We start from the raw sequence: 69,288 nt of genomic DNA on the forward strand, positions 1-69,288 counted from the left end.
AGAACGGGCAGGGCCCCCCGAGCCCCCGGCGACCTTCGAAGGTCCCCCGCGACAAAACGCTTGGGGCCATGCTCCCGCTCGCCAGCGCCCTCACCTCGGCTAGCCCCTCCGCATGTGGCAGAGCCGGCGGATCGGGCCTGCCAGCCTCCTGGGGGCTAACCCGAACCCTAGGTCGGCCCCCAAGGGGCCCCTCCCAAGGGGCCTATCGCTACAATGCCTGGGATTGGTGACCCCCGAGTCCAAGCGCTGGACTCACCGTGCCGCCCCGCCGCCACCCGGGCCGGTAGGAGAGCTGTCGGTCATTCAGGGCAGAACAACGGACAGGGCCCTCGGAGCCCCCAGCGCCGTTTGAAGGCCCTCCGCGCCAAAACCCTTGGGCCCACGCTCCCGCTCGCCAGCACCATCACTTCAGCCCACCCTCCGCTCCCTGCACAGCTGGCGGATTGGGCCTGACGGCCTCCTGGGGGCTAACCCTAACCCAAGCTCGATCCCTCGAGGGGCCCATCCCAAGGGGCCTGGTGCCGCAACGCCAGGGATTCGGGACCCACAAGCCCCAGCGCCAGACTCACCCTCCCGCCCCGCTGCCACCCGGGCCTCTAGGGGCACCGCCGGTCATCCAGGGCGGGAGAACGGGCAGGGCTTCTTGAGCCCCGGCGACCTTCGAAGGCCCCCGCGCCAAAACTCATGGGCCTACGCTACCGCTCGCCAGCGCCCTCACCTCGGCCCTCCCCTCTGCTCACCGCACAGCCGGTGGATTGGGCCTGCGGCCTCCTGGGGGCTAACCATAACCCTAGGTCAGCCTCCGAGGGGCCCCTGCGAAGGGGCCTGGTGCCGCAACACCGGGAATTGGGAACTCCCCAACCCCAGCGACGGACTCACCCTGTCACCCTGCCGCCACCCGGGCCCCAGGGGCGCTGCAGGTCATTCAGGGCGGGAAAACGGGCAGGGTCCTCCGATCCCCCGGCGACCTTCGAAGGCTTCCCGCGCCAAAACGCTTCGGCCTAGCTCCCGCTCGCCCGCGCCCTCCCCTCGGCCCTCCCCTCACTCGCCGCACAGCTAGCACATCGGGCCTGCCGGCCTCCTGGGGGCTAACTGTAACCTTAGGTCGGCCCCCGAGGGGCCACTACCAAGGGTCTGCCCCCGCAACGCCGGGGATTGGGGACCCCCAAGCCCCAGTGCCGGGCTCACCCTGCCGCCCCGCCCCTCCGGGCCGCTAGTAGCGCCGCTGGTCATTCAGGGCAGGAGACCGGGTTGGGCCCTCTGAACCCCCGATGACCTTCGAAGGCCCCCCGTGCCAAAACGCTTGGGTCCACATTCTTGCTCTCAAGCGCCCTCACCTGGGTCCACCCCTCCGCTCGCCTCACAGCCGGCGGATCGGGCCTGCTGGCCCCCTGGGGGCTAACAATAACCCTTGGTCGGCCCCCTAGAGCCCTTCCAAAGGGGTCTGGCGCCCCAACGCCGAGGATTGGGGACCCCCAAGCCCCAGCGCCCAAGTCACCCTAACACCCCTCCTCCACCCGGGCCGCTAGGGGAGCCGCCGGTCATTCAGGGCAGAAGAAACGTACAGGGCCCTCCAAGCCCCCAGCGACTTTCGAAGGACCCCCGCGCCAAAACGCCTGAGCCCACGCTCCCGCTCGCCAGCGGCCTCACCTCCGCCCGCCTCTCCGCTTGCCGCAGAGCTGGCGGATCGGGCTTCCGGCCTCCTGGGGGCTAAATCTAACCCTAGCTCCATCCCTCGAGGGGCCCCTCCCAAGGGGCCTGGTGCCGCAACGCCAGGGATTCGGGACCCACAAGCCCCAGCGCCAGACTCACCTTCCCGCCCCGCTGCCACCCGGGCCTCTAGGGGCACCGCCGGTCATCCAGGGCGGGAGAACGGGCAGGGTGCTCCGAGCCCCTGGTGACCTTCAAAGGCCCCCGCACCAAAACGCTTGGGCCCACGCTCCTGCTCTTCAGCGCCCTCACCTCGGCCTGCCCCTCCGCTCGCCACACAGCTGGCAGATCGGGCCTGCCGGCCTCCTGGGGGCTAACCCTAACCCTAGCTCACCCTCGGAGGGGCTCATCCCAAGGTGCCTGGAGCGGCAATGCCGGGCATTGGAGACCCACGAGCCACAGTGCTGGACTCACCGTGCTGCCCCGCCGCCACACAGGCCGCTAGTGGCACCACCGGTCATTCAGGGCGGGAGAACGGGAAGGGCCCTTGGAGCCCCCGGCCTCTTTCGAAGGCCCCCCGCGCCAGAAAGCTTGCGCCTACTCTCCCGGTAGCCAGTTGCCCTCACCTCGGCCCGCCCCTCCGCTCGCCGCACAGCCGGCGGATAGGGCCCGCCAGCCTCCTGGGGGCTAACCCTATCCCTACGTCGGCCCCCGAGAGGCCCCTCCCAACGGGCCTGGCACCGCAACACCGGGCTTGGGGACCGCTAGCCCCAGCATCCGACTCACCATGCTCCCCCGCCGGCAACTGACCCACTAGGGGCACCGCCGGACATTCAGTGCGGGAGAACGGGCAGGGCTTCTTGAGCCCCGGCGACCTTCGAAGGCCCCCCGCGCCAAAACTCATGGGCCTACGCTACCGCTCGCCAGCGCCCTCACCTCGGCCCTCCCCTCTGCTCACCGCACAGCCGGTGGATTGGGCCTGCGGCCTCCTGGGGGCTAACCATAACCCTAGGTCAGCCTCCGAGGGGCCCCTGCGAAGGGGCCTGGTGCCGCAACACCGGGAATTGGGAACTCCCCAACCCCAGCGACGGACTCACCCTGTCACCCTGCCGCCACCCGGGCCCCAGGGGCGCTGCAGGTCATTCAGGGCGGGGAAAACGGGCAGGGTCCTCCGATCCCCCGGCGACCTTCGAAGGCTTCCCGCGCCAAAACGCTTCGGCCAAGCTCCCGCTCGCCCGCGCCCTCCCCTCGGCCCTCCCCTCACTCGCCGCACAGCTAGCACGTCGGGCCTGCCGGCCTCCTGGGGGCTAACTGTAACCTTAGGTCGGCCCCCGAGGGGCCACTACCAAGGGTCTGCCCCCGCAACGCCGGGGATTGGGGACCCCCAAGCCCCAGTGCCGGGCTCACCCTGCCGCCCCGCCCCTCCGGGCCGCTAGTAGCGCTGCTGGTCATTCAGGGCAGGAGACCGGGTTGGGCCCTCTGAACCCCCGATGACCTTCGAAGGCCCCCCGTGCCAAAACGCTTGGGTCCACATTCTTGCTCTCAAGCGCCCTCACCTGGGTCCACCCCTCCGCTCGCCTCACAGCCGGCGGATCGGGCCTGCTGGCCCCCTGGGGGCTAACAATAACCCTTGGTCGGCCCCCTAGAGCCCTTCCAAAGGGGTCTGGCGCCCCAACGCCGAGGACTGGGGACCCCCAAGCCCCAGCGCCCAAGTCACCCTAACACCCCTCCTCCACCCGGGCCGCTAGGGGAGCCGCCGGTCATTCAGGGCAGAAGAACGTACAGGGCCCTCCAAGCCCCCAGCGACTTTCGAAGGACCCCCGCGCCAAAACGCCTGAGCCCACGCTCCCGCTCGCCAGCGGCCTCACCTCCGCCCGCCTCTCCGCTTGCCGCAGAGCTGGCGGATCGGGCTTCCGGCCTCCTGGGGGCTAAATCTAACCCTAGCTCCATCCCTCGAGGGGCCCCTCCCAAGGGGCCTGGTGCCGCAACGCCAGGGATTCGGGACCCACAAGCCCCAGCGCCAGACTCACCTTCCCGCCCCGCTGCCACCCGGGCCTCTAGGGGCACCGCCGGTCATCCAGGGCGGGAGAACGGGCAGGGTGCTCCGAGCCCCTGGTGACCTTCAAAGGCCCCCGCACCAAAACGCTTGGGCCCACGCTCCTGCTCTTCAGCGCCCTCACCTCGGCCTGCCCCTCCGCTCGCCACACAGCTGGCAGATCGGGCCTGCCGGCCTCCTGGGGGCTAACCCTAACCCTAGCTCACCCTCGGAGGGGCTCATCCCAAGGTGCCTGGAGCGGCAATGCCGGGCATTGGAGACCCACGAGCCACAGTGCTGGACTCACCGTGCTGCCCCGCCGCCACACAGGCCGCTAGTGGCACCACCGGTCATTCAGGGCGGGAGAACGGGAAGGGCCCTTGGAGCCCCCGGCCTCTTTCGAAGGCCCCCCGCGCCAGAAAGCTTGCGCCTACTCTCCCGGTAGCCAGTGCCCTCACCACGGCCCGCCCCTCCGCTCGCCGCACAGCCGGCGGATAGGGCCCGCCAGCCTCCTGGGGGCTAACCCTATCCCTACGTCGGCCCCCGAGAGGCCCCTCCCAACGGGCCTGGCACCGCAACACCGGGCTTGGGGACCGCTAGCCCCAGCATCCGACTCACCATGCTCCCCCGCCGGCAACTGACCCACTAGGGGCACCGCCGGACATTCAGTGCGGGAGAACGGGCAGGGCTTCTTGAGCCCCGGCGACCTTCGAAGGCCCCCCGCGCCAAAACTCATGGGCCTACGCTACCGCTCGCCAGCGCCCTCACCTCGGCCCTCCCCTCTGCTCACCGCACAGCCGGTGGATTGGGCCTGCGGCCTCCTGGGGGCTAACCATAACCCTAGGTCAGCCTCCGAGGGGCCCCTGCGAAGGGGCCTGGTGCCGCAACACCGGGAATTGGGAACTCCCCAACCCCAGCGACGGACTCACCCTGTCACCCTGCCGCCACCCGGGCCCCAGGGGCGCTGCAGGTCATTCAGGGCGGGGAAAACGGGCAGGGTCCTCCGATCCCCCGGCGACCTTCGAAGGCTTCCCGCGCCAAAACGCTTCGGCCTAGCTCCCGCTCGCCCGCGCCCTCCCCTCGGCCCTCCCCTCACTCGCCGCACAGCTAGCACGTCGGGCCTGCCGGCCTCCTGGGGGCTAACTGTAACCTTAGGTCGGCCCCCGAGGGGCCACTACCAAGGGTCTGCCCCCGCAACGCCGGGGATTGGGGACCCCCAAGCCCCAGTGCCGGGCTCACCCTGCCGCCCCGCCCCTCCGGGCCGCTAGTAGCGCCGCTGGTCATTCAGGGCAGGAGACCGGGTTGGGCCCTCTGAACCCCCGATGACCTTCGAAGGCCCCCCGTGCCAAAACGCTTGGGTCCACATTCTTGCTCTCAAGCGCCCTCACCTGGGTCCACCCCTCCGCTCGCCTCACAGCCGGCAGATCGGGCCTGCTGGCCCCCTGGGGGCTAACAATAACCCTTGGTCGGCCCCCTAGAGCCCTTCCAAAGGGGTCTGGCGCCCCAACGCCGAGGACTGGGGACCCCCAAGCCCCAGCGCCCAAGTCACCCTAACACCCCTCCTCCACCCGGGCCGCTAGGGGAGCCGCCGGTCATTCAGGGCAGAAGAACGTACAGGGCCCTCCAAGCCCCCAGCGACTTTCGAAGGACCCCCGCGCCAAAACGCCTGAGCCCACGCTCCCGCTCGCCAGCGGCCTCACCTCCGCCTGCCTCTCCGCTTGCCGCAGAGCTGGCGGATCGGGCTTCCGGCCTCCTGGGGGCTAAATCTAACCCTAGCTCCATCCCTCGAGGGGCCCCTCCCAAGGGGCCTGGTGCCGCAACGCCAGGGATTCGGGACCCACAAGCCCCAGCGCCAGACTCACCTTCCCGCCCCGCTGCCACCCGGGCCTCTAGGGGCACCGCCGGTCATCCAGGGCGGGAGAACGGGCAGGGTGCTCCGAGCCCCTGGTGACCTTCAAAGGCCCCCGCACCAAAACGCTTGGGCCCACGCTCCTGCTCTTCAGCGCCCTCACCTCGGCCTGCCCCTCCGCTCGCCACACAGCTGGCAGATCGGGCCTGCCGGCCTCCTGGGGGCTAACCCTAACCCTAGCTCACCCTCGGAGGGGCTCATCCCAAGGTGCCTGGAGCGGCAATGCCGGGCATTGGAGACCCACGAGCCACAGTGCTGGACTCACCGTGCTGCCCCGCCGCCACACAGGCCGCTAGTGGCACCACCGGTCATTCAGGGCGGGAGAACGGGAAGGGCCCTTGGAGCCCCCGGCCTCTTTCGAAGGCCCCCCGCGCCAGAAAGCTTGCGCCCACTCTCCCGGTAGCCAGTGCCCTCACCTCGGCCCGCCCCTCCGCTCGCCGCACAGCCGGCGGATAGGGCCCGCCAGCCTCCTGGGGGCTAACCCTATCCCTACGTCGGCCCCCGAGAGGCCCCTCCCAACGGGCCTGGCACCGCAACACCGGGCTTGGGGACCGCTAGCCCCAGCATCCGACTCACCATGCTCCCCCGCCGGCAACTGAGCCACTAGGGGCACCGCCGGACATTCAGTGCGGGAGAACGGGCAGGGCTTCTTGAGCCCCGGCGACCTTCGAAGGCCCCCCGCGCCAAAACTCATGGGCCTACGCTACCGCTCGCCAGCGCCCTCACCTCGGCCCTCCCCTCTGCTCACCGCACAGCCGGTGGATTGGGCCTGCGGCCTCCTGGGGGCTAACCATAACCCTAGGTCAGCCTCCGAGGGGCCCCTGCGAAGGGGCCTGGTGCCGCAACACCGGGAATTGGGAACTCCCCAACCCCAGCGACGGACTCACCCTGTCACCCTGCCGCCACCCGGGCCCCAGGGGCGCTGCAGGTCATTCAGGGCGGGAAAACGGGCAGGGTCCTCCGATCCCCCGGCGACCTTCGAAGGCTTCCCGCGCCAAAACGCTTCGGCCTAGCTCCCGCTCGCCCGCGCCCTCCCCTCGGCCCTCCCCTCACTCGCCGCACAGCTAGCACGTCGGGCCTGCCGGCCTCCTGGGGGCTAACTGTAACCTTAGGTCGGCCCCCGAGGGGCCACTACCAAGGGTCTGCCCCCGCAACGCCGGGGATTGGGGACCCCCAAGCCCCAGTGCCGGGCTCACCCTGCCGCCCCGCCCCTCCGGGCCGCTAGTAGCGCCGCTGGTCATTCAGGGCAGGAGACCGGGTTGGGCCCTCTGAACCCCCGATGACCTTCGAAGGCCCCCCGTGCCAAAACGCTTGGGTCCACATTCTTGCTCTCAAGCGCCCTCACCTGGGTCCACCCCTCCGCTCGCCTCACAGCCGGCGGATCGGGCCTGCTGGCCCCCTGGGGGCTAACAATAACCCTTGGTCGGCCCCCTAGAGCCCTTCCAAAGGGGTCTGGCGCCCCAACGCCGAGGACTGGGGACCCCCAAGCCCCAGCGCCCAAGTCACCCTAACACCCCTCCTCCACCCGGGCCGCTAGGGGAGCCGCCGGTCATTCAGGGCAGAAGAACGTACAGGGCCCTCCAAGCCCCCAGCGACTTTCGAAGGACCCCTGCGCCAAAACGCCTGAGCCCACGCTCCCGCTCGCCAGCGGCCTCACCTCCGCCCGCCTCTCCGCTTGCCGCAGAGCTGGCGGATCGGGCTTCCGGCCTCCTGGGGGCTAAATCTAACCCTAGCTCCATCCCTCGAGGGGCCCCTCCCAAGGGGCCTGGTGCCGCAACGCCAGGGATTCGGGACCCACAAGCCCCAGCGCCAGACTCACCTTCCCGCCCCGCTGCCACCCGGGCCTCTAGGGGCACCGCCGGTCATCCAGGGCGGGAGAACGGGCAGGGTGCTCCGAGCCCCTGGTGACCTTCAAAGGCCCCCGCACCAAAACGCTTGGGCCCACGCTCCTGCTCTTCAGCGCCCTCACCTCGGCCTGCCCCTCCGCTCGCCACACAGCTGGCAGATCGGGCCTGCCGGCCTCCTGGGGGCTAACCCTAACCCTAGCTCACCCTCGGAGGGGCTCATCCCAAGGTGCCTGGAGCGGCAATGCCGGGCATTGGAGACCCACGAGCCACAGTGCTGGACTCACCGTGCTGCCCCGCCGCCACACAGGCCGCTAGTGGCACCACCGGTCATTCAGGGCGGGAGAACGGGAAGGGCCCTTGGAGCCCCCGGCCTCTTTCGAAGGCCCCCCGCGCCAGAAAGCTTGCGCCCACTCTCCCGGTAGCCAGTGCCCTCACCTCGGCCCGCCCCTCCGCTCGCCGCACAGCCGGCGGATAGGGCCCGCCAGCCTCCTGGGGGCTAACCCTATCCCTACGTCGGCCCCCGAGAGGCCCCTCCCAACGGGCCTGGCACCGCAACACCGGGCTTGGGGACCGCTAGCCCCAGCATCCGACTCACCATGCTCCCCCGCCGGCAACTGAGCCACTAGGGGCACCGCCGGACATTCAGTGCGGGAGAACGGGCAGGGCTTCTTGAGCCCCGGCGACCTTCGAAGGCCCCCCGCGCCAAAACTCATGGGCCTACGCTACCGCTCGCCAGCGCCCTCACCTCGGCCCTCCCCTCTGCTCACCGCACAGCCGGTGGATTGGGCCTGCGGCCTCCTGGGGGCTAACCATAACCCTAGGTCAGCCTCCGAGGGGCCCCTGCGAAGGGGCCTGGTGCCGCAACACCGGGAATTGGGAACTCCCCAACCCCAGCGACGGACTCACCCTGTCACCCTGCCGCCACCCGGGCCCCAGGGGCGCTGCAGGTCATTCAGGGCGGGAAAACGGGCAGGGTCCTCCGATCCCCCGGCGACCTTCGAAGGCTTCCCGCGCCAAAACGCTTCGGCCTAGCTCCCGCTCGCCCGCGCCCTCCCCTCGGCCCTCCCCTCACTCGCCGCACAGCTAGCACGTCGGGCCTGCCGGCCTCCTGGGGGCTAACTGTAACCTTAGGTCGGCCCCCGAGGGGCCACTACCAAGGGTCTGCCCCCGCAACGCCGGGGATTGGGGACCCCCAAGCCCCAGTGCCGGGCTCACCCTGCCGCCCCCGCCCCTCCGGGCCGCTAGTAGCGCCGCTGGTCATTCAGGGCAGGAGACCGGGTTGGGCCCTCTGAACCCCCGATGACCTTCGAAGGCCCCCCGTGCCAAAACGCTTGGGTCCACATTCTTGCTCTCAAGCGCCCTCACCTGGGTCCACCCCTCCGCTCGCCTCACAGCCGGCAGATCGGGCCTGCTGGCCCCCTGGGGGCTAACAATAACCCTTGGTCGGCCCCCTAGAGCCCTTCCAAAGGGGTCTGGCGCCCCAACGCCGAGGACTGGGGACCCCCAAGCCCCAGCGCCCAAGTCACCCTAACACCCCTCCTCCACCCGGGCCGCTAGGGGAGCCGCCGGTCATTCAGGGCAGAAGAACGTACAGGGCCCTCCAAGCCCCCAGCGACTTTCGAAGGACCCCCGCGCCAAAACGCCTGAGCCCACGCTCCCGCTCGCCAGCGGCCTCACCTCCGCCCGCCTCTCCGCTTGCCGCAGAGCTGGCGGATCGGGCTTCCGGCCTCCTGGGGGCTAAATCTAACCCTAGCTCCATCCCTCGAGGGGCCCCTCCCAAGGGGCCTGGTGCCGCAACGCCAGGGATTCGGGACCCACAAGCCCCAGCGCCAGACTCACCTTCCCGCCCCGCTGCCACCCGGGCCTCTAGGGGCACCGCCGGTCATCCAGGGCGGGAGAACGGGCAGGGTGCTCCGAGCCCCTGGTGACCTTCAAAGGCCCCCGCACCAAAACGCTTGGGCCCACGCTCCTGCTCTTCAGCGCCCTCACCTCGGCCTGCCCCTCCGCTCGCCACACAGCTGGCAGATCGGGCCTGCCGGCCTCCTGGGGGCTAACCCTAACCCTAGCTCACCCTCGGAGGGGCTCATCCCAAGGTGCCTGGAGCGGCAATGCCGGGCATTGGAGACCCACGAGCCACAGTGCTGGACTCACCGTGCTGCCCCGCCGCCACACAGGCCGCTAGTGGCACCACCGGTCATTCAGGGCGGGAGAACGGGAAGGGCCCTTGGAGCCCCCGGCCTCTTTCGAAGGCCCCCCGCGCCAGAAAGCTTGCGCCCACTCTCCCGGTAGCCAGTGCCCTCACCTCGGCCCGCCCCTCCGCTCGCCGCACAGCCGGCGGATAGGGCCCGCCAGCCTCCTGGGGGCTAACCCTATCCCTACGTCGGCCCCCGAGAGGCCCCTCCCAACGGGCCTGGCACCGCAACACCGGGCTTGGGGACCGCTAGCCCCAGCATCCGACTCACCATGCTCCCCCGCCGGCAACTGAGCCACTAGGGGCACCGCCGGACATTCAGTGCGGGAGAACGGGCAGGGCTTCTTGAGCCCCGGCGACCTTCGAAGGCCCCCCGCGCCAAAACTCATGGGCCTACGCTACCGCTCGCCAGCGCCCTCACCTCGGCCCTCCCCTCTGCTCACCGCACAGCCGGTGGATTGGGCCTGCGGCCTCCTGGGGGCTAACCATAACCCTAGGTCAGCCTCCGAGGGGCCCCTGCGAAGGGGCCTGGTGCCGCAACACCGGGAATTGGGAACTCCCCAACCCCAGCGACGGACTCACCCTGTCACCCTGCCGCCACCCGGGCCCCAGGGGCGCTGCAGGTCATTCAGGGCGGGAAAACGGGCAGGGTCCTCCGATCCCCCGGCGACCTTCGAAGGCTTCCCGCGCCAAAACGCTTCGGCCAAGCTCCCGCTCGCCCGCGCCCTCCCCTCGGCCCTCCCCTCACTCGCCGCACAGCTAGCACGTCGGGCCTGCCGGCCTCCTGGGGGCTAACTGTAACCTTAGGTCGGCCCCCGAGGGGCCACTACCAAGGGTCTGCCCCCGCAACGCCGGGGATTGGGGACCCCCAAGCCCCAGTGCCGGGCTCACCCTGCCGCCCCGCCCCTCCGGGCCGCTAGTAGCGCCGCTGGTCATTCAGGGCAGGAGACCGGGTTGGGCCCTCTGAACCCCCGATGACCTTCGAAGGCCCCCCGTGCCAAAACGCTTGGGTCCACATTCTTGCTCTCAAGCGCCCTCACCTGGGTCCACCCCTCCGCTCGCCTCACAGCCGGCGGATCGGGCCTGCTGGCCCCCTGGGGGCTAACAATAACCCTTGGTCGGCCCCCTAGAGCCCTTCCAAAGGGGTCTGGCGCCCCAACGCCGAGGACTGGGGACCCCCAAGCCCAGCGCCCAAGTCACCCTAACACCCCTCCTCCACCCGGGCCGCTAGGGGAGCCGCCGGTCATTCAGGGCAGAAGAACGTACAGGGCCCTCCAAGCCCCCAGCGACTTTCGAAGGACCCCCGCGCCAAAACGCCTGAGCCCACGCTCCCGCTCGCCAGCGGCCTCACCTCCGCCCGCCTCTCCGCTTGCCGCAGAGCTGGCGGATCGGGCTTCCGGCCTCCTGGGGGCTAAATCTAACCCTAGCTCCATCCCTCGAGGGGCCCCTCCCAAGGGGCCTGGTGCCGCAACGCCAGGGATTCGGGACCCACAAGCCCCAGCGCCAGACTCACCTTCCCGCCCCGCTGCCACCCGGGCCTCTAGGGGCACCGCCGGTCATCCAGGGCGGGAGAACGGGCAGGGTGCTCCGAGCCCCTGGTGACCTTCAAAGGCCCCCGCACCAAAACGCTTGGGCCCACGCTCCTGCTCTTCAGCGCCCTCACCTCGGCCTGCCCCTCCGCTCGCCACACAGCTGGCAGATCGGGCCTGCCGGCCTCCTGGGGGCTAACCCTAACCCTAGCTCACCCTCGGAGGGGCTCATCCCAAGGTGCCTGGAGCGGCAATGCCGGGCATTGGAGACCCACGAGCCACAGTGCTGGACTCACCGTGCTGCCCCGCCGCCACACAGGCCGCTAGTGGCACCACCGGTCATTCAGGGCGGGAGAACGGGAAGGGCCCTTGGAGCCCCCGGCCTCTTTCGAAGGCCCCCCGCGCCAGAAAGCTTGCGCCCACTCTCCCGGTAGCCAGTGCCCTCACCTCGGCCCGCCCCTCCGCTCGCCGCACAGCCGGCGGATAGGGCCCGCCAGCCTCCTGGGGGCTAACCCTATCCCTACGTCGGCCCCCGAGAGGCCCCTCCCAACGGGCCTGGCACCGCAACACCGGGCTTGGGGACCGCTAGCCCCAGCATCCGACTCACCATGCTCCCCCGCCGGCAACTGAGCCACTAGGGGCACCGCCGGACATTCAGTGCGGGAGAACGGGCAGGGCTTCTTGAGCCCCGGCGACCTTCGAAGGCCCCCCGCGCCAAAACTCATGGGCCTACGCTACCGCTCGCCAGCGCCCTCACCTCGGCCTTCCCCTCTGCTCACCGCACAGCCGGTGGATTGGGCCTGCGGCCTCCTGGGGGCTAACCATAACCCTAGGTCAGCCTCCGAGGGGCCCCTGCGAAGGGGCCTGGTGCCGCAACACCGGGAATTGGGAACTCCCCAACCCCAGCGACGGACTCACCCTGTCACCCTGCCGCCACCCGGGCCCCAGGGGCGCTGCAGGTCATTCAGGGCGGGGAAAACGGGCAGGGTCCTCCGATCCCCCGGCGACCTTCGAAGGCTTCCCGCGCCAAAACGCTTCGGCCAAGCTCCCGCTCGCCCGCGCCCTCCCCTCGGCCCTCCCCTCACTCGCCGCACAGCTAGCACGTCGGGCCTGCCGGCCTCCTGGGGGCTAACTGTAACCTTAGGTCGGCCCCCGAGGGGCCACTACCAAGGGTCTGCCCCCGCAACGCCGGGGATTGGGGACCCCCAAGCCCCAGTGCCGGGCTCACCCTGCCGCCCCGCCCCTCCGGGCCGCTAGTAGCGCCGCTGGTCATTCAGGGCAGGAGACCGGGTTGGGCCCTCTGAACCCCCGATGACCTTCGAAGGCCCCCCGTGCCAAAACGCTTGGGTCCACATTCTTGCTCTCAAGCGCCCTCACCTGGGTCCACCCCTCCGCTCGCCTCACAGCCGGCGGATCGGGCCTGCTGGCCCCCTGGGGGCTAACAATAACCCTTGGTCGGCCCCCTAGAGCCCTTCCAAAGGGGTCTGGCGCCCCAACGCCGAGGACTGGGGACCCCCAAGCCCCAGCGCCCAAGTCACCCTAACACCCCTCCTCCACCCGGGCCGCTAGGGGAGCCGCCGGTCATTCAGGGCAGAAGAACGTACAGGGCCCTCCAAGCCCCCAGCGACTTTCGAAGGACCCCCGCGCCAAAACGCCTGAGCCCACGCTCCCGCTCGCCAGCGGCCTCACCTCCGCCCGCCTCTCCGCTTGCCGCAGAGCTGGCGGATCGGGCTTCCGGCCTCCTGGGGGCTAAATCTAACCCTAGCTCCATCCCTCGAGGGGCCCCTCCCAAGGGGCCTGGTGCCGCAACGCCAGGGATTCGGGACCCACAAGCCCCAGCGCCAGACTCACCTTCCCGCCCCGCTGCCACCCGGGCCTCTAGGGGCACCGCCGGTCATCCAGGGCGGGAGAACGGGCAGGGTGCTCCGAGCCCCTGGTGACCTTCAAAGGCCCCCGCACCAAAACGCTTGGGCCCACGCTCCTGCTCTTCAGCGCCCTCACCTCGGCCTGCCCCTCCGCTCGCCACACAGCTGGCAGATCGGGCCTGCCGGCCTCCTGGGGGCTAACCCTAACCCTAGCTCACCCTCGGAGGGGCTCATCCCAAGGTGCCTGGAGCGGCAATGCCGGGCATTGGAGACCCACGAGCCACAGTGCTGGACTCACCGTGCTGCCCCGCCGCCACACAGGCCGCTAGTGGCACCACCGGTCATTCAGGGCGGGAGAACGGGAAGGGCCCTTGGAGCCCCCGGCCTCTTTCGAAGGCCCCCCGCGCCAGAAAGCTTGCGCCTACTCTCCCGGTAGCCAGTGCCCTCACCTCGGCCCGCCCCTCCGCTCGCCGCACAGCCGGCGGATAGGGCCCGCCAGCCTCCTGGGGGCTAACCCTATCCCTACGTCGGCCCCCGAGAGGCCCCTCCCAACGGGCCTGGCACCGCAACACCGGGCTTGGGGACCGCTAGCCCCAGCATCCGACTCACCATGCTCCCCCGCCGGCAACTGACCCACTAGGGGCACCGCCGGACATTCAGTGCGGGAGAACGGGCAGGGCTTCTTGAGCCCCGGCGACCTTCGAAGGCCCCCCGCGCCAAAACTCATGGGCCTACGCTACCGCTCGCCAGCGCCCTCACCTCGGCCCTCCCCTCTGCTCACCGCACAGCCGGTGGATTGGGCCTGCGGCCTCCTGGGGGCTAACCATAACCCTAGGTCAGCCTCCGAGGGGCCCCTGCGAAGGGGCCTGGTGCCGCAACACCGGGAATTGGGAACTCCCCAACCCCAGCGACGGACTCACCCTGTCACCCTGCCGCCACCCGGGCCCCAGGGGCGCTGCAGGTCATTCAGGGCGGGAAAACGGGCAGGGTCCTCCGATCCCCCCGGCGACCTTCGAAGGCTTCCCGCGCCAAAACGCTTCGGCCTAGCTCCCGCTCGCCCGCGCCCTCCCCTCGGCCCTCCCCTCACTCGCCGCACAGCTAGCACGTCGGGCCTGCCGGCCTCCTGGGGGCTAACTGTAACCTTAGGTCGGCCCCCGAGGGGCCACTACCAAGGGTCTGCCCCCGCAACGCCGGGGATTGGGGACCCCCAAGCCCCAGTGCCGGGCTCACCCTGCCGCCCCGCCCCTCCGGGCCGCTAGTAGCGCCGCTGGTCATTCAGGGCAGGAGACCGGGTTGGGCCCTCTGAACCCCCGATGACCTTCGAAGGCCCCCCGTGCCAAAACGCTTGGGTCCACATTCTTGCTCTCAAGCGCCCTCACCTGGGTCCACCCCTCCGCTCGCCTCACAGCCGGCGGATCGGGCCTGCTGGCCCCCTGGGGGCTAACAATAACCCTTGGTCGGCCCCCTAGAGCCCTTCCAAAGGGGTCTGGCGCCCCAACGCCGAGGACTGGGGACCCCCAAGCCCCAGCGCCCAAGTCACCCTAACACCCCTCCTCCACCCGGGCCGCTAGGGGAGCCACCGGTCATTCAGGGCAGAAGAACGTACAGGGCCCTCCAAGCCCCCAGCGACTTTCGAAGGACCCCCGCGCCAAAACGCCTGAGCCCACGCTCCCGCTCGCCAGCGGCCTCACCTCCGCCCGCCTCTCCGCTTGCCGCAGAGCTGGCGGATCGGGCTTCCGGCCTCCTGGGGGCTAAATCTAACCCTAGCTCCATCCCTCGAGGGGCCCCTCCCAAGGGGCCTGGTGCCGCAACGCCAGGGATTCGGGACCCACAAGCCCCAGCGCCAGACTCACCTTCCCGCCCCGCTGCCACCCGGGCCTCTAGGGACACCGCCGGTCATCCAGGGCGGGAGAACGGGCAGGGTGCTCCGAGCCCCTGGTGACCTTCAAAGGCCCCCGCACCAAAACGCTTGGGCCCACGCTCCTGCTCTTCAGCGCCCTCACCTCGGCCTGCCCCTCCGCTCGCCACACAGCTGGCAGATCGGGCCTGCCGGCCTCCTGGGGGCTAACCCTAACCCTAGCTCCACCTCGGAGGGGCTCATCCCAAGGTGCCTGGAGCGGCAATGCCGGGCATTGGAGACCCACGAGCCACAGTGCTGGACTCACCGTGCTGCCCCGCCGCCACACAGGCCGCTAGTGGCACCACCGGTCATTCAGGGCGGGAGAACGGGAAGGGCCCTTGGAGCCCCCGGCCTCTTTCGAAGGCCCCCCGCGCCAGAAAGCTTGCGCCCACTCTCCCGGTAGCCAGTGCCCTCACCTCGGCCCGCCCCTCCGCTCGCCGCACAGCCGGCGGATAGGGCCCGCCAGCCTCCTGGGGGCTAACCCTATCCCTACGTCGGCCCCCGAGAGGCCCCTCCCAACGGGCCTGGCACCGCAACACCGGGCTTGGGGACCGCTAGCCCCAGCATCCGACTCACCATGCTCCCCCGCCGGCAACTGAGCCACTAGGGGCACCGCCGGACATTCAGTGCGGGAGAACGGGCAGGGCTTCTTGAGCCCCGGCGACCTTCGAAGGCCCCCCGCGCCAAAACTCATGGGCCTACGCTACCGCTCGCCAGCGCCCTCACCTCGGCCCTCCCCTCTGCTCACCGCACAGCCGGTGGATTGGGCCTGCGGCCTCCTGGGGGCTAACCATAACCCTAGGTCAGCCTCCGAGGGGCCCCTGCGAAGGGGCCTGGTGCCGCAACACCGGGAATTGGGAACTCCCCAACCCCAGCGACGGACTCACCCTGTCACCCTGCCGCCACCCGGGCCCCAGGGGCGCTGCAGGTCATTCAGGGCGGGAAAACGGGCAGGGTCCTCCGATCCCCCGGCGACCTTCGAAGGCTTCCCGCGCCAAAACGCTTCGGCCAAGCTCCCGCTCGCCCGCGCCCTCCCCTCGGCCCTCCCCTCACTCGCCGCACAGCTAGCACATCGGGCCTGCCGGCCTCCTGGGGGCTAACTGTAACCTTAGGTCGGCCCCCGAGGGGCCACTACCAAGGGTCTGCCCCCGCAACGCCGGGGATTGGGGACCCCCAAGCCCCAGTGCCGGGCTCACCCTGCCGCCCCGCCCCTCCGGGCCGCTAGTAGCGCCGCTGGTCATTCAGGGCAGGAGACCGGGTTGGGCCCTCTGAACCCCCGATGACCTTCGAAGGCCCCCCGTGCCAAAACGCTTGGGTCCACATTCTTGCTCTCAAGCGCCCTCACCTGGGTCCACCCCTCCGCTCGCCTCACAGCCGGCGGATCGGGCCTGCTGGCCCCCTGGGGGCTAACAATAACCCTTGGTCGGCCCCCTAGAGCCCTTCCAAAGGGGTCTGGCGCCCCAACGCCGAGGACTGGGGACCCCCAAGCCCCAGCGCCCAAGTCACCCTAACACCCCTCCTCCACCCGGGCCGCTAGGGGAGCCGCCGGTCATTCAGGGCAGAAGAACGTACAGGGCCCTCCAAGCCCCCAGCGACTTTCGAAGGACCCCCGCGCCAAAACGCCTGAGCCCACGCTCCCGCTCGCCAGCGGCCTCACCTCCGCCCGCCTCTCCGCTTGCCGCAGAGCTGGCGGATCGGGCTTCCGGCCTCCTGGGGGCTAAATCTAACCCTAGCTCCATCCCTCGAGGGGCCCCTCCCAAGGGGCCTGGTGCCGCAACGCCAGGGATTCGGGACCCACAAGCCCCAGCGCCAGACTCACCTTCCCGCCCCGCTGCCACCCGGGCCTCTAGGGGCACCGCCGGTCATCCAGGGCGGGAGAACGGGCAGGGTGCTCCGAGCCCCTGGTGACCTTCAAAGGCCCCCGCACCAAAACGCTTGGGCCCACGCTCCTGCTCTTCAGCGCCCTCACCTCGGCCTGCCCCTCCGCTCGCCACACAGCTGGCAGATCGGGCCTGCCGGCCTCCTGGGGGCTAACCCTAACCCTAGCTCACCCTCGGAGGGGCTCATCCCAAGGTGCCTGGAGCGGCAATGCCGGGCATTGGAGACCCACGAGCCACAGTGCTGGACTCACCGTGCTGCCCCGCCGCCACACAGGCCGCTAGTGGCACCACCGGTCATTCAGGGCGGGAGAACGGGAAGGGCCCTTGGAGCCCCCGGCCTCTTTCGAAGGCCCCCCGCGCCAGAAAGCTTGCGCCTACTCTCCCGGTAGCCAGTGCCCTCACCTCGGCCCGCCCCTCCGCTCGCCGCACAGCCGGCGGATAGGGCCCGCCAGCCTCCTGGGGGCTAACCCTATCCCTACGTCGGCCCCCGAGAGGCCCCTCCCAACGGGCCTGGCACCGCAACACCGGGCTTGGGGACCGCTAGCCCCAGCATCCGACTCACCATGCTCCCCCGCCGGCAACTGACCCACTAGGGGCACCGCCGGACATTCAGTGCGGGAGAACGGGCAGGGCTTCTTGAGCCCCGGCGACCTTCGAAGGCCCCCCGCGCCAAAACTCATGGGCCTACGCTACCGCTCGCCAGCGCCCTCACCTCGGCCCTCACCTCTGCTCACCGCACAGCCGGTGGATTGGGCCTGCGGCCTCCTGGGGGCTAACCATAACCCTAGGTCAGCCTCCGAGGGGCCCCTGCGAAGGGGCCTGGTGCCGCAACACCGGGAATTGGGAACTCCCCAACCCCAGCGACGGACTCACCCTGTCACCCTGCCGCCACCCGGGCCCCAGGGGCGCTGCAGGTCATTCAGGGCGGGGAAAACGGGCAGGGTCCTCCGATCCCCCGGCGACCTTCGAAGGCTTCCCGCGCCAAAACGCTTCGGCCAAGCTCCCGCTCGCCCGCGCCCTCCCCTCGGCCCTCCCCTCACTCGCCGCACAGCTAGCACGTCGGGCCTGCCGGCCTCCTGGGGGCTAACTGTAACCTTAGGTCGGCCCCCGAGGGGCCACTACCAAGGGTCTGCCCCCGCAACGCCGGGGATTGGGGACCCCCAAGCCCCAGTGCCGGGCTCACCCTGCCGCCCCGCCCCTCCGGGCCGCTAGTAGCGCCGCTGGTCATTCAGGGCAGGAGACCGGGTTGGGCCCTCTGAACCCCCGATGACCTTCGAAGGCCCCCCGTGCCAAAACGCTTGGGTCCACATTCTTGCTCTCAAGCGCCCTCACCTGGGTCCACCCCTCCGCTCGCCTCACAGCCGGCGGATCGGGCCTGCTGGCCCCCTGGGGGCTAACAATAACCCTTGGTCGGCCCCCTAGAGCCCTTCCAAAGGGGTCTGGCGCCCCAACGCCGAGGACTGGGGACCCCCAAGCCCCAGCGCCCAAGTCACCCTAACACCCCTCCTCCACCCGGGCCGCTAGGGGAGCCGCCGGTCATTCAGGGCAGAAGAACGTACAGGGCCCTCCAAGCCCCCAGCGACTTTCGAAGGACCCCCGCGCCAAAACGCCTGAGCCCACGCTCCCGCTCGCCAGCGGCCTCACCTCCGCCCGCCTCTCCGCTTGCCGCAGAGCTGGCGGATCGGGCTTCCGGCCTCCTGGGGGCTAAATCTAACCCTAGCTCCATCCCTCGAGGGGCCCCTCCCAAGGGGCCTGGTGCCGCAACGCCAGGGATTCGGGACCCACAAGCCCCAGCGCCAGACTCACCTTCCCGCCCCGCTGCCACCCGGGCCTCTAGGGGCACCGCCGGTCATCCAGGGCGGGAGAACGGGCAGGGTGCTCCGAGCCCCTGGTGACCTTCAAAGGCCCCCGCACCAAAACGCTTGGGCCCACGCTCCTGCTCTTCAGCGCCCTCACCTCGGCCTGCCCCTCCGCTCGCCACACAGCTGGCAGATCGGGCCTGCCGGCCTCCTGGGGGCTAACCCTAACCCTAGCTCACCCTCGGAGGGGCTCATCCCAAGGTGCCTGGAGCGGCAATGCCGGGCATTGGAGACCCACGAGCCACAGTGCTGGACTCACCGTGCTGCCCCGCCGCCACACAGGCCGCTAGTGGCACCACCGGTCATTCAGGGCGGGAGAACGGGAAGGGCCCTTGGAGCCCCCGGCCTCTTTCGAAGGCCCCCCGCGCCAGAAAGCTTGCGCCCACTCTCCCGGTAGCCAGTGCCCTCACCTCGGCCCGCCCCTCCGCTCGCCGCACAGCCGGCGGATAGGGCCCGCCAGCCTCCTGGGGGCTAACCCTATCCCTACGTCGGCCCCCGAGAGGCCCCTCCCAACGGGCCTGGCACCGCAACACCGGGCTTGGGGACCGCTAGCCCCAGCATCCGACTCACCATGCTCCCCCGCCGGCAACTGAGCCACTAGGGGCACCGCCGGACATTCAGTGCGGGAGAACGGGCAGGGCTTCTTGAGCCCCGGCGACCTTCGAAGGCCCCCCGCGCCAAAACTCATGGGCCTACGCTACCGCTCGCCAGCGCCCTCACCTCGGCCCTCCCCTCTGCTCACCGCACAGCCGGTGGATTGGGCCTGCGGCCTCCTGGGGGCTAACCATAACCCTAGGTCAGCCTCCGAGGGGCCCCTGCGAAGGGGCCTGGTGCCGCAACACCGGGAATTGGGAACTCCCCAACCCCAGCGACGGACTCACCCTGTCACCCTGCCGCCACCCGGGCCCCAGGGGCGCTGCAGGTCATTCAGGGCGGGAAAACGGGCAGGGTCCTCCGATCCCCCGGCGACCTTCGAAGGCTTCCCGCGCCAAAACGCTTCGGCCTAGCTCCCGCTCGCCCGCGCCCTCCCCTCGGCCCTCCCCTCACTCGCCGCACAGCTGGCACGTCGGGCCTGCCGGCCTCCTGGGGGCTAACTGTAACCTTAGGTCGGCCCCCGAGGGGCCACTACCAAGGGTCTGCCCCCGCAACGCCGGGGATTGGGGACCCCCAAGCCCCAGTGCCGGGCTCACCCTGCCGCCCCGCCCCTCCGGGCCGCTATTAGCGCCGCTGGTCATTCAGGGCAGGAGACCGGGTTGGGCCCTCTGAACCCCCCGATGACCTTCGAAGGCCCCCCGTGCCAAAACGCTTGGGTCCACATTCTTGCTCTCAAGCGCCCTCACCTGGGTCCACCCCTCCGCTCGCCTCACAGCCGGCGGATCGGGCCTGCTGGCCCCCTGGGGGCTAACAATAACCCTTGGTCGGCCCCCTAGAGCCCTTCCAAAGGGGTCTGGCGCCCCAACGCCGAGGACTGGGGACCCCCAAGCCCCAGCGCCCAAGTCACCCTAACACCCCTCCTCCACCCGGGCCGCTAGGGGAGCCGCCGGTCATTCAGGGCAGAAGAACGTACAGGGCCCTCCAAGCCCCCAGCGACTTTCGAAGGACCCCCGCGCCAAAACGCCTGAGCCCACGCTCCCGCTCGCCAGCGGCCTCACCTCCGCCCGCCTCTCCGCTTGCCGCAGAGCTGGCGGATCGGGCTTCCGGCCTCCTGGGGGCTAAATCTAACCCTAGCTCCATCCCTCGAGGGGCCCCTCCCAAGGGGCCTGGTGCCGCAACGCCAGGGATTCGGGACCCACAAGCCCCAGCGCCAGACTCACCTTCCCGCCCCGCTGCCACCCGGGCCTCTAGGGGCACCGCCGGTCATCCAGGGCGGGAGAACGGGCAGGGTGCTCCGAGCCCCTGGTGACCTTCAAAGGCCCCCGCACCAAAACGCTTGGGCCCACGCTCCTGCTCTTCAGCGCCCTCACCTCGGCCTGCCCCTCCGCTCGCCACACAGCTGGCAGATCGGGCCTGCCGGCCTCCTGGGGGCTAACCCTAACCCTAGCTCACCCTCGGAGGGGCTCATCCCAAGGTGCCTGGAGCGGCAATGCCGGGCATTGGAGACCCACGAGCCACAGTGCTGGACTCACCGTGCTGCCCCGCCGCCACACAGGCCGCTAGTGGCACCACCGGTCATTCAGGGCGGGAGAACGGGAAGGGCCCTTGGAGCCCCCGGCCTCTTTCGAAGGCCCCCCGCGCCAGAAAGCTTGCGCCCACTCTCCCGGTAGCCAGTGCCCTCACCTCGGCCCGCCCCTCCGCTCGCCGCACAGCCGGCGGATAGGGCCCGCCAGCCTCCTGGGGGCTAACCCTATCCCTACGTCGGCCCCCGAGAGGCCCCTCCCAACGGGCCTGGCACCGCAACACCGGGCTTGGGGACCGCTAGCCCCAGCATCCGACTCACCATGCTCCCCCGCCGGCAACTGACCCACTAGGGGCACCGCCGGACATTCAGTGCGGGAGAACGGGCAGGGCTTCTTGAGCCCCGGCGACCTTCGAAGGCCCCCCGCGCCAAAACTCATGGGCCTACGCTACCGCTCGCCAGCGCCCTCACCTCGGCCCTCCCCTCTGCTCACCGCACAGCCGGTGGATTGGGCCTGCGGCCTCCTGGGGGCTAACCATAACCCTAGGTCAGCCTCCGAGGGGCCCCTGCGAAGGGGCCTGGTGCCGCAACACCGGGAATTGGGAACTCCCCAACCCCAGCGACGGACTCACCCTGTCACCCTGCCGCCACCCGGGCCCCAGGGGCGCTGCAGGTCATTCAGGGCGGGAAAACGGGCAGGGTCCTCCGATCCCCCGGCGACCTTCGAAGGCTTCCCGCGCCAAAACGCTTCGGCCAAGCTCCCGCTCGCCCGCGCCCTCCCCTCGGCCCTCCCCTCACTCGCCGCACAGCTAGCACGTCGGGCCTGCCGGCCTCCTGGGGGCTAACTGTAACCTTAGGTCGGCCCCCGAGGGGCCACTACCAAGGGTCTGCCCCCGCAACGCCGGGGATTGGGGACCCCCAAGCCCCAGTGCCGGGCTCACCCTGCCGCCCCGCCCCTCCGGGCCGCTAGTAGCGCCGCTGGTCATTCAGGGCAGGAGACCGGGTTGGGCCCTCTGAACCCCCGATGACCTTCGAAGGCCCCCCGTGCCAAAACGCTTGGGTCCACATTCTTGCTCTCAAGCGCCCTCACCTGGGTCCACCCCTCCGCTCGCCTCACAGCCGGCGGATCGGGCCTGCTGGCCCCCTGGGGGCTAACAATAACCCTTGGTCGGCCCCCTAGAGCCCTTCCAAAGGGGTCTGGCGCCCCAACGCCGAGGACTGGGGACCCCCAAGCCCCAGCGCCCAAGTCACCCTAACACCCCTCCTCCACCCGGGCCGCTAGGGGAGCCGCCGGTCATTCAGGGCAGAAGAACGTACAGGGCCCTCCAAGCCCCCAGCGACTTTCGAAGGACCCCCGCGCCAAAACGCCTGAGCCCACGCTCCCGCTCGCCAGCGGCCTCACCTCCGCCCGCCTCTCCGCTTGCCGCAGAGCTGGCGGATCGGGCTTCCGGCCTCCTGGGGGCTAAATCTAACCCTAGCTCCATCCCTCGAGGGGCCCCTCCCAAGGGGCCTGGTGCCGCAACGCCAGGGATTCGGGACCCACAAGCCCCAGCGCCAGACTCACCTTCCCGCCCCGCTGCCACCCGGGCCTCTAGGGGCACCGCCGGTCATCCAGGGCGGGAGAACGGGCAGGGTGCTCCGAGCCCCTGGTGACCTTCAAAGGCCCCCGCACCAAAACGCTTGGGCCCACGCTCCTGCTCTTCAGCGCCCTCACCTCGGCCTGCCCCTCCGCTCGCCACACAGCTGGCAGATCGGGCCTGCCGGCCTCCTGGGGGCTAACCCTAACCCTAGCTCACCCTCGGAGGGGCTCATCCCAAGGTGCCTGGAGCGGCAATGCCGGGCATTGGAGACCCACGAGCCACAGTGCTGGACTCACCGTGCTGCCCCGCCGCCACACAGGCCGCTAGTGGCACCACCGGTCATTCAGGGCGGGAGAACGGGAAGGGCCCTTGGAGCCCCCGGCCTCTTTCGAAGGCCCCCCGCGCCAGAAAGCTTGCGCCCACTCTCCCGGTAGCCAGTGCCCTCACCTCGGCCCGCCCCTCCGCTCGCCGCACAGCCGGCGGATAGGGCCCACCAGCCTCCTGGGGGCTAACCCTATCCCTACGTCGGCCCCCGAGAGGCCCCTCCCAACGGGCCTGGCACCGCAACACCGGGCTTGGGGACCGCTAGCCCCAGCATCCGACTCACCATGCTCCCCCGCCGGCAACTGAGCCACTAGGGGCACCGCCGGACATTCAGTGCGGGAGAACGGGCAGGGCTTCTTGAGCCCCGGCGACCTTCGAAGGCCCCCCGCGCCAAAACTCATGGGCCTACGCTACCGCTCGCCAGCGCCCTCACCTCGGCCCTCCCCTCTGCTCACCGCACAGCCGGTGGATTGGGCCTGCGGCCTCCTGGGGGCTAACCATAACCCTAGGTCAGCCTCCGAGGGGCCCCTGCGAAGGGGCCTGGTGCCGCAACACCGGGAATTGGGAACTCCCCAACCCCAGCGACGGACTCACCCTGTCACCCTGCCGCCACCCGGGCCCCAGGGGCGCTGCAGGTCATTCAGGGCGGGAAAACGGGCAGGGTCCTCCGATCCCCCGGCGACCTTCGAAGGCTTCCCGCGCCAAAACGCTTCGGCCTAGCTCCCGCTCGCCCGCGCCCTCCCCTCGGCCCTCCCCTCACTCGCCGCACAGCTGGCACGTCGGGCCTGCCGGCCTCCTGGGGGCTAACTGTAACCTTAGGTCGGCCCCCGAGGGGCCACTACCAAGGGTCTGCCCCCGCAACGCCGGGGATTGGGGACCCCCAAGCCCCAGTGCCGGGCTCACCCTGCCGCCCCGCCCCTCCGGGCCGCTATTAGCGCCGCTGGTCATTCAGGGCAGGAGACCGGGTTGGGCCCTCTGAACCCCCGATGACCTTCGAAGGCCCCCCGTGCCAAAACGCTTGGGTCCACATTCTTGCTCTCAAGCGCCCTCACCTGGGTCCACCCCTCCGCTCGCCTCACAGCCGGCGGATCGGGCCTGCTGGCCCCCTGGGGGCTAACAATAACCCTTGGTCGGCCCCCTAGAGCCCTTCCAAAGGGGTCTGGCGCCCCAACGCCGAGGACTGGGGACCCCCAAGCCCCAGCGCCCAAGTCACCCTAACACCCCTCCTCCACCCGGGCCGCTAGGGGAGCCGCCGGTCATTCAGGGCAGAAGAACGTACAGGGCCCTCCAAGCCCCCAGCGACTTTCGAAGGACCCCCGCGCCAAAACGCCTGAGCCCACGCTCCCGCTCGCCAGCGGCCTCACCTCCGCCCGCCTCTCCGCTTGCCGCAGAGCTGGCGGATCGGGCTTCCGGCCTCCTGGGGGCTAAATCTAACCCTAGCTCCATCCCTCGAGGGGCCCCTCCCAAGGGGCCTGGTGCCGCAACGCCAGGGATTCGGGACCCACAAGCCCCAGCGCCAGACTCACCTTCCCGCCCCGCTGCCACCCGGGCCTCTAGGGGCACCGCCGGTCATCCAGGGCGGGAGAACGGGCAGGGTGCTCCGAGCCCCTGGTGACCTTCAAAGGCCCCCGCACCAAAACGCTTGGGCCCACGCTCCTGCTCTTCAGCGCCCTCACCTCGGCCTGCCCCTCCGCTCGCCACACAGCTGGCAGATCGGGCCTGCCGGCCTCCTGGGGGCTAACCCTAACCCTAGCTCACCCTCGGAGGGGCTCATCCCAAGGTGCCTGGAGCGGCAATGCCGGGCATTGGAGACCCACGAGCCACAGTGCTGGACTCACCGTGCTGCCCCGCCGCCACACAGGCCGCTAGTGGCACCACCGGTCATTCAGGGCGGGAGAACGGGAAGGGCCCTTGGAGCCCCCGGCCTCTTTCGAAGGCCCCCCGCGCCAGAAAGCTTGCGCCCACTCTCCCGGTAGCCAGTGCCCTCACCTCGGCCCGCCCCTCCGCTCGCCGCACAGCCGGCGGATAGGGCCCGCCAGCCTCCTGGGGGCTAACCCTATCCCTACGTCGGCCCCCGAGAGGCCCCTCCCAACGGGCCTGGCACCGCAACACCGGGCTTGGGGACCGCTAGCCCCAGCATCCGACTCACCATGCTCCCCCGCCGGCAACTGAGCCACTAGGGGCACCGCCGGACATTCAGTGCGGGAGAACGGGCAGGGCTTCTTGAGCCCCGGCGACCTTCGAAGGCCCCCCGCGCCAAAACTCATGGGCCTACGCTACCGCTCGCCAGCGCCCTCACCTCGGCCCTCCCCTCTGCTCACCGCACAGCCGGTGGATTGGGCCTGCGGCCTCCTGGGGGCTAACCATAACCCTAGGTCAGCCTCCGAGGGGCCCCTGCGAAGGGGCCTGGTGCCGCAACACCGGGAATTGGGAACTCCCCAACCCCAGCGACGGACTCACCCTGTCACCCTGCCGCCACCCGGGCCCCAGGGGCGCTGCAGGTCATTCAGGGCGGGAAAACGGGCAGGGTCCTCCGATCCCCCGGCGACCTTCGAAGGCTTCCCGCGCCAAAACGCTTCGGCCTAGCTCCCGCTCGCCCGCGCCCTCCCCTCGGCCCTCCCCTCACTCGCCGCACAGCTGGCACGTCAGGCCTGCCGGCCTCCTGGGGGCTAACTGTAACCTTAGGTCGGCCCCCGAGGGGCCACTACCAAGGGTCTGCCCCCGCAACGCCGGGGATTGGGGACCCCCAAGCCCCAGTGCCGGGCTCACCCTGCCGCCCCGCCCCTCCGGGCCGCTAGTAGCGCCGCTGGTCATTCAGGGCAGGAGACCGGGTTGGGCCCTCTGAACCCCCGATGACCTTCGAAGGCCCCCCGTGCCAAAACGCTTGGGTCCACATTCTTGCTCTCAAGCGCCCTCACCTGGGTCCACCCCTCCGCTCGCCTCACAGCCGGCGGATCGGGCCTGCTGGCCCCCTGGGGGCTAACAATAACCCTTGGTCGGCCCCCTAGAGCCCTTCCAAAGGGGTCTGGCGCCCCAACGCCGAGGACTGGGGACCCCCAAGCCCCAGCGCCCAAGTCACCCTAACACCCCTCCTCCACCCGGGCCGCTAGGGGAGCCGCCGGTCATTCAGGGCAGAAGAACGTACAGGGCCCTCCAAGCCCCCAGCGACTTTCGAAGGACCCCCGCGCCAAAACGCCTGAGCCCACGCTCCCGCTCGCCAGCGGCCTCACCTCCGCCCGCCTCTCCGCTTGCCGCAGAGCTGGCGGATCGGGCTTCCGGCCTCCTGGGGGCTAAATCTAACCCTAGCTCCATCCCTCGAGGGGCCCCTCCCAAGGGGCCTGGTGCCGCAACGCCAGGGATTCGGGACCCACAAGCCCCAGCGCCAGACTCACCTTCCCGCCCCGCTGCCACCCGGGCCTCTAGGGGCACCGCCGGTCATCCAGGGCGGGAGAACGGGCAGGGTGCTCCGAGCCCCTGGTGACCTTCAAAGGCCCCCGCACCAAAACGCTTGGGCCCACGCTCCTGCTCTTCAGCGCCCTCACCTCGGCCTGCCCCTCCGCTCGCCACACAGCTGGCAGATCGGGCCTGCCGGCCTCCTGGGGGCTAACCCTAACCCTAGCTCCACCTCGGAGGGGCTCATCCCAAGGTGCCTGGAGCGGCAATGCCGGGCATTGGAGACCCACGAGCCACAGTGCTGGACTCACCGTGCTGCCCCGCCGCCACACAGGCCGCTAGTGGCACCACCGGTCATTCAGGGCGGGAGAACGGGAAGGGCCCTTGGAGCCCCCGGCCTCTTTCGAAGGCCCCCCGCGCCAGAATGCTTGCGCCCACTCTCCCGGTAGCCAGTGCCCTCACCTCGGCCCGCCCCTCCGCTCGCCGCACAGCCGGCGGATAGGGCCCGCCAGCCTCCTGGGGGCTAACCCTATCCCTACGTCGGCCCCCGAGAGGCCCCTCCCAACGGGCCTGGCACCGCAACACCGGGCTTGGGGACCGCTAGCCCCAGCATCCGACTCACCATGCTCCCCCGCCGGCAACTGACCCACTAGGGGCACCGCCGGACATTCAGTGCGGGAGAACGGGCAGGGCTTCTTGAGCCCCGGCGACCTTCGAAGGCCCCCCGCGCCAAAACTCATGGGCCTACGCTACCGCTCGCCAGCGCCCTCACCTCGGCCCTCCCCTCTGCTCACCGCACAGCCGTGGATTGGGCCTGCGGCCTCCTGGGGGCTAACCATAACCCTAGGTCAGCCTCCGAGGGGCCCCTGCGAAGGGGCCTGGTGCCGCAACACCGGGAATTGGGAACTCCCCAACCCCAGCGACGGACTCACCCTGTCACCCTGCCGCCACCCGGGCCCCAGGGGCGCTGCAGGTCATTCAGGGCGGGAAAACGGGCAGGGTCCTCCGATCCCCCGGCGACCTTCGAAGGCTTCCCGCGCCAAAACGCTTCGGCCAAGCTCCGCTCGCCCGCGCCCTCCCCTCGGCCCTCCCCTCACTCGCCGCACAGCTAGCACGTCGGGCCTGCCGGCCTCCTGGGGCTAACTGTAACCTTAGGTCGGCCCCCGAGGGGCCACTACCAAGGGTCTGCCCCCGCAACGCCGGGGATTGGGGACCCCCAAGCCCCAGTGCCGGGCTCACCCTGCCGCCCCGCCCCTCCGGGCCGCTAGTAGCGCCGCTGGTCATTCAGGGCAGGAGACCGGGTTGGGCCCTCTGAACCCCCGATGACCTTCGAAGGCCCCCCGTGCCAAAACGCTTGGGTCCACATTCTTGCTCTCAAGCGCCCTCACCTGGGTCCACCCCTCCGCTCGCCTCACAGCCGGCGGATCGGGCCTGCTGGCCCCCTGGGGGCTAACAATAACCCTTGGTCGGCCCCCTAGAGCCCTTCCAAAGGGGTCTGGCGCCCCAACGCCGAGGACTGGGGACCCCCAAGCCCCAGCGCCCAAGTCACCCTAACACCCCTCCTCCACCCGGGCCGCTAGGGGAGCCGCCGGTCATTCAGGGCAGAAGAACGTACAGGGCCCTCCAAGCCCCCAGCGACTTTCGAAGGACCCCCGCGCCAAAACGCCTGAGCCCACGCTCCCGCTCGCCAGCGGCCTCACCTCCGCCCGCCTCTCCGCTTGCCGCAGAGCTGGCGGATCGGGCTTCCGGCCTCCTGGGGGCTAAATCTAACCCTAGCTCCATCCCTCGAGGGGCCCCTCCCAAGGGGCCTGGTGCCGCAACGCCAGGGATTCGGGACCCACAAGCCCCAGCGCCAGACTCACCTTCCCGCCCCGCTGCCACCCGGGCCTCTAGGGGCACCGCCGGTCATCCAGGGCGGGAGAACGGGCAGGGTGCTCCGAGCCCCTGGTGACCTTCAAAGGCCCCCGCACCAAAACGCTTGGGCCCACGCTCCTGCTCTTCAGCGCCCTCACCTCGGCCTGCCCCTCCGCTCGCCACACAGCTGGCAGATCGGGCCTGCCGGCCTCCTGGGGGCTAACCCTAACCCTAGCTCACCCTCGGAGGGGCTCATCCCAAGGTGCCTGGAGCGGCAATGCCGGGCATTGGAGACCCACGAGCCACAGTGCTGGACTCACCGTGCTGCCCCGCCGCCACACAGGCCGCTAGTGGCACCACCGGTCATTCAGGGCGGGAGAACGGGAAGGGCCCTTGGAGCCCCCGGCCTCTTTCGAAGGCCCCCCGCGCCAGAAAGCTTGCGCCTACTCTCCCGGTAGCCAGTGCCCTCACCTCGGCCCGCCCCTCCGCTCGCCGCACAGCCGGCGGATAGGGCCCGCCAGCCTCCTGGGGGCTAACCCTATCCCTACGTCGGCCCCCACCGAGAGGCCCCTCCCAACGGGCCTGGCACCGCAACACCGGGCTTGGGGACCGCTAGCCCCAGCATCCGACTCACCATGCTCCCCCGCCGGCAACTGACCCACTAGGGGCACCGCCGGACATTCAGTGCGGGAGAACGGGCAGGGCTTCTTGAGCCCCGGCGACCTTCGAAGGCCCCCCGCGCCAAAACTCATGGGCCTACGCTACCGCTCGCCAGCGCCCTCACCTCGGCCCTCCCCTCTGCTCACCGCACAGCCGGTGGATTGGGCCTGCGGCCTCCTGGGGGCTAACCATAACCCTAGGTCAGCCTCCGAGGGGCCCCTGCGAAGGGGCCTGGTGCCGCAACACCGGGAATTGGGAACTCCCCAACCCCAGCGACGGACTCACCCTGTCACCCTGCCGCCACCCGGGCCCCAGGGGCGCTGCAGGTCATTCAGGGCGGGGAAAACGGGCAGGGTCCTCCGATCCCCCGGCGACCTTCGAAGGCTTCCCGCGCCAAAACGCTTCGGCCAAGCTCCCGCTCGCCCGCGCCCTCCCCTCGGCCCTCCCCTCACTCGCCGCACAGCTAGCACGTCGGGCCTGCCGGCCTCCTGGGGGCTAACTGTAACCTTAGGTCGGCCCCCGAGGGGCCACTACCAAGGGTCTGCCCCCGCAACGCCGGGGATTGGGGACCCCCAAGCCCCAGTGCCGGGCTCACCCTGCCGCCCCGCCCCTCCGGGCCGCTAGTAGCGCCGCTGGTCATTCAGGGCAGGAGACCGGGTTGGGCCCTCTGAACCCCCGATGACCTTCGAAGGCCCCCCGTGCCAAAACGCTTGGGTCCACATTCTTGCTCTCAAGCGCCCTCACCTGGGTCCACCCCTCCGCTCGCCTCACAGCCGGCGGATCGGGCCTGCTGGCCCCCTGGGGGCTAACAATAACCCTTGGTCGGCCCCCTAGAGCCCTTCCAAAGGGGTCTGGCGCCCCAACGCCGAGGACTGGGGACCCCCAAGCCCCAGCGCCCAAGTCACCCTAACACCCCTCCTCCACCCGGGCCGCTAGGGGAGCCGCCGGTCATTCAGGGCAGAAGAACGTACAGGGCCCTCCAAGCCCCCAGCGACTTTCGAAGGACCCCCGCGCCAAAACGCCTGAGCCCACGCTCCCGCTCGCCAGCGGCCTCACCTCCGCCCGCCTCTCCGCTTGCCGCAGAGCTGGCGGATCGGGCTTCCGGCCTCCTGGGGGCTAAATCTAACCCTAGCTCCATCCCTCGAGGGGCCCCTCCCAAGGGGCCTGGTGCCGCAACGCCAGGGATTCGGGACCCACAAGCCCCAGCGCCAGACTCACCTTCCCGCCCCGCTGCCACCCGGGCCTCTAGGGGCACCGCCGGTCATCCAGGGCGGGAGAACGGGCAGGGTGCTCCGAGCCCCTGGTGACCTTCAAAGGCCCCCGCACCAAAACGCTTGGGCCCACGCTCCTGCTCTTCAGCGCCCTCACCTCGGCCTGCCCCTCCGCTCGCCACACAGCTGGCAGATCGGGCCTGCCGGCCTCCTGGGGGCTAACCCTAACCCTAGCTCACCCTCGGAGGGGCTCATCCCAAGGTGCCTGGAGCGGCAATGCCGGGCATTGGAGACCCACGAGCCACAGTGCTGGACTCACCGTGCTGCCCCGCCGCCACACAGGCCGCTAGTGGCACCACCGGTCATTCAGGGCGGGAGAACGGGAAGGGCCCTTGGAGCCCCCGGCCTCTTTCGAAGGCCCCCCGCGCCAGAAAGCTTGCGCCTACTCTCCCGGTAGCCAGTGCCCTCACCTCGGCCCGCCCCTCCGCTCGCCGCACAGCCGGCGGATAGGGCCCGCCAGCCTCCTGGGGGCTAACCCTATCCCTACGTCGGCCCCCGAGAGGCCCCTCCCAACGGGCCTGGCACCGCAACACCGGGCTTGGGGACCGCTAGCCCCAGCATCCGACTCACCATGCTCCCCCGCCGGCAACTGACCCACTAGGGGCACCGCCGGACATTCAGTGCGGGAGAACGGGCAGGGCTTCTTGAGCCCCGGCGACCTTCGAAGGCCCCCCGCGCCAAAACTCATGGGCCTACGCTACCGCTCGCCAGCGCCCTCACCTCGGCCCTCCCCTCTGCTCACCGCACAGCCGGTGGATTGGGCCTGCGGCCTCCTGGGGGCTAACCATAACCCTAGGTCAGCCTCCGAGGGGCCCCTGCGAAGGGGCCTGGTGCCGCAACACCGGGAATTGGGAACTCCCCAACCCCAGCGACGGACTCACCCTGTCACCCTGCCGCCACCCGGGCCCCAGGGGCGCTGCAGGTCATTCAGGGCGGGAAAACGGGCAGGGTCCTCCGATCCCCCGGCGACCTTCGAAGGCTTCCCGCGCCAAAACGCTTCGGCCTAGCTCCCGCTCGCCCGCGCCCTCCCCTCGGCCCTCCCCTCACTCGCCGCACAGCTGGCACATCGGGCCTGCCGGCCTCCTGGGGGCTAACTGTAACCTTAGGTCGGCCCCCGAGGGGCCACTACCAAGGGTCTGCCCCCGCAACGCCGGGGATTGGGGACCCCCAAGCCCCAGTGCCGGGCTCACCCTGCCGCCCCGCCCCTCCGGGCCGCTATTAGCGCCGCTGGTCATTCAGGGCAGGAGACCGGGTTGGGCCCTCTGAACCCCCGATGACCTTCGAAGGCCCCCCGTGCCAAAACGCTTGGGTCCACATTCTTGCTCTCAAGCGCCCTCACCTGGGTCCACCCCTCCGCTCGCCTCACAGCCGGCGGATCGGGCCTGCTGGCCCCCTGGGGGCTAACAATAACCCTTGGTCGGCCCCCTAGAGCCCTTCCAAAGGGGTCTGGCGCCCCAACGCCGAGGACTGGGGACCCCCAAGCCCCAGCGCCCAAGTCACCCTAACACCCCTCCTCCACCCGGGCCGCTAGGGGAGCCGCCGGTCATTCAGGGCAGAAGAACGTACAGGGCCCTCCAAGCCCCCAGCGACTTTCGAAGGACCCCCGCGCCAAAACGCCTGAGCCCACGCTCCCGCTCGCCAGCGGCCTCACCTCCGCCCGCCTCTCCGCTTGCCGCAGAGCTGGCGGATCGGGCTTCCGGCCTCCTGGGGGCTAAATCTAACCCTAGCTCCATCCCTCGAGGGGCCCCTCCCAAGGGGCCTGGTGCCGCAACGCCAGGGATTCGGGACCCACAAGCCCCAGCGCCAGACTCACCTTCCCGCCCCGCTGCCACCCGGGCCTCTAGGGGCACCGCCGGTCATCCAGGGCGGGAGAACGGGCAGGGTGCTCCGAGCCCCTGGTGACCTTCAAAGGCCCCCGCACCAAAACGCTTGGGCCCACGCTCCTGCTCTTCAGCGCCCTCACCTCGGCCTGCCCCTCCGCTCGCCACACAGCTGGCAGATCGGGCCTGCCGGCCTCCTGGGGGCTAACCCTAACCCTAGCTCCACCTCGGAGGGGCTCATCCCAAGGTGCCTGGAGCGGCAATGCCGGGCATTGGAGACCCACGAGCCACAGTGCTGGACTCACCGTGCTGCCCCGCCGCCACACAGGCCGCTAGTGGCACCACCGGTCATTCAGGGCGGGAGAACGGGAAGGGCCCTTGGAGCCCCCGGCCTCTTTCGAAGGCCCCCCGCGCCAGAATGCTTGCGCCCACTCTCCCGGTAGCCAGTGCCCTCACCTCGGCCCGCCCCTCCGCTCGCCGCACAGCCGGCGGATAGGGCCCGCCAGCCTCCTGGGGGCTAACCCTATCCCTACGTCGGCCCCCGAGAGGCCCCTCCCAACGGGCCTGGCACCGCAACACCGGGCTTGGGGACCGCTAGCCCCAGCATCCGACTCACCATGCTCCCCCGCCGGCAACTGACCCACTAGGGGCACCGCCGGACATTCAGTGCGGGAGAACGGGCAGGGCTTCTTGAGCCCCGGCGACCTTCGAAGGCCCCCCGCGCCAAAACTCATGGGCCTACGCTACCGCTCGCCAGCGCCCTCACCTCGGCCCTCCCCTCTGCTCACCGCACAGCCGGTGGATTGGGCCTGCGGCCTCCTGGGGGCTAACCATAACCCTAGGTCAGCCTCCGAGGGGCCCCTGCGAAGGGGCCTGGTGCCGCAACACCGGGAATTGGGAACTCCCCAACCCCAGCGACGGACTCACCCTGTCACCCTGCCGCCACCCGGGCCCCAGGGGCGCTGCAGGTCATTCAGGGCGGGAAAACGGGCAGGGTCCTCCGATCCCCCGGCGACCTTCGAAGGCTTCCCGCGCCAAAACGCTTCGGCCTAGCTCCCGCTCGCCCGCGCCCTCCCCTCGGCCCTCCCCTCACTCGCCGCACAGCTAGCACATCGGGCCTGCCGGCCTCCTGGGGGCTAACTGTAACCTTAGGTCGGCCCCCGAGGGGCCACTACCAAGGGTCTGCCCCCGCAACGCCGGGGATTGGGGACCCCCAAGCCCCAGTGCCGGGCTCACCCTGCCGCCCCGCCCCTCCGGGCCGCTAGTAGCGCCGCTGGTCATTCAGGGCAGGAGACCGGGTTGGGCCCTCTGAACCCCCGATGACCTTCGAAGGCCCCCCGTGCCAAAACGCTTGGGTCCACATTCTTGCTCTCAAGCGCCCTCACCTGGGTCCACCCCTCCGCTCGCCTCACAGCCGGCGGATCGGGCCTGCTGGCCCCCTGGGGGCTAACAATAACCCTTGGTCGGCCCCCTAGAGCCCTTCCAAAGGGGTCTGGCGCCCCAACGCCGAGGACTGGGGACCCCCAAGCCCCAGCGCCCAAGTCACCCTAACACCCCTCCTCCACCCGGGCCGCTAGGGGAGCCGCCGGTCATTCAGGGCAGAAGAACGTACAGGGCCCTCCAAGCCCCCAGCGACTTTCGAAGGACCCCCGCGCCAAAACGCCTGAGCCCACGCTCCCGCTCGCCAGCGGCCTCACCTCCGCCCGCCTCTCCGCTTGCCGCAGAGCTGGCGGATCGGGCTTCCGGCCTCCTGGGGGCTAAATCTAACCCTAGCTCCATCCCTCGAGGGGCCCCTCCCAAGGGGCCTGGTGCCGCAACGCCAGGGATTCGGGACCCACAAGCCCCAGCGCCAGACTCACCTTCCCGCCCCGCTGCCACCCGGGCCTCTAGGGGCACCGCCGGTCATCCAGGGCGGGAGAACGGGCAGGGTGCTCCGAGCCCCTGGTGACCTTCAAAGGCCCCCGCACCAAAACGCTTGGGCCCACGCTCCTGCTCTTCAGCGCCCTCACCTCGGCCTGCCCCTCCGCTCGCCACACAGCTGGCAGATCGGGCCTGCCGGCCTCCTGGGGGCTAACCCTAACCCTAGCTCCACCTCGGAGGGGCTCATCCCAAGGTGCCTGGAGCGGCAATGCCGGGCATTGGAGACCCACGAGCCACAGTGCTGGACTCACCGTGCTGCCCCGCCGCCACACAGGCCGCTAGTGGCACCACCGGTCATTCAGGGCGGGAGAACGGGAAGGGCCCTTGGAGCCCCCGGCCTCTTTCGAAGGCCCCCCGCGCCAGAATGCTTGCGCCCACTCTCCCGGTAGCCAGTGCCCTCACCTCGGCCCGCCCCTCCGCTCGCCGCACAGCCGGCGGATAGGGCCCGCCAGCCTCCTGGGGGCTAACCCTATCCCTACGTCGGCCCCCGAGAGGCCCCTCCCAACGGGCCTGGCACCGCAACACCGGGCTTGGGGACCGCTAGCCCCAGCATCCGACTCACCATGCTCCCCCGCCGGCAACTGACCCACTAGGGGCACCGCCGGACATTCAGTGCGGGAGAACGGGCAGGGCTTCTTGAGCCCCGGCGACCTTCGAAGGCCCCCCGCGCCAAAACTCATGGGCCTACGCTACCGCTCGCCAGCGCCCTCACCTCGGCCCTCCCCTCTGCTCACCGCACAGCCGGTGGATTGGGCCTGCGGCCTCCTGGGGGCTAACCATAACCCTAGGTCAGCCTCCGAGGGGCCCCTGCGAAGGGGCCTGGTGCCGCAACACCGGGAATTGGGAACTCCCCAACCCCAGCGACGGACTCACCCTGTCACCCTGCCGCCACCCGGGCCCCAGGGGCGCTGCAGGTCATTCAGGGCGGGAAAACGGGCAGGGTCCTCCGATCCCCCGGCGACCTTCGAAGGCTTCCCGCGCCAAAACGCTTCGGCCTAGCTCCCGCTCGCCCGCGCCCTCCCCTCGGCCCTCCCCTCACTCGCCGCACAGCTAGCACATCGGGCCTGCCGGCCTCCTGGGGGCTAACTGTAACCTTAGGTCGGCCCCCGAGGGGCCACTACCAAGGGTCTGCCCCCGCAACGCCGGGGATTGGGGACCCCCAAGCCCCAGTGCCGGGCTCACCCTGCCGCCCCGCCCCTCCGGGCCGCTAGTAGCGCCGCTGGTCATTCAGGGCAGGAGACCGGGTTGGGCCCTCTGAACCCCCGATGACCTTCGAAGGCCCCCCGTGCCAAAACGCTTGGGTCCACATTCTTGCTCTCAAGCGCCCTCACCTGGGTCCACCCCTCCGCTCGCCTCACAGCCGGCGGATCGGGCCTGCTGGCCCCCTGGGGGCTAACAATAACCCTTGGTCGGCCCCCTAGAGCCCTTCCAAAGGGGTCTGGCGCCCCAACGCCGAGGACTGGGGACCCCCAAGCCCCAGCGCCCAAGTCACCCTAACACCCCTCCTCCACCCGGGCCGCTAGGGGAGCCGCCGGTCATTCAGGGCAGAAGAACGTACAGGGCCCTCCAAGCCCCCAGCGACTTTCGAAGGACCCCCGCGCCAAAACGCCTGAGCCCACGCTCCCGCTCGCCAGCGGCCTCACCTCCGCCCGCCTCTCCGCTTGCCGCAGAGCTGGCGGATCGGGCTTCCGGCCTCCTGGGGGCTAAATCTAACCCTAGCTCCATCCCTCGAGGGGCCCCTCCCAAGGGGCCTGGTGCCGCAACGCCAGGGATTCGGGACCCACAAGCCCCAGCGCCAGACTCACCTTCCCGCCCCCTGCCACCCGGGCCTCTAGGGGCACCGCCGGTCATCCAGGGCGGGAGAACGGGCAGGGTGCTCCGAGCCCCTGGTGACCTTCAAAGGCCCCCGCACCAAAACGCTTGGGCCCACGCTCCTGCTCTTCAGCGCCCTCACCTCGGCCTGCCCCTCCGCTCGCCACACAGCTGGCAGATCGGGCCTGCCGGCCTCCTGGGGGCTAACCCTAACCCTAGCTCCACCTCGGAGGGGCTCATCCCAAGGTGCCTGGAGCGGCAATGCCGGGCATTGGAGACCCACGAGCCACAGTGCTGGACTCACCGTGCTGCCCCGCCGCCACACAGGCCGCTAGTGGCACCACCGGTCATTCAGGGCGGGAGAACGGGAAGGGCCCTTGGAGCCCCCGGCCTCTTTCGAAGGCCCCCCGCGCCAGAATGCTTGCGCCCACTCTCCCGGTAGCCAGTGCCCTCACCTCGGCCCGCCCCTCCGCTCGCCGCACAGCCGGCGGATAGGGCCCGCCAGCCTCCTGGGGGCTAACCCTATCCCTACGTCGGCCCCCGAGAGGCCCCTCCCAATGGGCCTGGCACCGCAACACCGGGCTTGGGGACCGCTAGCCCCAGCATCCGACTCACCATGCTCCCCCGCCGGCAACTGAGCCACTAGGGGCACCGCCGGACATTCAGTGCGGGAGAACGGGCAGGGCTTCTTGAGCCCCGGCGACCTTCGAAGGCCCCCCGCGCCAAAACTCATGGGCCTACGCTACCGCTCGCCAGCGCCCTCACCTCGGCCCTCCCCTCTGCTCACCGCACAGCCGGTGGATTGGGCCTGCGGCCTCCTGGGGGCTAACCATAACCCTAGGTCAGCCTCCGAGGGGCCCCTGCGAAGGGGCCTGGTGCCGCAACACCGGGAATTGGGAACTCCCCAACCCCAGCGACGGACTCACCCTGTCACCCTGCCGCCACCCGGGCCCCAGGGGCGCTGCAGGTCATTCAGGGCGGGAAAACGGGCAGGGTCCTCCGATCCCCCGGCGACCTTCGAAGGCTTCCCGCGCCAAAACGCTTCGGCCTAGCTCCCGCTCGCCCGCGCCCTCCCCTCGGCCCTCCCCTCACTCGCCGCACAGCTAGCACGTCGGGCCTGCCGGCCTCCTGGGGGCTAACTGTAACCTTAGGTCGGCCCCCGAGGGGCCACTACCAAGGGTCTGCCCCCGCAACGCCGGGGATTGGGGACCCCCAAGCCCCAGTGCCGGGCTCACCCTGCCGCCCCGCCCCTCCGGGCCGCTAGTAGCGCCGCTGGTCATTCAGGGCAGGAGACCGGGTTGGGCCCTCTGAACCCCCGATGACCTTCGAAGGCCCCCTGTGCCAAAACGCTTGGGTCCACATTCTTGCTCTCAAGCGCCCTCACCTGGGTCCACCCCTCCGCTCGCCTCACAGCCGGCGGATCGGGCCTGCTGGCCCCCTGGGGGCTAACAATAACCCTTGGTCGGCCCCCTAGAGCCCTTCCAAAGGGGTCTGGCGCCCCAACGCCGAGGACTGGGGACCCCCAAGCCCCAGCGCCCAAGTCACCCTAACACCCCTCCTCCACCCGGGCCGCTAGGGGAGCCGCCGGTCATTCAGGGCAGAAGAACGTACAGGGCCCTCCAAGCCCCCAGCGACTTTCGAAGGACCCCCGCGCCAAAACGCCTGAGCCCACGCTCCCGCTCGCCAGCGGCCTCACCTCCGCCCGCCTCTCCGCTTGCCGCAGAGCTGGCGGATCGGGCTTCCGGCCTCCTGGGGGCTAAATCTAACCATAGGTCGGCCCCCTAGGGGCCCCAGCAAGGGGCCTAGAGCCGCAACACCGGGGATTGGAGAACCCCGAGCTCCAGCGCTGGACACAACCGGCTGCCCCGCTGCCACATGGGCCACTAGGGGCGCTGCCGGTCATTCAGGGCGGGACAACGGGCAGGGCCCTCAGAGCCTCTGGCGACATTCGAAGGCCCCCCGCGCCAAAACGCTTGGGCCCACGCTCCTGCTCACAAGCGCCCTCACCTCGGCCTGCCCCTCTGCTCACCACACAGCCGGCGGATCGGGCCTGCCGGCCTCCTCGGAGCTAACCCTAACCCTAGGTGAGTCCCCGAGGGGCCCCTCCCAAGGGGCATGGCGCCAAAACGCCGGGGATTGGGAACCCCTGAGTCCCAGCGCCCGACTCACCCTACCGCCCCTCCTCCACCAGGGCTTTTAGGGGAGCCGCCCGTCATTCAGGGCGGGAGAACGGGCAGGGCCGTCCGAACCCCTGGCGACATTCGAAGGACCCCCGCGCCAAAATGACTGGGCCCACTCTCCAGACTGCCAGCGGCCTCACCTCCGACCACCCCTCCACTCACCGCAGAGCTGGCGGATCGGGCCTGCGGGCCTCCTGGGGGCTAAGCCTAACCATATGTCGGCCCCCGAGGGGCCCCTAGCAAGAGGCCTGGAGTCGTAACGCCGGGGATTGGGGACCCCTGAACCCCAGTGCCGGACTCACCCGGCCGCCCCGCTGCCACCTGCACCACTAGGAGCGCCACCGGTCATTCAGTGCGGGAGAACGGGCAGGGTCCTCCGATCCCCCCACGACCTTCGAAGGGCCCCCCGCACCAAAACACTTGACCCACGCTCCCGCTAGCCAGCGCCCTCACCTCGGCCCGCCCCTCCGCTCGCCGCACAGCCGTAGGATCGGGCCTGTCAGCCCCCTGGGTGTAACCCTAACCCTAGGTCTGCCCCCACGGGGCCCCTCCCAAGGGGCCTGGCATCGCAATGCCGGGGATTGGGGACCCCCGAGCACCAGTGCTGGACTCTCCCTGCCACCCCACCACCACCCAGTCCGCTAGGGGCGCCGCCGGTCATTCAGTGCTGGAGAACAGGCAGGGCCCTCTGAGCCCCCGCGACCTTCGTAGGCCCCTCGCGCCAAAATGCTTGGGCCCACGCTCCCACTCGCCAGCGCCCTCTACTCGGCCCGCCCCTCCACTCGATGAACAGCTAGCGGATCAGGCCTGCCTGTTTCCTGGGGGCTAACACTATCCCTAGGTCAGACCCCAAGGGGCCACTTCCAAAGGCCTGGTGCCACAACGCCGGGGATTGGTGACCCCCAAGCCTCAGCGCCGGAGTCACCCTTCCGCCCCACAGCTACCGGGCCAGTAGGGACGCCACCAGTCATTCAGAGCGGGAGAATGGGCAGGGCCCTCCGAGGCCCTGGCGACCTTTGAGGCCCCCCACGCCAAAACGCTTGGGCCCACGCTCCCGCTAGCAAGCGCCCTCACCTCGGTCCGCCCCCCCTCTCGCCGCACAGACAGCGGATTGGGCCTGCCAGCCTCCTGGGAACTAACCCTAACTCTAGGTCTGCTCACGAGGGGCCCCTCCCAAGGGGCCTGGCGATGCCACGCCGGGGATTGGGGACCCTCAAGCCCCAGCGCATTACTTACCCTGCCGCCCTGCCGCCACCCGGGCTGCTAGGGGCGCCACCGGTTATTTAGGGCGGGAGAACGGGCAGGGCCCTCCGAGCCCCCAGTGACCTTTGAAGGCCCCCCGTGACAAAACGCTTGGGCCTAGGCTCCTGCTCGCCAGCACCCTCTCCTCAGCCCGCCCCTCCGCTCGCCGCACAGCCGGCAGATCGGGACTGCCGGCCTCCTGGGGCTAACCCTAACCCTAGGTCGGCTCCCGAGGGGCCCATCCCAAGGGGCCTGGCGCCGCCACGCGGGTGATTGGGGACCCCCGAGCACCAGGGCTGAACTCACCCTGCCGCCCCGCTGCGACCCGGATCGCTAGGGGCACCGTCCTCATTCGGGGCTGGGGAACGGGCAGGGCCCTCTGAGCCCCCGGTGACCTTCGAAGGCCCGACACGCCAAAACGCTTGGGCTCCCGCTCCCGCTCGCCAGCGCCCTCACCTCGCCCCGCCCCTCCGTTCTCTGCACAGCCGGCGGATCGGGCCCCGGCCTCCTTTGGGCTAACCTCAACCCTAGGTCGGCCCCCGAGGGACCCCTCCCAAGGGGCCAGGCGCCGCCACGCCGGGGCATTTGGACCCCTGAGCCCTACTCCAGACTCACCCTGCCGCCCCGCCGCCACCCGGGACGCTAGGGGCGCCACCGGTCATTCAGGGAGGGAGTACGGGCAGGGCCCTCCGAGCCCCCGATGACCTTCGAAGGCCCCCCGCACCAAAACGCTTGGGCCTAAGCTCCCGCTCGCCAGCGCCCTCACCTCGGCTCACCCCTCCCCTCGCCGCACAGCCGGCCAATCGGGCCTGCCGGCCTCCTTTGGGCTAACGATAACCCTAGCTCGGCCCCCGAGGGACCCCTCCCAAGGGGCCTGGCAATGCCACGCCGGGTATTGGGGACCCCCGAGCCCGAGCTCCGGACTCACCCTGCCTCCCCGCCGCCACCCTGGCCGCTAGGGAGCCGCCGGGCATTCAGGGCGGGAGAACTTGCTGGGCCCTCTGAGCCCCCGGTGAGCTTCGAAGGCCCCCCATGCCAAAACGCTTGGGCCCACGCTCCCGCTTGCCAGCGCATTCACGTCGGCCCACCCCTCCGCTCGCTGCACAGCCGGCGGATTGGGCCCGCCGGCCTCCTTTGGGCTAACACTCACCATATGTCGGCCCCCGAGGGACCCCTCCCAAGTGCCTGGAGCCACCGCGCCGGGGATCGGGGACCACTGAGCCCCAGCTCCAGACTCATCCTGCCGACACGCCGCCACCCTGGCCGCTAGGGGCGCCACCGGTCATTTAGGGTGTGAGAATGGGCAGGGCCCTCCAAGCCCCCAGCGACAATCCAAGGCCCCCCGTGCCAAAACGCCTGGGCCCACGCTCCCCCTCGCCAGCGCCCTCACCTCGGCCGCCCCTCTGCTCGCCGCACAGCCGGCGGTTCGGGCCTGCCGGCCTCCTTTGGGCTAACCCTAAACCTAGGTCGGCCCCAGAGGAGCCCCTCCCAAGGGGCCTGGCGCCGCCACGCTGGGGATTGGGGACACCCGAACCCCACCGCCGGACGCACTCTGCCGCTCCTCACCACCCGGCCCGCTAGGGGCGCCGTCCTCATTCAGGGCGTTAGAACGGGCAGGGCCCCCCGAGCCCCCGGCGACCTTCGAAGGTCCCCCGCGACAAAACGCTTGGGGCCATGCTCCCACTCGCCAGCGCCCTCACCTCGGCTAGCCCCTCCGCATGTGGCAGAGCCGGCGGATCGGGCCTGCCAGCCTCCTGGGGGCTAACCCGAACCCTAGGTCGGCCCCCAAGGGGCCCCTCCCAAGGGGCCTATCGCTACAATGCCTGGGATTGGTGACCCCCGAGTCAAAGCGCTGGACTCACCGTGCCGCCCCGCCGCCACCCGGGCCGGTAGGAGAGCTGTCGGTCATTCAGGGCAGAACAACGGACAGGGCCCTCGGAGCCCCCAGCGCCGTTTGAAGGCCCTCCGCGCCAAAACCCTTGGGCCCACGCTCCCGCTCGCCAGCACCATCACTTCAGCCCACCCTCCGCTCCCTGCACAGCCGGCGGATTGGGCCTGACGGCCTCCTGGGGGCTAACCCTAACCCAAGCTCGATCCCTCGAGGGGCCCATCCCAAGGGGCCTGGTGCCGCAACGCCAGGGATTCGGGACCCACAAGCCCCAGCGCCAGACTCACCCTCCCGCCCCGCTGCCACCCGGGCCTCTAGGGGCACCGCCGGTCATCCAGGGCGGGAGAACGGGCAGGGCTTCTTGAGCCCCGGCGACCTTCGAAGGCCCCCGCGCCAAAACTCATGGGCCTACGCTACCGCTCGCCAGCGCCCTCACCTCGGCCCTCCCCTCTGCTCACCGCACAGCCGGTGGATTGGGCCTGCGGCCTCCTGGGGGCTAACCATAACCCTAGGTCAGCCTCCGAGGGGCCCCTGCGAAGGGGCCTGGTGCCGCAACACCGGGAATTGGGAACTCCCCAACCCCAGCGACGGACTCACCCTGTCACCCTGCCGCCACCCGGGCCCCAGGGGCGCTGCAGGTCATTCAGGGCGGGAAAACGGGCAGGGTCCTCCGATCCCCCGGCGACCTTCAAAGGCTTCCCGCGCCAAAACGCTTCGGCCTAGCTCCCGCTCGCCCGCGCCCTCCCCTCGGCCCTCCCCTCACTCGCCGCACAGCTAGCACATCGGGCCTGCCGGCCTCCTGGGGGCTAACTGTAACCTTAGGTCGGCCCCCGAGGGGCCACTACCAAGGGTCTGCCCCCGCAACGCCGGGGATTGGGGACCCCCAAGCCCCAGTGCCGGGCTCACCCTGCCGCCCCGCCCCTCCGGGCCGCTAGTAGCGCCGCTGGTCATTCAGGGCAGGAGACCGGGTTGGGCCCTCTGAACCCCCGATGACCTTCGAAGGCCCCCCGTGCCAAAACGCTTGGGTCCACATTCTTGCTCTCAAGCGCCCTCACCTGGGTCCACCCCTCCGCTCGCCTCACAGCCGGCGGATCGGGCCTGCTGGCCCCCTGGGGGCTAACAATAACCCTTGGTCGGCCCCCTAGAGCCCTTCCAAAGGGGTCTGGCGCCCCAACGCCAAGGATTGGGGACCCCCAAGCCCCAGCGCCCAAGTCACCCTAACACCCCTCCTCCACCCGGGCCGCTAGGGGAGCCGCCGGTCATTCAGGGCAGAAGAACGTACAGGGCCCTCCAAGCCCCCAGCGACTTTCGAAGGACCCCCGCGCCAAAACGCCTGAGCCCACGCTCCCGCTCGCCAGCGGCCTCACCTCCGCCCGCCTCTCCGCTTGCCGCAGAGCTGGCGGATCGGGCTTCCGGCCTCCTGGGGGCTAAATCTAACCCTAGCTCCATCCCTCGAGGGGCCCCTCCCAAGGGGCCTGGTGCCGCAACGCCAGGGATTCGGGACCCACAAGCCCCAGCGCCAGACTCACCTTCCCGCCCCGCTGCCACCCGGGCCTCTAGGGGCACCGCCGGTCATCCAGGGCGGGAGAACGGGCAGGGTGCTCCGAGCCCCTGGTGACCTTCAAAGGCCCCCGCACCAAAACGCTTGGGCCCACGCTCCTGCTCTTCAGCGCCCTCACCTCGGCCTGCCCCTCCGCTCGCCACACAGCTGGCAGATCGGGCCTGCCGGCCTCCTGGGGGCTAACCCTAACCCTAGCTCACCCTCGGAGGGGCTCATCCCAAGGTGCCTGGAGCGGCAATGCCGGGCATTGGAGACCCACGAGCCACAGTGCTGGACTCACCGTGCTGCCCCGCCGCCACACAGGCCGCTAGTGGCACCACCGGTCATTCAGGGCGGGAGAACGGGAAGGGCCCTTGGAGCCCCCGGCCTCTTTCGAAGGCCCCCCGCGCCAGAAAGCTTGCGCCTACTCTCCCGGTAGCCAGTGCCCTCACCTCGGCCCGCCCCTCCGCTCGCCGCACAGCCGGCGGATAGGGCCCGCCAGCCTCCTGGGGGCTAACCCTATCCCTACGTCGGCCCCCGAGAGGCCCCTCCCAACGGGCCTGGCACCGCAACACCGGGCTTGGGGACCGCTAGCCCCAGCATCCGACTCACCATGCTCCCCCGCCGGCAACTGACCCACTAGGGGCACCGCCGGACATTCAGTGCGGGAGAACGGGCAGGGCTTCTTGAGCCCCAGCGACCTTCGAAGGCCCCCCGCGCCAAAACTCATGGGCCTACGCTACCGCTCGCCAGCGCCCTCACCTCGGCCCTCCCCTCTGCTCACCGCACAGCCGGTGGATTGGGCCTGCGGCCTCCTGGGGGCTAACCATAACCCTAGGTCAGCCTCCGAGGGGCCCCTGCGAAGGGGCCTGGTGCCGCAACACCGGGAATTGGGAACTCCCCAACCCCAGCGACGGACTCACCCTGTCACCCTGCCGCCACCCGGGCCCCAGGGGCGCTGCAGGTCATTCAGGGCGGGAAAACGGGCAGGGTCCTCCGATGCCCCGGCGACCTTCGAAGGCTTCCCGCGCCAAAACGCTTCGGCCAAGCTCCCGCTCGCCCGCGCCCTCCCCTCGGCCCTCCCCTCACTCGCCGCACAGCTAGCACGTCGGGCCTGCCGGCCTCCTGGGGGCTAACTGTAACCTTAGGTCGGCCCCCGAGGGGCCACTACCAAGGGTCTGCCCCCGCAACGCCGGGGATTGGGGACCCCCAAGCCCCAGTGCCGGGCTCACCCTGCCGCCCCGCCCCTCCGGGCCGCTAGTAGCGCCGCTGGTCATTCAGGGCAGGAGACCGGGTTGGGCCCTCTGAACCCCCGATGACCTTCGAAGGCCCCCCGTGCCAAAACGCTTGGGTCCACATTCTTGCTCTCAAGCGCCCTCACCTGGGTCCACCCCTCCGCTCGCCTCACAGCCGGCGGATCGGGCCTGCTGGCCCCCTGGGGGCTAACAATAACCCTTGGTCGGCCCCCTAGAGCCCTTCCAAAGGGGTCTGGCGCCCCAACGCCGAGGATTGGGGACCCCCAAGCCCCAGCGCCCAAGTCACCCTAACACCCCTCCTCCACCCGGGCCGCTAGGGGAGCCGCCGGTCATTCAGGGCAGAAGAACGTACAGGGCCCTCCAAGCCCCCAGCGACTTTCGAAGGACCCCCGCGCCAAAACGCCTGAGCCCACGCTCCCGCTCGCCAGCGGCCTCACCTCCGCCCGCCTCTCCGCTTGCCGCAGAGCTGGCGGATCGGGCTTCCGGCCTCCTGGGGGCTAAATCTAACCCTAGCTCCATCCCTCGAGGGGCCCCTCCCAAGGGGCCTGGTGCCGCAACGCCAGGGATTCGGGACCCACAAGCCCCAGCGCCAGACTCACCTTCCCGCCCCGCTGCCACCCGGGCCTCTAGGGGCACCGCCGGTCATCCAGGGCGGGAGAACGGGCAGGGTGCTCCGAGCCCCTGGTGACCTTCAAAGGCCCCCGCACCAAAACGCTTGGGCCCACGCTCCTGCTCTTCAGCGCCCTCACCTCGGCCTGCCCCTCCGCTCGCCACACAGCTGGCAGATCGGGCCTGCCGGCCTCCTGGGGGCTAACCCTAACCCTAGCTCACCCTCGGAGGGGCTCATCCCAAGGTGCCTGGAGCGGCAATGCCGGGCATTGGAGACCCACGAGCCACAGTGCTGGACTCACCGTGCTGCCCCGCCGCCACACAGGCCGCTAGTGGCACCACCGGTCATTCAGGGCGGGAGAACGGGAAGGGCCCTTGGAGCCCCCGGCCTCTTTCGAAGGCCCCCCGCGCCAGAAAGCTTGCGCCTACTCTCCCGGTAGCCAGTGCCCTCACCTCGGCCCGCCCCTCCGCTCGCCGCACAGCCGGCGGATAGGGCCCGCCAGCCTCCTGGGGGCTAACCCTATCCCTACGTCGGCCCCCGAGAGGCCCCTCCCAACGGGCCTGGCACCGCAACACCGGGCTTGGGGACCGCTAGCCCCAGCATCCGACTCACCATGCTCCCCCGCCGGCAACTGACCCACTAGGGGCACCGCCGGACATTCAGTGCGGGAGAACGGGCAGGGCTTCTTGAGCCCCGGCGACCTTCGAAGGCCCCCCGCGCCAAAACTCATGGGCCTACGCTACCGCTCGCCAGCGCCCTCACCTCGGCCCTCCCCTCTGCTCACCGCACAGCCGGTGGATTGGGCCTGCGGCCTCCTGGGGGCTAACCATAACCCTAGGTCAGCCTCCGAGGGGCCCCTGCGAAGGGGCCTGGTGCCGCAACACCGGGAATTGGGAACTCCCCAACCCCAGCGACGGACTCACCCTGTCACCCTGCCGCCACCCGGGCCCCAGGGGCGCTGCAGGTCATTCAGGGCGGGAAAACGGGCAGGGTCCTCCGATCCCCCGGCGACCTTCGAAGGCTTCCCGCGCCAAAACGCTTCGGCCTAGCTCCCGCTCGCCCGCGCCCTCCCCTCGGCCCTCCCCTCACTCGCCGCACAGCTAGCACGTCGGGCCTGCCGGCCTCCTGGGGGCTAACTGTAACCTTAGGTCGGCCCCCGAGGGGCCACTACCAAGGGTCTGCCCCCGCAACGCCGGGGATTGGGGACCCCCAAGCCCCAGTGCCGGGCTCACCCTGCCGCCCCGCCCCTCCGGGCCGCTAGTAGCGCCGCTGGTCATTCAGGGCAGGAGACCGGGTTGGGCCCTCTGAACCCCCGATGACCTTCGAAGGCCCCCCGTGCCAAAACGCTTGGGTCCACATTCTTGCTCTCAAGCGCCCTCACCTGGGTCCACCCCTCCGCTCGCCTCACAGCCGGCGGATCGGGCCTGCTGGCCCCCTGGGGGCTAACAATAACCCTTGGTCGGCCCCCTAGAGCCCTTCCAAAGGGGTCTGGCGCCCCAACGCCGAGGACTGGGGACCCCCAAGCCCCAGCGCCCAAGTCACCCTAACACCCCTCCTCCACCCGGGCCGCTAGGGGAGCCGCCGGTCATTCAGGGCAGAAGAACGTACAGGGCCCTCCAAGCCCCCAGCGACTTTCGAAGGACCCCCGCGCCAAAACGCCTGAGCCCACGCTCCCGCTCGCCAGCGGCCTCACCTCCGCCCGCCTCTCCGCTTGCCGCAGAGCTGGCGGATCGGGCTTCCGGCCTCCTGGGGGCTAAATCTAACCCTAGCTCCATCCCTCGAGGGGCCCCTCCCAAGGGGCCTGGTGCCGCAACGCCAGGGATTCGGGACCCACAAGCCCCAGCGCCAGACTCACCTTCCCGCCCCGCTGCCACCCGGGCCTCTAGGGGCACCGCCGGTCATCCAGGGCGGGAGAACGGGCAGGGTGCTCCGAGCCCCTGGTGACCTTCAAAGGCCCCCGCACCAAAACGCTTGGGCCCACGCTCCTGCTCTTCAGCGCCCTCACCTCGGCCTGCCCCTCCGCTCGCCACACAGCTGGCAGATCGGGCCTGCCGGCCTCCTGGGGGCTAACCCTAACCCTAGCTCACCCTCGGAGGGGCTCATCCCAAGGTGCCTGGAGCGGCAATGCCGGGCATTGGAGACCCACGAGCCACAGTGCTGGACTCACCGTGCTGCCCCGCCGCCACACAGGCCGCTAGTGGCACCACCGGTCATTCAGGGCGGGAGAACGGGAAGGGCCCTTGGAGCCCCCGGCCTCTTTCGAAGGCCCCCCGCGCCAGAAAGCTTGCGCCTACTCTCCCGGTAGCCAGTGCCCTCACCTCGGCCCGCCCCTCCGCTCGCCGCACAGCCGGCGGATAGGGCCCGCCAGGCTCCTGGGGGCTAACCCTATCCCTACGTCGGCCCCCGAGAGGCCCCTCCCAACGGGCCTGGCACCGCAACACCGGGCTTGGGGACCGCTAGCCCCAGCATCCGACTCACCATGCTCCCCCGCCGGCAACTGACCCACTAGGGGCACCGCCGGACATTCAGTGCGGGAGAACGGGCAGGGCTTCTTGAGCCCCAGCGACCTTCGAAGGCCCCCCGCGCCAAAACTCATGGGCCTACGCTACCGCTCGCCAGCGCCCTCACCTCGGCCCTCCCCTCTGCTCACCGCACAGCCGGTGGATTGGGCCTGCGGCCTCCTGGGGGCTAACCATAACCCTAGGTCAGCCTCCGAGGGGCCCCTGCGAAGGGGCCTGGTGCCGCAACACCGGGAATTGGGAACTCCCCAACCCCAGCGACGGACTCACCCTGTCACCCTGCCGCCACCCGGGCCCCAGGGGCGCTGCAGGTCATTCAGGGCGGGAAAACGGGCAGGGTCCTCCGATGCCCCGGCGACCTTCGAAGGCTTCCCGCGCCAAAACGCTTCGGCCAAGCTCCCGCTCGCCCGCGCCCTCCCCTCGGCCCTCCCCTCACTCGCCGCACAGCTAGCACGTCGGGCCTGCCGGCCTCCTGGGGGCTAACTGTAACCTTAGGTCGGCCCCCGAGGGGCCACTACCAAGGGTCTGCCCCCGCAACGCCGGGGATTGGGGACCCCCAAGCCCCAGTGCCGGGCTCACCCTGCCGCCCCGCCCCTCCGGGCCGCTAGTAGCGCCGCTGGTCATTCAGGGCAGGAGACCGGGTTGGGCCCTCTGAACCCCCGATGACCTTCGAAGGCCCCCCGTGCCAAAACGCTTGGGTCCACATTCTTGCTCTCAAGCGCCCTCACCTGGGTCCACCCCTCCGCTCGCCTCACAGCCGGCGGATCGGGCCTGCTGGCCCCCTGGGGGCTAACAATAACCCTTGGTCGGCCCCCTAGAGCCCTTCCAAAGGGGTCTGGCGCCCCAACGCCGAGGATTGGGGACCCCCAAGCCCCAGCGCCCAAGTCACCCTAACACCCCTCCTCCACCCGGGCCGGTAGGGGAGCCGCCGGTCATTCAGGGCAGAAGAACGTACAGGGCCCTCCAAGCCCCCAGCGACTTTCGAAGGACCCCCGCGCCAAAACGCCTGAGCCCACGCTCCCGCTCGCCAGCGGCCTCACCTCCGCCCGCCTCTCCGCTTGCCGCAGAGCTGGCGGATCGGGCTTCCGGCCTCCTGGGGGCTAAATCTAACCCTAGCTCCATCCCTCGAGGGGCCCCTCCCAAGGGGCCTGGTGCCGCAACGCCAGGGATTCGGGACCCACAAGCCCCAGCGCCAGACTCACCTTCCCGCCCCGCTGCCACCCGGGCCTCTAGGGGCACCGCCGGTCATCCAGGGCGGGAGAACGGGCAGGGTGCTCCGAGCCCCTGGTGACCTTCAAAGGCCCCCGCACCAAAACGCTTGGGCCCACGCTCCTGCTCTTCAGCGCCCTCACCTCGGCCTGCCCCTCCGCTCGCCACACAGCTGGCAGATCGGGCCTGCCGGCCTCCTGGGGGCTAACCCTAACCCTAGCTCACCCTCGGAGGGGCTCATCCCAAGGTGCCTGGAGCGGCAATGCCGGGCATTGGAGACCCACGAGCCACAGTGCTGGACTCACCGTGCTGCCCCGCCGCCACACAGGCCGCTAGTGGCACCACCGGTCATTCAGGGCGGGAGAACGGGAAGGGCCCTTGGAGCCCCCGGCCTCTTTCGAAGGCCCCCCGCGCCAGAAAGCTTGCGCCTACTCTCCCGGTAGCCAGTGCCCTCACCTCGGCCCGCCCCTCCGCTCGCCGCACAGCCGGCGGATAGGGCCCGCCAGCCTCCTGGGGGCTAACCCTATCCCTACGTCGGCCCCCGAGAGGCCCCTCCCAACGGGCCTGGCACCGCAACACCGGGCTTGGGGACCGCTAGCCCCAGCATCCGACTCACCATGCTCCCCCGCCGGCAACTGACCCACTAGGGGCACCGCCGGACATTCAGTGCGGGAGAACGGGCAGGGCTTCTTGAGCCCCGGCGACCTTCGAAGGCCCCCCGCGCCAAAACTCATGGGCCTACGCTACCGCTCGCCAGCGCCCTCACCTCGGCCCTCCCCTCTGCTCACCGCACAGCCGGTGGATTGGGCCTGCGGCCTCCTGGGGGCTAACCATAACCCTAGGTCAGCCTCCGAGGGGCCCCTGCGAAGGGGCCTGGTGCCGCAACACCGGGAATTGGGAACTCCCCAACCCCAGCGACGGACTCACCCTGTCACCCTGCCGCCACCCGGGCCCCAGGGGCGCTGCAGGTCATTCAGGGCGGGAAAACGGGCAGGGTCCTCCGATGCCCCGGCGACCTTCGAAGGCTTCCCGCGCCAAAACGCTTCGGCCAAGCTCCCGCTCGCCCGCGCCCTCCCCTCGGCCCTCCCCTCACTCGCCGCACAGCTAGCACGTCGGGCCTGCCGGCCTCCTGGGGGCTAACTGTAACCTTAGGTCGGCCCCCGAGGGGCCACTACCAAGGGTCTGCCCCCGCAACGCCGGGGATTGGGGACCCCCAAGCCCCAGTGCCGGGCTCACCCTGCCGCCCCGCCCCTCCGGGCCGCTAGTAGCGCCGCTGGTCATTCAGGGCAGGAGACCGGGTTGGGCCCTCTGAACCCCCGATGACCTTCGAAGGCCCCCCGTGCCAAAACGCTTGGGTCCACATTCTTGCTCTCAAGCGCCCTCACCTGGGTCCACCCCTCCGCTCGCCTCACAGCCGGCGGATCGGGCCTGCTGGCCCCCTGGGGGCTAACAATAACCCTTGGTCGGCCCCCTAGAGCCCTTCCAAAGGGGTCTGGCGCCCCAACGCCGAGGATTGGGGACCCCCAAGCCCCAGCGCCCAAGTCACCCTAACACCCCTCCTCCACCCGGGCCGGTAGGGGAGCCGCCGGTCATTCAGGGCAGAAGAACGTACAGGGCCCTCCAAGCCCCCAGCGACTTTCGAAGGACCCCCGCGCCAAAACGCCTGAGCCCACGCTCCCGCTCGCCAGCGGCCTCACCTCCGCCCGCCTCTCCGCTTGCCGCAGAGCTGGCGGATCGGGCTTCCGGCCTCCTGGGGGCTAAATCTAACCCTAGCTCCATCCCTCGAGGGGCCCCTCCCAAGGGGCCTGGTGCCGCAACGCCAGGGATTCGGGACCCACAAGCCCCAGCGCCAGACTCACCTTCCCGCCCCGCTGCCACCCGGGCCTCTAGGGGCACCGCCGGTCATCCAGGGCGGGAGAACGGGCAGGGTGCTCCGAGCCCCTGGTGACCTTCAAAGGCCCCCGCACCAAAACGCTTGGGCCCACGCTCCTGCTCTTCAGCGCCCTCACCTCGGCCTGCCCCTCCGCTCGCCACACAGCTGGCAGATCGGGCCTGCCGGCCTCCTGGGGGCTAACCCTAACCCTAGCTCACCCTCGGAGGGGCTCATCCCAAGGTGCCTGGAGCGGCAATGCCGGGCATTGGAGACCCACGAGCCACAGTGCTGGACTCACCGTGCTGCCCCGCCGCCACACAGGCCGCTAGTGGCACCACCGGTCATTCAGGGCGGGAGAACGGGAAGGGCCCTTGGAGCCCCCGGCCTCTTTCGAAGGCCCCCCGCGCCAGAAAGCTTGCGCCTACTCTCCCGGTAGCCAGTGCCCTCACCTCGGCCCGCCCCTCCGCTCGCCGCACAGCCGGCGGATAGGGCCCGCCAGCCTCCTGGGGGCTAACCCTATCCCTACGTCGGCCCCCGAGAGGCCCCTCCCAACGGGCCTGGCACCGCAACACCGGGCTTGGGGACCGCTAGCCCCAGCATCCGACTCACCATGCTCCCCCGCCGGCAACTGACCCACTAGGGGCACCGCCGGACATTCAGTGCGGGAGAACGGGCAGGGCTTCTTGAGCCCCGGCGACCTTCGAAGGCCCCCCGCGCCAAAACTCATGGGCCTACGCTACCGCTCGCCAGCGCCCTCACCTCGGCCCTCCCCTCTGCTCACCGCACAGCCGGTGGATTGGGCCTGCGGCCTCCTGGGGGCTAACCATAACCCTAGGTCAGCCTCCGAGGGGCCCCTGCGAAGGGGCCTGGTGCCGCAACACCGGGAATTGGGAACTCCCCAACCCCAGCGACGGACTCACCCTGTCACCCTGCCGCCACCCGGGCCCCAGGGGCGCTGCAGGTCATTCAGGGCGGGAAAACGGGCAGGGTCCTCCGATCCCCCGGCGACCTTCGAAGGCTTCCCGCGCCAAAACGCTTCGGCCTAGCTCCCGCTCGCCCGCGCCCTCCCCTCGGCCCTCCCCTCACTCGCCGCACAGCTAGCACATCGGGCCTGCCGGCCTCCTGGGGGCTAACTGTAACCTTAGGTCGGCCCCCGAGGGGCCACTACCAAGGGTCTGCCCCCGCAACGCCGGGGATTGGGGACCCCCAAGCCCCAGTGCCGGGCTCACCCTGCCGCCCCGCCCCTCCGGGCCGCTAGTAGCGCCGCTGGTCATTCAGGGCAGGAGACCGGGTTGGGCCCTCTGAACCCCCGATGACCTTCGAAGGCCCCCCGTGCCAAAACGCTTGGGTCCACATTCTTGCTCTCAAGCGCCCTCACCTGGGTCCACCCCTCCGCTCGCCTCACAGCCGGCGGATCGGGCCTGCTGGCCCCCTGGGGGCTAACAATAACCCTTGGTCGGCCCCCTAGAGCCCTTCCAAAGGGGTCTGGCGCCCCAACGCCGAGGACTGGGGACCCCCAAGCCCCAGCGCCCAAGTCACCCTAACACCCCTCCTCCACCCGGGCCGCTAGGGGAGCCGCCGGTCATTCAGGGCAGAAGAACGTACAGGGCCCTCCAAGCCCCCAGCGACTTTCGAAGGACCCCCGCGCCAAAACGCCTGAGCCCACGCTCCCGCTCGCCAGCGGCCTCACCTCCGCCCGCCTCTCCGCTTGCCGCAGAGCTGGCGGATCGGGCTTCCGGCCTCCTGGGGGCTAAATCTAACCCTAGCTCCATCCCTCGAGGGGCCCCTCCCAAGGGGCCTGGTGCCGCAACGCCAGGGATTCGGGACCCACAAGCCCCAGCGCCAGACTCACCTTCCCGCCCCGCTGCCACCCGGGCCTCTAGGGGCACCGCCGGTCATCCAGGGCGGGAGAACGGGCAGGGTGCTCCGAGCCCCTGGTGACCTTCAAAGGCCCCCGCACCAAAACGCTTGGGCCCACGCTCCTGCTCTTCAGCGCCCTCACCTCGGCCTGCCCCTCCGCTCGCCACACAGCTGGCAGATCGGGCCTGCCGGCCTCCTGGGGGCTAACCCTAACCCTAGCTCACCCTCGGAGGGGCTCATCCCAAGGTGCCTGGAGCGGCAATGCCGGGCATTGGAGACCCACGAGCCACAGTGCTGGACTCACCGTGCTGCCCCGCCGCCACACAGGCCGCTAGTGGCACCACCGGTCATTCAGGGCGGGAGAACGGGAAGGGCCCTTGGAGCCCCCGGCCTCTTTCGAAGGCCCCCCGCGCCAGAAAGCTTGCGCCTACTCTCCCGGTAGCCAGTGCCCTCACCTCGGCCCGCCCCTCCGCTCGCCGCACAGCCGGCGGATAGGGCCCGCCAGCCTCCTGGGGGCTAACCCTATCCCTACGTCGGCCCCCGAGAGGCCCCTCCCAACGGGCCTGGCACCGCAACACCGGGCTTGGGGACCGCTAGCCCCAGCATCCGACTCACCATGCTCCCCCGCCGGCAACTGACCCACTAGGGGCACCGCCGGACATTCAGTGCGGGAGAACGGGCAGGGCTTCTTGAGCCCCGGCGACCTTCGAAGGCCCCCCGCGCCAAAACTCATGGGCCTACGCTACCGCTCGCCAGCGCCCTCACCTCGGCCCTCCCCTCTGCTCACCGCACAGCCGGTGGATTGGGCCTGCGGCCTCCTGGGGGCTAACCATAACCCTAGGTCAGCCTCCGAGGGGCCCCTGCGAAGGGGCCTGGTGCCGCAACACCGGGAATTGGGAACTCCCCAACCCCAGCGACGGACTCACCCTGTCACCCTGCCGCCACCCGGGCCCCAGGGGCGCTGCAGGTCATTCAGGGCGGGAAAACGGGCAGGGTCCTCCGATCCCCCGGCGACCTTCGAAGGCTTCCCGCGCCAAAACGCTTCGGCCTAGCTCCCGCTCGCCCGCGCCCTCCCCTCGGCCCTCCCCTCACTCGCCGCACAGCTAGCACGTCGGGCCTGCCGGCCTCCTGGGGGCTAACTGTAACCTTAGGTCGGCCCCCGAGGGGCCACTACCAAGGGTCTGCCCCCGCAACGCCGGGGATTGGGGACCCCCAAGCCCCAGTGCCGGGCTCACCCTGCCGCCCCGCCCCTCCGGGCCGCTAGTAGCGCCGCTGGTCATTCAGGGCAGGAGACCGGGTTGGGCCCTCTGAACCCCCGATGACCTTCGAAGGCCCCCCGTGCCAAAACGCTTGGGTCCACATTCTTGCTCTCAAGCGCCCTCACCTGGGTCCACCCCTCCGCTCGCCTCACAGCCGGCGGATCGGGCCTGCTGGCCCCCTGGGGGCTAACAATAACCCTTGGTCGGCCCCCTAGAGCCCTTCCAAAGGGGTCTGGCGCCCCAACGCCGAGGACTGGGGACCCCCAAGCCCCAGCGCCCAAGTCACCCTAACACCCCTCCTCCACCCGGGCCGCTAGGGGAGCCGCCGGTCATTCAGGGCAGAAGAACGTACAGGGCCCTCCAAGCCCCCAGCGACTTTCGAAGGACCCCCGCGCCAAAACGCCTGAGCCCACGCTCCCGCTCGCCAGCGGCCTCACCTCCGCCCGCCTCTCCGCTTGCCGCAGAGCTGGCGGATCGGGCTTCCGGCCTCCTGGGGGCTAAATCTAACCCTAGCTCCATCCCTCGAGGGGCCCCTCCCAAGGGGCCTGGTGCCGCAACGCCAGGGATTCGGGACCCACAAGCCCCAGCGCCAGACTCACCTTCCCGCCCCGCTGCCACCCGGGCCTCTAGGGGCACCGCCGGTCATCCAGGGCGGGAGAACGGGCAGGGTGCTCCGAGCCCCTGGTGACCTTCAAAGGCCCCCGCACCAAAACGCTTGGGCCCACGCTCCTGCTCTTCAGCGCCCTCACCTCGGCCTGCCCCTCCGCTCGCCACACAGCTGGCAGATCGGGCCTGCCGGCCTCCTGGGGGCTAACCCTAACCCTAGCTCACCCTCGGAGGGGCTCATCCCAAGGTGCCTGGAGCGGCAATGCCGGGCATTGGAGACCCACGAGCCACAGTGCTGGACTCACCGTGCTGCCCCGCCGCCACACAGGCCGCTAGTGGCACCACCGGTCATTCAGGGCGGGAGAACGGGAAGGGCCCTTGGAGCCCCCGGCCTCTTTCGAAGGCCCCCCGCGCCAGAAAGCTTGCGCCTACTCTCCCGGTAGCCAGTGCCCTCACCTCGGCCCGCCCCTCCGCTCGCCGCACAGCCGGCGGATAGGGCCCGCCAGCCTCCTGGGGGCTAACCCTATCCCTACGTCGGCCCCCGAGAGGCCCCTCCCAACGGGCCTGGCACCGCAACACCGGGCTTGGGGACCGCTAGCCCCAGCATCCGACTCACCATGCTCCCCCGCCGGCAACTGACCCACTAGGGGCACCGCCGGACATTCAGTGCGGGAGAACGGGCAGGGCTTCTTGAGCCCCGGCGACCTTCGAAGGCCCCCCGCGCCAAAACTCATGGGCCTACGCTACCGCTCGCCAGCGCCCTCACCTCGGCCCTCCCCTCTGCTCACCGCACAGCCGGTGGATTGGGCCTGCGGCCTCCTGGGGGCTAACCATAACCCTAGGTCAGCCTCCGAGGGGCCCCTGCGAAGGGGCCTGGTGCCGCAACACCGGGAATTGGGAACTCCCCAACCCCAGCGACGGACTCACCCTGTCACCCTGCCGCCACCCGGGCCCCAGGGGCGCTGCAGGTCATTCAGGGCGGGAAAACGGGCAGGGTCCTCCGATCCCCCGGCGACCTTCGAAGGCTTCCCGCGCCAAAACGCTTCGGCCTAGCTCCCGCTCGCCCGCGCCCTCCCCTCGGCCCTCCCCTCACTCGCCGCACAGCTAGCACGTCGGGCCTGCCGGCCTCCTGGGGGCTAACTGTAACCTTAGGTCGGCCCCCGAGGGGCCACTACCAAGGGTCTGCCCCCGCAACGCCGGGGATTGGGGACCCCCAAGCCCCAGTGCCCGGCTCACCCTGCCGCCCCGCCCCTCCGGGCCGCTAGTAGCGCCGCTGGTCATTCAGGGCAGGAGACCGGGTTGGGCCCTCTGAACCCCCGATGACCTTCGAAGGCCCCCCCGTGCCAAAACGCTTGGGTCCACATTCTTGCTCTCAAGCGCCCTCACCTGGGTCCACCCCTCCGCTCGCCTCACAGCCGGCGGATCGGGCCTGCTGGCCCCCTGGGGGCTAACAATAACCCTTGGTCGGCCCCCTAGAGCCCTTCCAAAGGGGTCTGGCGCCCCAACGCCGAGGACTGGGGACCCCCAAGCCCCAGCGCCCAAGTCACCCTAACACCCCTCCTCCACCCGGGCCGCTAGGGGAGCCGCCGGTCATTCAGGGCAGAAGAACGTACAGGGCCCTCCAAGCCCCCAGCGACTTTCGAAGGACCCCCGCGCCAAAACGCCTGAGCCCACGCTCCCGCTCGCCAGCGGCCTCACCTCCGCCCGCCTCTCCGCTTGCCGCAGAGCTGGCGGATCGGGCTTCCGGCCTCCTGGGGGCTAAATCTAACCCTAGCTCCATCCCTCGAGGGGCCCCTCCCAAGGGGCCTGGTGCCGCAACGCCAGGGATTCGGGACCCACAAGCCCCAGCGCCAGACTCACCTTCCCGCCCCGCTGCCACCCGGGCCTCTAGGGGCACCGCCGGTCATCCAGGGCGGGAGAACGGGCAGGGTGCTCCGAGCCCCTGGTGACCTTCAAAGGCCCCCGCACCAAAACGCTTGGGCCCACGCTCCTGCTCTTCAGCGCCCTCACCTCGGCCTGCCCCTCCGCTCGCCACACAGCTGGCAGATCGGGCCTGCCGGCCTCCTGGGGGCTAACCCTAACCCTAGCTCACCCTCGGAGGGGCTCATCCCAAGGTGCCTGGAGCGGCAATGCCGGGCATTGGAGACCCACGAGCCACAGTGCTGGACTCACCGTGCTGCCCCGCCGCCACACAGGCCGCTAGTGGCACCACCGGTCATTCAGGGCGGGAGAACGGGAAGGGCCCTTGGAGCCCCCGGCCTCTTTCGAAGGCCCCCCGCGCCAGAAAGCTTGCGCCTACTCTCCCGGTAGCCAGTGCCCTCACCTCGGCCCGCCCCTCCGCTCGCCGCACAGCCGGCGGATAGGGCCCGCCAGCCTCCTGGGGGCTAACCCTATCCCTACGTCGGCCCCCGAGAGGCCCCTCCCAACGGGCCTGGCACCGCAACACCGGGCTTGGGGACCGCTAGCCCCAGCATCCGACTCACCATGCTCCCCCGCCGGCAACTGACCCACTAGGGGCACCGCCGGACATTCAGTGCGGGAGAACGGGCAGGGCTTCTTGAGCCCCGGCGACCTTCGAAGGCCCCCCGCGCCAAAACTCATGGGCCTACGCTACCGCTCGCCAGCGCCCTCACCTCGGCCCTCCCCTCTGCTCACCGCACAGCCGGTGGATTGGGCCTGCGGCCTCCTGGGGGCTAACCATAACCCTAGGTCAGCCTCCGAGGGGCCCCTGCGAAGGGGCCTGGTGCCGCAACACCGGGAATTGGGAACTCCCCAACCCCAGCGACGGACTCACCCTGTCACCCTGCCGCCACCCGGGCCCCAGGGGCGCTGCAGGTCATTCAGGGCGGGAAAACGGGCAGGGTCCTCCGATCCCCCGGCGACCTTCGAAGGCTTCCCGCGCCAAAACGCTTCGGCCTAGCTCCCGCTCGCCCGCGCCCTCCCCTCGGCCCTCCCCTCACTCGCCGCACAGCTAGCACGTCGGGCCTGCCGGCCTCCTGGGGGCTAACTGTAACCTTAGGTCGGCCCCCGAGGGGCCACTACCAAGGGTCTGCCCCCGCAACGCCGGGGATTGGGGACCCCCAAGCCCCAGTGCCCGGCTCACCCTGCCGCCCCGCCCCTCCGGGCCGCTAGTAGCGCCGCTGGTCATTCAGGGCAGGAGACCGGGTTGGGCCCTCTGAACCCCCGATGACCTTCGAAGGCCCCCCCGTGCCAAAACGCTTGGGTCCACATTCTTGCTCTCAAGCGCCCTCACCTGGGTCCACCCCTCCGCTCGCCTCACAGCCGGCGGATCGGGCCTGCTGGCCCCCTGGGGGCTAACAATAACCCTTGGTCGGCCCCCTAGAGCCCTTCCAAAGGGGTCTGGCGCCCCAACGCCGAGGACTGGGGACCCCCAAGCCCCAGCGCCCAAGTCACCCTAACACCCCTCCTCCACCCGGGCCGCTAGGGGAGCCGCCGGTCATTCAGGGCAGAAGAACGTACAGGGCCCTCCAAGCCCCCAGCGACTTTCGAAGGACCCCCGCGCCAAAACGCCTGAGCCCACGCTCCCGCTCGCCAGCGGCCTCACCTCCGCCCGCCTCTCCGCTTGCCGCAGAGCTGGCGGATCGGGCTTCCGGCCTCCTGGGGGCTAAATCTAACCCTAGCTCCATCCCTCGAGGGGCCCCTCCCAAGGGGCCTGGTGCCGCAACGCCAGGGATTCGGGACCCACAAGCCCCAGCGCCAGACTCACCTTCCCGCCCCGCTGCCACCCGGGCCTCTAGGGGCACCGCCGGTCATCCAGGGCGGGAGAACGGGCAGGGTGCTCCGAGCCCCTGGTGACCTTCAAAGGCCCCCGCACCAAAACGCTTGGGCCCACGCTCCTGCTCTTCAGCGCCCTCACCTCGGCCTGCCCCTCCGCTCGCCACACAGCTGGCAGATCGGGCCTGCCGGCCTCCTGGGGGCTAACCCTAACCCTAGCTCACCCTCGGAGGGGCTCATCCCAAGGTGCCTGGAGCGGCAATGCCGGGCATTGGAGACCCACGAGCCACAGTGCTGGACTCACCGTGCTGCCCCGCCGCCACACAGGCCGCTAGTGGCACCACCGGTCATTCAGGGCGGGAGAACGGGAAGGGCCCTTGGAGCCCCCGGCCTCTTTCGAAGGCCCCCCGCGCCAGAAAGCTTGCGCCTACTCTCCCGGTAGCCAGTGCCCTCACCTCGGCCCGCCCCTCCGCTCGCCGCACAGCCGGCGGATAGGGCCCGCCAGCCTCCTGGGGGCTAACCCTATCCCTACGTCGGCCCCCGAGAGGCCCCTCCCAACGGGCCTGGCACCGCAACACCGGGCTTGGGGACCGCTAGCCCCAGCATCCGACTCACCATGCTCCCCCGCCGGCAACTGACCCACTAGGGGCACCGCCGGACATTCAGTGCGGGAGAACGGGCAGGGCTTCTTGAGCCCCGGCGACCTTCGAAGGCCCCCCGCGCCAAAACTCATGGGCCTACGCTACCGCTCGCCAGCGCCCTCACCTCGGCCCTCCCCTCTGCTCACCGCACAGCCGGTGGATTGGGCCTGCGGCCTCCTGGGGGCTAACCATAACCCTAGGTCAGCCTCCGAGGGGCCCCTGCGAAGGGGCCTGGTGCCGCAACACCGGGAATTGGGAACTCCCCAACCCCAGCGACGGACTCACCCTGTCACCCTGCCGCCACCCGGGCCCCAGGGGCGCTGCAGGTCATTCAGGGCGGGAAAACGGGCAGGGTCCTCCGATCCCCCGGCGACCTTCGAAGGCTTCCCGCGCCAAAACGCTTCGGCCTAGCTCCCGCTCGCCCGCGCCCTCCCCTCGGCCCTCCCCTCACTCGCCGCACAGCTAGCACGTCGGGCCTGCCGGCCTCCTGGGGGCTAACTGTAACCTTAGGTCGGCCCCCGAGGGGCCACTACCAAGGGTCTGCCCCCGCAACGCCGGGGATTGGGGACCCCCAAGCCCCAGTGCCGGGCTCACCCTGCCGCCCCGCCCCTCCGGGCCGCTAGTAGCGCCGCTGGTCATTCAGGGCAGGAGACCGGGTTGGGCCCTCTGAACCCCCGATGACCTTCGAAGGCCCCCCGTGCCAAAACGCTTGGGTCCACATTCTTGCTCTCAAGCGCCCTCACCTGGGTCCACCCCTCCGCTCGCCTCACAGCCGGCGGATCGGGCCTGCTGGCCCCCTGGGGGCTAACAATAACCCTTGGTCGGCCCCCTAGAGCCCTTCCAAAGGGGTCTGGCGCCCCAACGCCGAGGATTGGGGACCCCCAAGCCCCAGCGCCCAAGTCACCCTAACACCCCTCCTCCACCCGGGCCGCTAGGGGAGCCGCCGGTCATTCAGGGCAGAAGAACGTACAGGGCCCTCCAAGCCCCCAGCGACTTTCGAAGGACCCCCGCGCCAAAACGCCTGAGCCCACGCTCCCGCTTGCCAGCGGCCTCACCTCCGCCCGCCTCTCCGCTTGCCGCAGAGCTGGCGGATCGGGCTTCCGGCCTCCTGGGGGCTAAATCTAACCCTAGCTCCATCCCTCGAGGGGCCCCTCCCAAGGGGCCTGGTGCCGCAACGCCAGGGATTCGGGACCCACAAGCCCCAGCGCCAGACTCACCTTCCCGCCCCGCTGCCACCCGGGCCTCTAGGGGCACCGCCGGTCATCCAGGGCGGGAGAACGGGCAGGGTGCTCCGAGCCCCTGGTGACCTTCAAAGGCCCCCGCACCAAAACGCTTGGGCCCACGCTCCTGCTCTTCAGCGCCCTCACCTCGGCCTGCCCCTCCGCTCGCCACACAGCTGGCAGATCGGGCCTGCCGGCCTCCTGGGGGCTAACCCTAACCCTAGCTCACCCTCGGAGGGGCTCATCCCAAGGTGCCTGGAGCGGCAATGCCGGGCATTGGAGACCCACGAGCCACAGTGCTGGACTCACCGTGCTGCCCCGCCGCCACACAGGCCGCTAGTGGCACCACCGGTCATTCAGGGCGGGAGAACGGGAAGGGCCCTTGGAGCCCCCGGCCTCTTTCGAAGGCCCCCCGCGCCAGAAAGCTTGCGCCTACTCTCCCGGTAGCCAGTGCCCTCACCTCGGCCCGCCCCTCCGCTCGCCGCACAGCCGGTGGATAGGGCCCGCCAGCCTCCTGGGGGCTAACCCTATCCCTACGTCGGCCCCCGAGAGGCCCCTCCCAACGGGCCTGGCACCGCAACACCGGGCTTGGGGACCGCTAGCCCCAGCATCCGACTCACCATGCTCCCCCGCCGGCAACTGACCCACTAGGGGCACCGCCGGACATTCAGTGCGGGAGAACGGGCAGGGCTTCTTGAGCCCCGGCGACCTTCGAAGGCCCCCCGCGCCAAAACTCATGGGCCTACGCTACCGCTCGCCAGCGCCCTCACCTCGGCCCTCCCCTCTGCTCACCTCACAGCCGGTGGATTGGGCCTGCGGCCTCCTGGGGGCTAACCATAACCCTAGGTCAGCCTCCGAGGGGCCCCTGCGAAGGGGCCTGGTGCCGCAACACCGGGAATTGGGAACTCCCCAACCCCAGCGACGGACTCACCCTGTCACCCTGCCGCCACCCGGGCCCCAGGGGCGCTGCAGGTCATTCAGGGCGGGAAAACGGGCAGGGTCCTCCGATCCCCCGGCAACCTTCGAAGGCTTCCCGCGCCAAAACGCTTCGGCCTAGCTCCCGCTCGCCCGCGCCCTCCCCTCGGCCCTCCCCTCACTCGCCGCACAGCTAGCACGTCGGGCCTGCCGGCCTCCTGGGGGCTAACTGTAACCTTAGGTCGGCCCCCGAGGGGCCACTACCAAGGGTCTGCCCCCGCAACGCCGGGGATTGGGGACCCCCAAGCCCCAGTGCCGGGCTCACCCTGCCGCCCCGCCCCTCCGGGCCGCTAGTAGCGCCGCTGGTCATTCAGGGCAGGAGACCGGGTTGGGCCCTCTGAACCCCCGATGACCTTCGAAGGCCCCCCGTGCCAAAACGCTTGGGTCCACATTCTTGCTCTCAAGCGCCCTCACCTGGGTCCACCCCTCCGCTCGCCTCACAGCCGGCGGATCGGGCCTGCTGGCCCCCTGGGGGCTAACAATAACCCTTGGTCGGCCCCCTAGAGCCCTTCCAAAGGGGTCTGGCGCCCCAACGCCGAGGATTGGGGACCCCCAAGCCCCAGCGCCCAAGTCACCCTAACACCCCTCCTCCACCCGGGCCGCTAGGGGAGCCGCCGGTCATTCAGGGCAGAAGAACGTACAGGGCCCTCCAAGCCCCCAGCGACTTTCGAAGGACCCCCGCGCCAAAACGCCTGAGCCCACGCTCCCGCTCGCCAGCGGCCTCACCTCCGCCCGCCTCTCCGCTTGCCGCAGAGCTGGCGGATCGGGCTTCCGGCCTCCTGGGGGCTAAATCTAACCATAGGTCGGCCCCCTAGGGGCCCCAGCAAGGGGCCTAGAGCCGCAACACCGGGGATTGGAGAACCCCGAGTTCCAGCGCTGGACACAACCGGCTGCCCCGCTGCCACATGGGCCACTAGGGGCGCTGCCGGTCATTCAGGGCGGGACAACGGGCAGGGCCCTCAGAGCCTCTGGCGACATTCGAAGGCCCCCCGCGCCAAAACGCTTGGGCCCACGCTCCTGCTCACAAGCGCCCTCACCTCGGCCTGCCCCTCTGCTCACCACACAGCCGGCGGATCGGGCCTGCCGGCCTCCTCGGAGCTAACCCTAACCCTAGGTGAGTCCCCGAGGGGCCCCTCCCAAGGGGCATGGCGCCAAAACGCCGGGGATTGGGAACCCCTGAGTCCCAGCGCCCGACTCACCCTACCGCCCCTCCTCCACCAGGGCTTTTAGGGGAGCCGCCCATCATTCAGGGCGGGAGAACGGGCAGGGCCGTCCGAACCCCTGGCGACATTCGAAGGACCCCCGCGCCAAAATGACTGGGCCCACTCTCCAGATTGCCAGCGGCCTCACCTCCGACCACCCCTCCACTCACCGCAGAGCTGGCGGATCGGGCCTGCGGGCCTCCTGGGGGCTAAGCCTAACCATATGTCGGCCCCCGAGGGGCCCCTAGCAAGGGGCCTGGAGTCGTAACGCCGGGGATTGGGGACCCCTGAACCCCAGTGCCGGACTCACCCGGCCGCCCCGCTGCCACCTGCACCACTAGGAGCGCCACCGGTCATTCAGTGCGGGAGAACGGGCAGGGTCCTCCGATCCCCCCACGACCTTCGAAGGGCCCCCCGCACCAAAACACTTGACCCACGCTCCCGCTAGCCAGCGCCCTCACCTCGGCCCGCCCCTCCGCTCGCCGCACAGCCGTAGGATCGGGCCTGTCAGCCCCCTGGGTGTAACCCTAACCCTAGGTCTGCCCCCACGGGGCCCCTCCCAAGGGGCCTGGCATCGCAATGCCGGGGATTGGGGACCCCCGAGCACCAGTGCTGGACTCTCCCTGCCACCCCACCACCACCCAGTCCGCTAGGGGCGCCGCCGGTCATTCAGTGCTGGAGAACAGGCAGGGCCCTCTGAGCCCCCGCGACCTTCGTAGGCCCCTCGCGCCAAAATGCTTGGGCCCACGCTCCCACTCGCCAGCGCCCTCTACTCGGCCCGCCCCTCCACTCGATGAACAGCTAGCGGATCAGGCCTGCCTGTTTCCTGGGGGCTAACACTATCCCTAGGTCAGACCCCAAGGGGCCACTTCCAAAGGCCTGGTGCCACAACGCCGGGGATTGGTGACCCCCAAGCCTCAGCGCCGGAGTCACCCTTCCGCCCCACAGCTACCGGGCCAGTAGGGACGCCACCAGTCATTCAGAGCGGGAGAATGGGCAGGGCCCTCCGAGCCCCTGGCGACCTTTGAGGCCCCCCACGCCAAAACGCTTGGGCCCACGCTCCCGCTAGCAAGCGCCCTCACCTCGGTCCGCCCCCCCTCTCGCCGCACAGACAGCGGATTGGGCCTGCCAGCCTCCTGGGAACTAACCCTAACTCTAGGTCTGCTCACGAGGGGCCCCTCCCAAGGGGCCTGGCGATGCCACGCCGGGGATTGGGGACCCTCAAGCCCCAGCGCATTACTTACCCTGCCGCCCTGCCGCCACCCGGGCTGCTAGGGGCGCCACCGGTTATTTAGGGCGGGAGAACGGGCAGGGCCCTCCGAGCCCCCAGTGACCTTTGAAGGCCCCCCGTGACAAAACGCTTGGGCCTAGGCTCCTGCTCGCCAGCACCCTCTCCTCAGCCCGCCCCTCCGCTCGCCGCACAGCCGGCAGATCGGGACTGCCGGCCTCCTGGGGCTAACCCTAACCCTAGGTCGGCTCCCGAGGGGCCCATCCCAAGGGGCCTGGCGCCGCCACGCGGGTGATTGGGGACCCCCGAGCACCAGGGCTGAACTCACCCTGCCGCCCCGCTGCGACCCGGATCGCTAGGGGCACCGTCCTCATTCGGGGCTGGGGAACGGGCAGGGCCCTCTGAGCCCCCGGTGACCTTCGAAGGCCCGACACGCCAAAACGCTTGGGCTCCCGCTCCCGCTCGCCAGCGCCCTCACCTCGCCCCGCCCCTCCGTTCTCTGCACAGCCGGCGGATCGGGCCCCGGCCTCCTTTGGGCTAACCTCAACCCTAGGTCGGCCCCCGAGGGACCCCTCCCAAGGGGCCAGGCGCCGCCACGCCGGGGCATTTGGACCCCTGAGCCCTACTCCAGACTCACCCTGCCGCCCCGCCGCCACCCGGGACGCTAGGGGCGCCACCGGTCATTCAGGGAGGGAGTACGGGCAGGGCCCTCCGAGCCCCCGATGACCTTCGAAGGCCCCCCGCACCAAAACGCTTGGGCCTAAGCTCCCGCTCGCCAGCGCCCTCACCTCGGCTCACCCCTCCCCTCGCCGCACAGCCGGCCAATCGGGCCTGCCGGCCTCCTTTGGGCTAACGATAACCCTAGCTCGGCCCCCGAGGGACCCCTCCCAAGGGGCCTGGCAATGCCACGCCGGGTATTGGGGACCCCCGAGCCCGAGCTCCGGACTCACCCTGCCTCCCCGCCGCCACCCTGGCCGCTAGGGAGCCGCCGGGCATTCAGGGCGGGAGAACTTGCTGGGCCCTCTGAGCCCCCGGTGAGCTTCGAAGGCCCCCCATGCCAAAACGCTTGGGCCCACGCTCCCGCTTGCCAGTGCATTCACGTCGGCCCACCCCTCCGCTCGCTGCACAGCCGGCGGATTGGGCCCGCCGGCCTCCTTTGGGCTAACACTCACCATATGTCGGCCCCCGAGGGACCCCTCCCAAGTGCCTGGAGCCACCGCGCCGGGGATCGGGGACCACTGAGCCCCAGCTCCAGACTCATCCTGCCGACACGCCGCCACCCTGGCCGCTAGGGGCGCCACCGGTCATTTAGGGTGTGAGAATGGGCAGGGCCCTCCAAGCCCCCAGCGACAATCCAAGGCCCCCCGTGCCAAAACGCCTGGGCCCACGCTCCCCCTCGCCAGCGCCCTCACCTCGGCCGCCCCTCTGCTCGCCGCACAGCCGGCGGTTCGGGCCTGCCGGCCTCCTTTGGGCTAACCCTAAACCTAGGTCGGCCCCAGAGGAGCCCCTCCCAAGGGGCCTGGCGCCGCCACGCTGGGGATTGGGGACACCCGAACCCCACCACCGGACGCACTCTGCCGCTCCTCACCACCCGGCCCGCTAGGGGCGCCGTCCTCATTCAGGGCGTTAGAACGGGCAGGGCCCCCCGAGCCCCCGGCGACCTTCGAAGGTCCCCCGCGACAAAACGCTTGGGGCCATGCTCCCGCTCGCCAGCGCCCTCACCTCGGCTAGCCCCTCCGCATGTGGCAGAGCTGGCGGATCGGGCCTGCCAGCCTCCTGGGGGCTAACCCGAACCCTAGGTTGGCCCCCAAGGGGCCCCTCCCAAGGGGCCTATCGCTACAATGCCTGGGATTGGTGACCCCCGAGTCCAAGCGCTGGACTCACCGTGCCGCCCCGCCGCCACCCGGGCCGGTAGGAGAGCTGTCGGTCATTCAGGGCAGAACAACGGACAGGGCCCTCGGAGCCCCCAGCGCCGTTTGAAGGCCCTCCGCGCCAAAACCCTTGGGCCCACGCTCCCGCTCGCCAGCACCATCACTTCAGCCCACCCTCCGCTCCCTGCACAGCCGGCGGATTGGGCCTGACGGCCTCCTGGGGGCTAACCCTAACCCAAGCTCGATCCCTCGAGGGGCCCATCCCAAGGGGCCTGGTGCCGCAACGCCAGGGATTCGGGACCCACAAGCCCCAGCGCCAGACTCACCCTCCCGCCCCGCTGCCACCCGGGCCTCTAGGGGCACCGCCGGTCATCCAGGGCGGGAGAACGGGCAGGGCTTCTTGAGCCCCGGCGACCTTCAAAGGCCCCCGCGCCAAAACTCATGGGCCTACGCTACCGCTCGCCAGCGCCCTCACCTCGGCCCTCCCCTCTGCTCACCGCACAGCCGGTGGATTGGGCCTGCGGCCTCCTGGGGGCTAACCATAACCCTAGGTCAGCCTCCGAGGGGCCCCTGCGAAGGGGCCTGGTGCCGCAACACCGGGAATTGGGAACTCCCCAACCCCAGCGACGGACTCACCCTGTCACCCTGCCGCCACCCGGGCCCCAGGGGCGCTGCAGGTCATTCAGGGCGGGAAAACGGGCAGGGTCCTCCGATCCCCCGGCGACCTTCGAAGGCTTCCCGCGCCAAAACGCTTCGGCCTAGCTCCCGCTCGCCCGCGCCCTCCCCTCGGCCCTCCCCTCACTCGCCGCACAGCTAGCACATCGGGCCTGCCGGCCTCCTGGGGGCTAACTGTAACCTTAGGTCGGCCCCCGAGGGGCCACTACCAAGGGTCTGCCCCCGCAACGCCGGGGATTGGGGACCCCCAAGCCCCAGTGCCGGGCTCACCCTGCCGCCCCGCCCCTCCGGGCCGCTAGTAGCGCCGCTGGTCATTCAGGGCAGGAGACCGGGTTGGGCCCTCTGAACCCCCGATGACCTTCGAAGGCCCCCCGTGCCAAAACGCTTGGGTCCACATTCTTGCTCTCAAGCGCCCTCACCTGGGTCCACCCCTCCGCTCGCCTCACAGCCGGCGGATCGGGCCTGCTGGCCCCCTGGGGGCTAACAATAACCCTTGGTCGGCCCCCTAGAGCCCTTCCAAAGGGGTCTGGCGCCCCAACGCCGAGGATTGGGGACCCCCAAGCCCCAGCGCCCAAGTCACCCTAACACCCCTCCTCCACCCGGGCCGCTAGGGGAGCCGCCGGTCATTCAGGGCAGAAGAACGTACAGGGCCCTCCAAGCCCCCAGCGACTTTCGAAGGACCCCCGCGCCAAAACGCCTGAGCCCACGCTCCCGCTCGCCAGCGGCCTCACCTCCGCCCGCCTCTCCGCTTGCCGCAGAGCTGGCGGATCGGGCTTCCGGCCTCCTGGGGGCTAAATCTAACCCTAGCTCCATCCCTCGAGGGGCCCCTCCCAAGGGGCCTGGTGCCGCAACGCCAGGGATTCGGGACCCACAAGCCCCAGCGCCAGACTCACCTTCCCGCCCCGCTGCCACCCGGGCCTCTAGGGGCACCGCCGGTCATCCAGGGCGGGAGAACGGGCAGGGTGCTCCGAGCCCCTGGTGACCTTCAAAGGCCCCCGCACCAAAACGCTTGGGCCCACGCTCCTGCTCTTCAGCGCCCTCACCTCGGCCTGCCCCTCCGCTCGCCACACAGCTGGCAGATCGGGCCTGCCGGCCTCCTGGGGGCTAACCCTAACCCTAGCTCACCCTCGGAGGGGCTCATCCCAAGGTGCCTGGAGCGGCAATGCCGGGCATTGGAGACCCACGAGCCACAGTGCTGGACTCACCGTGCTGCCCCGCCGCCACACAGGCCGCTAGTGGCACCACCGGTCATTCAGGGCGGGAGAACGGGAAGGGCCCTTGGAGCCCCCGGCCTCTTTCGAAGGCCCCCCGCGCCAGAAAGCTTGCGCCTACTCTCCCGGTAGCCAGTGCCCTCACCTCGGCCCGCCCCTCCGCTCGCCGCACAGCCGGCGGATAGGGCCCGCCAGCCTCCTGGGGGCTAACCCTATCCCTACGTCGGCCCCCGAGAGGCCCCTCCCAACGGGCCTGGCACCGCAACACCGGGCTTGGGGACCGCTAGCCCCAGCATCCGACTCACCATGCTCCCCCGCCGGCAACTGACCCACTAGGGGCACCGCCGGACATTCAGTGCGGGAGAACGGGCAGGGCTTCTTGAGCCCCGGCGACCTTCGAAGGCCCCCCGCGCCAAAACTCATGGGCCTACGCTACCGCTCGCCAGCGCCCTCACCTCGGCCCTCCCCTCTGCTCACCGCACAGCCGGTGGATTGGGCCTGCGGCCTCCTGGGGGCTAACCATAACCCTAGGTCAGCCTCCGAGGGGCCCCTGCGAAGGGGCCTGGTGCCGCAACACCGGGAATTGGGAACTCCCCAACCCCAGCGACGGACTCACCCTGTCACCCTGCCGCCACCCGGGCCCCAGGGGCGCTGCAGGTCATTCAGGGCGGGAAAACGGGCAGGGTCCTCCGATCCCCCGGCGACCTTCGAAGGCTTCCCGCGCCAAAACGCTTCGGCCAAGCTCCCGCTCGCCCGCGCCCTCCCCTCGGCCCTCCCCTCACTCGCCGCACAGCTAGCACGTCGGGCCTGCCGGCCTCCTGGGGGCTAACTGTAACCTTAGGTCGGCCCCCGAGGGGCCACTACCAAGGGTCTGCCCCCGCAACGCCGGGGATTGGGGACCCCCAAGCCCCAGTGCCGGGCTCACCCTGCCGCCCCGCCCCTCCGGGCCGCTAGTAGCGCTGCTGGTCATTCAGGGCAGGAGACCGGGTTGGGCCCTCTGAACCCCCGATGACCTTCGAAGGCCCCCCGTGCCAAAACGCTTGGGTCCACATTCTTGCTCTCAAGCGCCCTCACCTGGGTCCACCCCTCCGCTCGCCTCACAGCCGGCGGATCGGGCCTGCTGGCCCCCTGGGGGCTAACAATAACCCTTGGTCGGCCCCCTAGAGCCCTTCCAAAGGGGTCTGGCGCCCCAACGCCGAGGACTGGGGACCCCCAAGCCCCAGCGCCCAAGTCACCCTAACACCCCTCCTCCACCCGGGCCGCTAGGGGAGCCGCCGGTCATTCAGGGCAGAAGAACGTACAGGGCCCTCCAAGCCCCCAGCGACTTTCGAAGGACCCCCGCGCCAAAACGCCTGAGCCCACGCTCCCGCTCGCCAGCGGCCTCACCTCCGCCCGCCTCTCCGCTTGCCGCAGAGCTGGCGGATCGGGCTTCCGGCCTCCTGGGGGCTAAATCTAACCCTAGCTCCATCCCTCGAGGGGCCCCTCCCAAGGGGCCTGGTGCCGCAACGCCAGGGATTCGGGACCCACAAGCCCCAGCGCCAGACTCACCTTCCCGCCCCGCTGCCACCCGGGCCTCTAGGGGCACCGCCGGTCATCCAGGGCGGGAGAACGGGCAGGGTGCTCCGAGCCCCTAGTGACCTTCAAAGGCCCCCGCACCAAAACGCTTGGGCCCACGCTCCTGCTCTTCAGCGCCCTCACCTCGGCCTGCCCCTCCGCTCGCCACACAGCTGGCAGATCGGGCCTGCCGGCCTCCTGGGGGCTAACCCTAACCCTAGCTCACCCTCGGAGGGGCTCATCCCAAGGTGCCTGGAGCGGCAATGCCGGGCATTGGAGACCCAAGAGCCACAGTGCTGGACTCACCGTGCTGCCCCGCCGCCACACAGGCCGCTAGTGGCACCACCGGTCATTCAGGGCGGGAGAACGGGAAGGGCCCTTGGAGCCCCCGGCCTCTTTCAAAGGCCCCCCGCGCCAGAAAGCTTGCGCCTACTCTCCCGGTAGCCAGTGCCCTCACCTCGGCCCGCCCCTCCGCTCGCCGCACAGCCGGCGGATAGGGCCCGCCAGCCTCCTGGGGGCTAACCCTATCCCTACGTCGGCCCCCGAGAGGCCCCTCCCAACGGGCCTGGCACCGCAACACCGGGCTTGGGGACCGCTAGCCCCAGCATCCGACTCACCATGCTCCCCCGCCGGCAACTGACCCACTAGGGGCACCGCCGGACATTCAGTGCGGGAGAACGGGCAGGGCTTCTTGAGCCCCGGCGACCTTCGAAGGCCCCCCGCGCCAAAACTCATGGGCCTACGCTACCGCTCGCCAGCGCCCTCACCTCGGCCCTCCCCTCTGCTCACCGCACAGCCGGTGGATTGGGCCTGCGGCCTCCTGGGGGCTAACCATAACCCTAGGTCAGCCTCCGAGGGGCCCCTGCGAAGGGGCCTGGTGCCGCAACACCGGGAATTGGGAACTCCCCAACCCCAGCGACGGACTCACCCTGTCACCCTGCCGCCACCCGGGCCCCAGGGGCGCTGCAGGTCATTCAGGGCGGGAAAACGGGCAGGGTCCTCCGATCCCCCGGCGACCTTCGAAGGCTTCCCGCGCCAAAACGCTTCGGCCTAGCTCCCGCTCGCCCGCGCCCTCCCCTCGGCCCTCCCCTCACTCGCCGCACAGCTAGCACGTCGGGCCTGCCGGCCTCCTGGGGGCTAACTGTAACCTTAGGTCGGCCCCCGAGGGGCCACTACCAAGGGTCTGCCCCCGCAACGCCGGGGATTGGGGACCCCCAAGCCCCAGTGCCGGGCTCACCCTGCCGCCCCGCCCCTCCGGGCCGCTAGTAGCGCCGCTGGTCATTCAGGGCAGGAGACCGGGTTGGGCCCTCTGAACCCCCGATGACCTTCGAAGGCCCCCCGTGCCAAAACGCTTGGGTCCACATTCTTGCTCTCAAGCGCCCTCACCTGGGTCCACCCCTCCGCTCGCCTCACAGCCGGCGGATCGGGCCTGCTGGCCCCCTGGGGGCTAACAATAACCCTTGGTCGGCCCCCTAGAGCCCTTCCAAAGGGGTCTGGCGCCCCAACGCCGAGGATTGGG

This window comes from Ursus arctos, unplaced genomic scaffold (assembly GCF_023065955.2).
Source record: "Ursus arctos isolate Adak ecotype North America unplaced genomic scaffold, UrsArc2.0 scaffold_6, whole genome shotgun sequence".
NCBI classification, from domain to species: domain Eukaryota; kingdom Metazoa; phylum Chordata; class Mammalia; order Carnivora; family Ursidae; genus Ursus; species Ursus arctos.